The sequence below is a fragment of the Musa acuminata genome, chromosome BXJ1-4 (genome assembly GCF_036884655.1).
Source record: "Musa acuminata AAA Group cultivar baxijiao chromosome BXJ1-4, Cavendish_Baxijiao_AAA, whole genome shotgun sequence".
Lineage (NCBI taxonomy): Eukaryota > Viridiplantae > Streptophyta > Magnoliopsida > Zingiberales > Musaceae > Musa > Musa acuminata.
In genome coordinates, this window is record NC_088330.1 from 11,553,396 (window position 1) to 11,623,256 (window position 69,861).

Below are 69,861 nucleotides of genomic sequence, written 5' to 3' on the forward strand. Positions count from 1 at the left end.
CAACGACATCGTCGAGCTCACCGGAGTCAAAATTTTCATTAGATCATGGGGAGTGATGGATGGAGTCCGCTCACCACCACCATAGGATCGCATGTTTGCTCTGAGAGAAATCAAATCAATTGAATGAAAGGCATGTGTTCGCTGCTGCCGATTTCTTCTCTTGAAGGAGATACTTTGGTTCCACAAAATGATCTTCTAATGAAAACAAAAGCTCAGTCATCTCATCTACCTTTTAGATGATTCGAAGGGTAAACCATGGCGCAAATCCGATTTGCTTCCAGATTAATGGAGCAGGAATGAGTTCTCATTAGGTTAAGACAATGAGTAGTAGTCCATCTCCATCTGCGTTCGGGTCGTGAAAGAGATCGGTACAACTCCAAGAGCTGAATGTGACGTAAAGCTACCCATAAACAGCTGCCTCTTGCTCATGAAGATGGTTGTAGAAAGATGTAACGTAGAACAATTAAATGAGAGAAGAAAGAGGAGAAGGAAAAAGTAATGATGGTTGACGCGATAGTGAAGTCACCTCAAATTCTAGCCAGCTCCAGTATTAAGTAGATATCTAATTCGATTGCTGTGTCACTGATGCTGAGTTCCAAGCCACAACAGAAGCACCTTTTTTTCTTGTGATCCACACCTAGACTTGCCATGTTTTCATTTATGGTGGTTGGCTGTCATTGTGGGTTTCATGTTGGAGTCCCTTCTTGCATCACTTTTTATCTTTTTGAGGGTTCCTTTGTGTTTGGATTGACCCAATACGAAGAGGCAAAGAAAGATGAAGGGGTAAAAACCAAGAACAGAAACTTGCTTCGTTGATACGTTAATGCCTGGGTGCATGAAACAGATCATGCATGCATGCTTGCCCTCTGTGTGGCCTCAAAGTGGAGCTCATCAGAAGCTATCCACAGATCTCTGACGAGGCCAATCCGAGCTCATCAGCCTCTTGTGCAGTTGCTTTAACCTACAACCACAAGACTCCACAGTCCTAAAAGCAACATCTCCCCTCCTTCGAGTGCAAGCATGAATGGTTGTTTTCTTTTGTCCACCTCCACATGCTCCATGCAGGCTGATCGAAGCAGCTGCCCCTACCAGTTCTTCTCGATATCCACACCCTCTTTATGAGGCCGAGACAGGAAAACCTTGTCTTCCCTAGCTTGCTTCGTTGAACTCTAGCAAACCAATATTGGTTGCCGAACTGAGCCGTACGAACTTTGTCTTTGGCCTATGCTGAACCTAAGAAAGTAAAATCTTCGAGTTCCATCATTCTCTTCATTTACTGCATGATATAGGGCATGCATGTATGTTACCTCCTTTCCTGCTCTTACTGTCTTGGGGAAAATGGAGGCGCAAGTCAACCATACAAAGAAGAACACATTGAAGCACCGGGGGATCCAGCAATTACAAGATGAGCACTTTGTGAGTGATATATGGAGATCTCAGTGATCTCAGCAATTACAACACCGACACATGCATGTCCAAAGCTTGCTGCCTTCAAGTTGATTCATGAGACTGATAGCAGCCCACGCATCCATTCAGCGTTTCTATATGATGTCAAACAAGAATCTTTAAGCACACTGATGCATCCAAAAACATACTAAACGAAACTTCTCAGGTAGCCATGTTGCTTTGGAAAGATGGATCAAACGCACTAAATGGTGCATGAATGATTGGATGTGGAAGGATCTGTGTCAGTCGGATGCAGCAAGTCAAATGGAGCATTTGTAGGTTATACTACTTGGAGACGATCGAGTAGTAGGATGATGGTTAGACCATCAAGCGTAGTTTCTATTGGCTGTAGGATCTCATGGCTGCGGTGATGTATGTCCTTTCTATTAAGAGACCTTGGTGATTTTTTATTTTACTGCTTCCTTTTGGCTAAAAGATAATTCCTTTTTATCAATGTATGCAATTGATGGTGACCACGGATGTCAATGGGACAGGGTAGGACGAGTAGTGTTTTCTCATCCTCGTCCCCATCTCAATCCCTCATCCTGCGTAGAAGGGATGAAGGCGAGGATGGGGAACTCTCATTGGGGGCGAAAAATTCATGGGTTATTTATATTCTTTCAATTAATTCATTCAATTTTAAAAGCTATTCTTAAAACTAATTAATAATATCAATTTTATAAATAATAATTCAATCTAGTCTGATTTGAATTAGGTAGACCAAGCATTCATGCGCAACATCCCAGCTCACATATTGATGGGGCGAGGGACAAGGTGGACAAGGTGGGGCAATGCTCTACCTGTCCCATCCCCATACCATACGTGTGGGACAATTTTTTACTTGTTCTTATCTCATATTCTTGTGGTTAATACAAAATATATTTCATCCTTATTTTTATCCTCGTTTATTCCTCAAATTCTTATCTTATTATGGGTGGGTTCTTGCAGATACTAATACTTGCAGGCATACTTGACACCTCTATATCTAACGATGACGAAGTTGATGATGTTCTAATTAATTCAACTCAATTCGGATCCATGTGCACAAGAAGCTCGATAAGATTAGTGGGGTGGTTCAAATGCTCCTCGGGATCAAGATAGACTTGAGTGCGTGCTCCATAGTTGACTTATACAAAGATCAAGGTTGAATAGATTTCTCAACTTGATCTCCTCCGTACTCAAGTCAATAACTAATATGAGTAAAATAAATTTAATAAATAGTAATTGATAGTCTTTTATAATGAGTTAACGAAGAGAAATATTTTAGGAAATGTTCCTCGTCTATCATTTTTTTGGCATGAGTAAAATATGATATTCACATGACCTATTGATTGGATCTTGTTGGTGAACATTTACATCGTGGTCGAGGTATCAGTACGGCTCGGTCTAATCCCAGATGCGTAAGGTTGTCCACGTGAATACTCGGGTGGAGGAAGCGAGCATCGAGTTCGGTTGAATCTGAGCTTTGTCTCTCGAGTGTGGTCTTTTCTCTTGGCGAGTGGCCTGCTTCTTTGTTACCAGGCTCCTGCACACATACCGAGGTCGGAAGAGGGATTTTTCGACTCGATCCCTCCGATGCTCAAGTTAGTGTTGAGTGGAGTTAGGGAGAGTTGAGGTGTTCAACGTTCGACTCCTGACGCTGGTCAGGAGGTCGACTTTTATATCTACGAACGAAGGTCAATCGTATATTGTTTGTTAATGACCACCGACTCCTTGAGCGATAGGCTCATACTTTCAGTGTGGGCATTGACCAATCTGCACGAATCGACACCGCACAACATCATTATGAGCTTTCCGGAACAACTCTTGTACAACCTCGGACAATGCGGGAGCAAAAGATCGTCCCATCGAAGTCTAAGGTGTTACATCGATACAGTGCATCATATCAACCTTGAGGCTCTACGTTAGTGCCGACATGACTGCTGACGGTTGTTAGATGAGTGATACCAGAATATACCCTATCACTGCTATCAAGGAAAAAAAGAATTTCCTATCAACAATTAAAAATAGTTATGTCACATTGCTAGTTCCTACTGTCAACTACAATAAAGCAAACGAGAAGCATTAGATGATGGCATCCAGCAGGACCTTGATTGATATGATATGTTTCGTGTACGAGAAATTAAGAGCTTCACATCTCTGAATCCGATTGACTCGAGAGTCATTTAAGACATTTTCAAATGGATGTTGATTTGGGAATGACAATCCGTTCTTGATTTTATTTTGATAAAAGGATATATTATGTAGTAATCGAAACTATGCAATAACAGTAGACAAACCTCGAAGATGCAAAACATGCACACTCTAATTCATGCAAAATGCATCCCAATCTACACATGTATCATGATAAAGATTTAGCTTGGTCTTTATGAAAACACTGGCAGAAAAATTTAAATCCACAGAATAAATTTTGGAAAGATAAGAAGGTATTTCAATCAATGTCGTATATAATGAAGGATTAATCATGCGTTATATGCCCTCAAAAGAGATCTACTAAAGCTTTTTTTTTTTCATAAAAATAAATAATAAAAATAAAATTCGAATCGAAAAAATTATGATATAATATTAAAGTCTTTAACTAAGCTAACACAACCAAAACCATCTTTTCGGGTTTCGGCCATTCGGCATACAAGTCAGATCCCGGCGCTATCCCCCCCTTCGCTGCCGCCACTCGACGTCCTTCTTTTAAGTGGGGCCCGAATTCCCAGTGGCCAATCAGAAGTCGTAACGTGTAAATCCGATTTATAGTCCTTCCCGATAAAAGAGAATAGCTGTGCATGAGTTTGCATTATGTGCTTTTATGTTGTTGTATGTATGGATGATATGTAATCATTTGATGCATAGACGACATGACATCCATTTTATCATTATTTTGCTGTAAAGGATGCTTCCGTGATCGCTGCTAGCAATATGTCTGTGAAAATATTATAATAAAGATAAAACAAAAACATCGAGCTTATAATTATAATTCTAGAAAAATTAAAGTTTTCTCGTCTTGACATCATAGCAAATTAATATTTTTGTGAATTTTAAAGCTTGACGGTGCTGATAATCAACGATGCAAATGCGAATGATGAAGAAGAGGTTGGAGGCTAGAGATGATGTAACTAACATAAAGAAGGGTGAGCGTAAGATTTGTGGTCCAACAAAAGAAGACCTCTCCATTATTGTTACTTGGAGCAAGGTTTCATTGACTCACATGTGAAGTCATCTTCCCCTTCCCTAGAATGGACTTTATGGTATTCTCCAAGAACAGGACGCACTCGCCTCCGCATCTAGTAGAAGTCTCACGTGCCAAATAAGAGAAAAATATAATAATCATATGTCGTCTCTTCCCCACGAATCAATCAACTCACGCCTACTTTTGTCATCTCCCAATCACAATAATTGTGGCCCGAAGAAGAGAGGACATGAGAGAGGGGGGGTAATATTGTAAATTGGAAGTCACCACCCCAAAACCCTCGAGGCAAACCCTAAGTCTATTCTCGTAAATATAAGCAAATGCGATGGCGAAGTCGCCAGGGCTTCCCCATGGAGGCCATGCTGGCCACTGTTGCATCGACACGTATGCCGTCGGCTGGGTTGTAGCTGGACGTTCTTCGTCCTCCGACACACTCCGCACTTGCGATTCGATTTCGCACCCCAGCGAGACGGGGGAGAGGAGAAGGAACGATGGAGTGGACGAGCGACGAATCCTTTCTGCATTAGCGTGGTTTTTTTTTTGGGGGGTGCGGGGGGGGCGTGGGGAGGTGTTGGTGGTATCGAGATCTGTAAGGAAGCAGATATATCGATATGGGGAGGGGGAAGGTGGAGCTGAAGAGGATCGAGAACAAGATAAACAGGCAGGTGAGCTTCGCAAAGCGCCGCTGCGGGCTGCTGAAGAAGGCTCACGAGCTGTCGGTGCTGTGCGATGCGGAGGTAGCGCTCATCGTCTTCTCCGCTCACGGTCGCCTCTTCGAGTTCTGCAGCACCTCCAGGTATATTTGTGCGCACGTACGACCGTGGCTGGAAGCTCCTCTTCTATACCTCATCTCGTAATATTCTGCTAGTTTTCTGGCTCTTTTTCCAGGGTTCTTGTCTCTCTTTTCTTTCCTTCCCTTTGATGGTGCTTATCAATGAGATCTTAGAGCATAAGATCTCATATTACATTCTTTTGATGTGTTCTTGTGAAAGAAACCGAAAAAGATGTTCTTTTTATTTTTGGTTTTTTGAAAAGGGGCGCGGGGGAGAGAGAGAGAGAGGGAGAGAGAGTTTAGCTTTTGTATCATTTATTTCCTACCACAAATCTAGTATAACATGTTGAGATGACCATCTTTTTTCTGGGGGAGAGTGTACTTTGGAGATTGATTTGAGGGTTGGAAATGGGTTTTGGTGGTCTAATCATGATGGCTTTTGCAGCAGCGATCGATTTGAAATCGGTTTTCTGTATAGATCGTAGTGAATACTGTTCCATTGAGCTGATTTGACTAGTATTTGGTGTGTTTTCTAGACCTCAAATTCTTTTTTCTCGTCACCTTTTGAAGCTCTATCTTTGTTGGATATGGAAAATGTCACCTCGCAAAGAAAATATAATCTACAAGTCACAAAAGAAATAATCGTTCTCTTTCCACCTTCTCAGTTTAAGTTAATACTGGTCCTCTTTTCTTCGTATGTGTCTCATCAGTTCTCCAGCTGTTCTTTGTTGCCTTTTAGCTTGTCATGAATTGCTTTAGAAGATACAGCACATTTTGTTTTACTAGAACTGATAACACATGATTATTGCTTTTGTGCGTGTCTTTTATGGTGTGCATGCTACATCGTGCATTCTAACTTCGCATGTTAGCATATGTATTTTCGATTGACCCTTATCTTGTCCACAAAGCTACACTTCTTGCTGTCTAACATAGCTGCGTGTGCATATGATCTTTCATCAAAAAGCTGAAGTAGAATATCCTCAGTTACTATGTGATACACAAAATGAGTATGCTAATATGAAGGTAGAAACGTGGTAAACAGAATCTAAACTATGCTAAACATGCCAAAAAGCAAATATGAAGCAGTGCATGCAAGATAAAGAGAGCAACAGAATGTTCAATTATGTACTATAATTTGAAGGATGATAACCCCTCCCCACATAATCCTTTCAGATAAACATTCAAAGGCATATATGTGCAATTTTATTCCTAGAAAAGATAGGATTACTACCCTTGAGGCTCACTTCAGACTGTTAAGAATAGATTATAGTTCAAACCTGAGAGCAATCATAGAAGCCAACAAAATTAGGTCATGCAACTACAAAAATATCATAAAGGAACCTGAAGCACATTACAATCTCCATAGGTGTAGTTGAAAACCAAGAAATGGGTTCCACCTATCTTTATTAGTACAATTATGTACTAATTTGAAGGATGATGACCCCCCAAATTTCCTAGCATGACCATGTGTAAAATTTACTTATATTTCATTGAATCAACCTTTATTTTTCGAAATCATAGCAACAAAATTTTGTTGAATACACAAAGATACGGCTCGGAGCTTCCCCCCTATGACTATGATTATGACGAGAGATCTATACTTGTTACATCATAGTGACAAATGCATAAAGAAAGAATACTATGAAAAGGTTCATGAGAAATGAAGGATTAAGTGTCTAAAATCACCATAAAAATATTTATGAACCTTAGAATAAATATATGACAATGAATGTTATCTTTAGGATGTGTCTCCTATTTATATAAATAAATAGAGAGCCATGATGTAGTACGGTGGGAAATTTGCAATGATGTGAGGCTTTATTATCATCTATTATCTTTTATCTCCTCCATCATAGCCCCTCCTCTTTCATCTCTACCTTTCTTCCTTTATTATATCAAATCTGGCATGGGAGCTGTATTATAATAAATGTCTTATTTAGATCTCAAGATATATGAGAGGTGATAATAAGATGATGATTACTATGTGTCGAAAAGATATCTTGAAGGATTTATAGACTAAGAAGAATAACAAAATTTTTCTTCTCTATCAAGATTTAGATGAAAATACATTGGGGAGTTGTGACTTTCAATTCCTCAAACATGCATGGAATATCATTATCTCGAGGTGGTAAAATAAAGCTACGAAGAACCTTCAAATGATGATTTGATGTGCCAAAGAGATTTTGAAAGATTTGACAAAGAAACACCAACGGAAATTCTTCGTCATCTATCAAGATTTATATGAAGACAACCTTGGAAAAGTTATGACTGCCTAACACACCCAAACAAATATAAGTGATATTATGGAACAAGTCCTTTAAATAATTTTTTTCTTGAAACAAACGAAGGGTAAGGAGAATGAGAAAAAAATAAAGCAATGAAAAGATGCATATAAAAATAAGAGAGATAAGATAAGAGATTATTTTATACAGAAGAAGACTCATTCAGAAGATCACTGGCATTTATAGATTTTGTATAACATCTATAGAAGATTCTGTTATATCGAAGGAGATTCATTCGATAATGCAGAAGATCACTAATGTTCATTTCAATATTTATAACATCCGTGCCTTTTATTTCCAGTCATCTCCAGCAAGTGGTTGCCATTTTGTTATCTCAAAAATATAAGTAGTGAGTATAGAGAAGAAAACCTATAACGATGTGAGGAGTGGTTGTCTCCATTATGATTCTGCCACTCTTCTTCTCATTAAAGGTTGATCCTCACATCATCATGATTATAGTACTTCAGTTCACAATAAAACACGTTATAGATCAACTCATCATCTCTGTTATTTTGGTGACCTTGGGAGAGGAGGCATGTTATTGAAACTCTTATAATATATGGATTTCTAATTGTCATTATTCTTCCAATCTATTCAATCATCCTTATCCATGGACAAAGTCCACAATACGTGAGACATTTAAATCTTAAAGTGCAAATATGACTGTTTGATGTTATGCAAGACTGCAGATCGAGGTGAGGAATAATTTTCTCAATTGGCTTTATAATCGAGAGAATCATGTCCTGCTTTGAGATTATTTAAAACTATTGAATTTCAATGTGTTAATGATCCATTGAATCTCAATTTTGAACCAATGTGTACTATTTATTGTTTTTGAAGAAGAATGTAGTTATTTATTTAGTAAGTGCAACTAAAATTGTTAAATTATATCAATGCTAAGTGTAATAGTAATCTTTCCAATTTTTGATAAATTATTTTAAATCATTTTTAATTGTCAAATAGCGTCTAGTAAGTTTCATAACCTTCTACTCTCAGATCCCTTTCTTTTCCAACTTTATTTCAGCATGCTCAAGATAATTGAAAGGTACCAAATGTTCAGGAATAATGCAGAATCTGTACCAACATCAAGTGAAGCTCAGGTATGCAATCTCCAAGGCATAGGAAGAAATTACTCATTTTTTTGTTTGTGTATGTTTTCTATGAAATATAGTACATCAAACTAGCATGCAATAGTTTTTTTTTTTTTCATCATCCTTGCAGTATTTTGTGAATTATCTTTATAACAATTAAGATCACATCCAAAAGAGATTGTTGCTAACTAGATTCCTTCATCCTGTAAGTATCCAAAAACTCTTTTTAATGTCTTGACTATAAATTTGGCTCGCCATAAAACTGGGTAAAAATTATCATTGCATTTTCCTCATTTGTTTCATCAACATGGATTAATTGTACACACGAAAGAATATATTTTATTATCCACATCAATCTTGAATGTAGTTAGAATCATGAATGTTCACAGGAATGAGTCTGTCTTGATTAAGAGGTCCTGATGTAGTAGGAAAACCTAAAAGGTGCTTAATATGATGAGAGAATTGACGGGGTGGGTAATAAGAAAAAAAAGCTAAAACAAAGAGAAAGGAGGCGACGAAAATCTGCTTAAGCAACAAAGAACAAGCTACCGAGCAGTTTGTTGTTTCTAGCCATGGAGCAGTTTTCTTGTTTGTCCATCTGGTTAGGCAGCCTCATCGTAGTCGACTCTAGCATCATTTTAGAAATTTTGAGTTTAACTTAATGCTATTATAAATGATATTTGAACGTCAATATGAAAACTTAAGATTATTAAGTTAGTATCCAACTTCTGTATATATAGCCTGATTATCCTTAATCCTTAGCAATACGAATCTAATCTCTGTTCTATATCTCTATTTGACGCATCAATACTTCTGATAAGCTGAAACTACTTTACTTATTTTCTAATATAAAGTGCATTAAACCATATATATTAATTTGATCTGCCATCCATCATTTAGTAATATTGAGTTCAGCAAACCTTAGATACTGACTACTTTACCATACATTTATGAAATGGGAGCAATCAAAACATCATGCATTTACTTAGCTATTTTGCTTATTTAAAAGGTATCCGCAAAAGACATATATTAATGTCTATACCAACGATCAAAGCCATATTATATTCCCGTTTGTGCAGCTTTTGTGCCAACAATGGGAATATATATGTGCATTTCTTATGTTATTGTTGAATTCTTTCTCGCAGATAGCTTTGTGTTTGTGTATTAGCATCTCAATTAAATGCATGTATGCGTTCATACAACCTGCAATCATCATGCTTAAGCAGATGATCTCTGACAGTTAATATTGTGTTGTCTAAGCAGAACAGTTATCAAGAATACTTGAAGATGAAAGCAAGAATCGAATATCTGCAGCGTTCTCAGAGGTAATCATTATTACTAATTATCCCTGTAAATTAGCGTTCACCGTTGTGTGTGGTAATGTATGCACTTATCTGGTATGTGGTGCTATAACCCTATGACTGTAGCAATCTCCTCGGTGAGGAGCTAGGGCCATTAAGTATTAACGAGCTCGAGAGACTCGAGAATCAAATAGAGGTGTCTATAAAGCAGATCAGATCAAAAAAGGTAAATTGCAGAAACTCTTAGCATTATCTGAAGGTATTGTTTTTCCTACTCCTTTGTGGCTCATTGTTAATTTTGCAGTCCAAATGGCATGCTTAACTCTTTCTTTTGTTTGTAGTGAAAGTGAAATTATTTGCCTAAGATTTATTTATAAACATAAATGCATAATATACAAGGAATAGAAAAAAAAAAAGAGAAATATTTTTATTCATGAATAATTAGATATTATTTCGACGGAGGATAAAATAAAAAAAATTATTTAAGATGATATGAGCATGTGCTAATGATACGATGAAAAATAGAGGAAGACCTAAAAAATATTTTAATAAAAAAAATTAAGTATTCTGAATCTAACTAAACATATGACTTTTTACATATTTCAATAATGACAAAAGATTCATATAGGTGATTCCAAATAGTTAAGATTTACCATTTTATTGTTGTTGGTATAGAAAGAAGAGAAATGTGTCCTCAGATTTTCATAAATGAAAGAAGATAAAGAGACTGGGTAAGATAACTTCATCTTTCTCTTATGCTTTAGAGAAGGACTGCAGAGATAATGGTTAGAGTTACAAACTTTGGATCATGAAATAAGAGGAATGAACAAGGTCATATATGTTGTATGTGGCACTTGATGAGCATTAACTAATAACATCTCGTTACTCTCTCCAGTATTTTCCCCAGAAGTTTTCCGGGAGTACTTTCTTAAAAGAAATGGTTGATCTCTGCCTGGTTCTCAGGAATCTTCAAAATAGTGGTTGGGATTAAATCAGATGATAGACCATATGATTAGATATATCTGAAGGTGTGCTCGCTCGTAGGACAATCAAATGGTCCAACGAGATTACACCTACTGTGAAGATGATCTAACCAGTTGGGATGACTTGATAAACATAAACAATTCAAATATTACCTTATTTACATGATGAGAGTAAACATTTGAGTTAGATACTAGTGTTTCAACTCATTGAGCTCTGAGTAGGATAATCTCACTGGTCAGAATAAATCTTACATGATGAATATGGATCAATTATGCATCAAATTAAAACCCACTTGTGAAACTTTTGAATTTGACAAAGTAGGCCTGCCACTGATAAATTATGAATATTTATATATGTACTATAAGTTTTCCTTCTCAAACCTATTAACATGTTGTCTATATTATCAGATGCAGCTAATGCTTGATCAGTTTTACGATCTAAAAGACAAGGTAAATTTCAGATTAGGACTTCAATTCTTTATTGTAACATTGAAGCCCGAAACCTAGTCCTTCACCCACTTAATTCTTTTCCGCAGGAACAAGAGTTGCAAAAAGACAACAAAAACCTAAGAAGGAAGGTATTGTGATAGTTGCTTGCGATGCTGTAAATGCATTTGCTTTGCTACACTTGTGCTTCTTAAAGGTTAACTGTTCTCCTATTTAGTCTCGAGCAAAGTATACAGGACTGCACCCACTATTCCATCCATGGGATAATTTGGCATCATCTATCTCGACTGTTTGTCATATGGTCTATATAATTCGAATGACAAGGAGGATTTATTGGATGTTTCTTTAGTATTATCGGCAGTGCAGATCACTAATCAAATTCTGCAAGCTTGTTGATGACAGCTGCAAGAAGGTGGTTCACAAACTCAGCTCCAACCATCATGGCCAGATGGAGGTAACAGTGCTGCCAAGAAGCCTCCTCGAGCGGAAGGATTGTTACAGCTACTGGAATATGACCCAGCTTTGCAAGTCGGGTAATGCTCGTTTTTACGTACAAGGAAGCAATGCATTCAACAGTTTGTGAGGGGAATAAATGCTTCTTAGTTAACACTAAACACTACACGATAACCTTTGCGGTTGTCTCCTGCAGATCCAGTCAATCATGCACAGCCCCGTCGAACGACGGTGAAGGCGCAGCTCGGGATGACGACGGGCTCATCCCAAGATGGCTTTGACGGCTACGTGTCTCGAGATCACATCGGCGCACCTGTAGTTATAGGTTCCTTTCGCCTATTTCCAAATCCTGTTTATCGCTTTATCTGTCGCGCCGCCCCCCACCCTCCTCCTCTCTCTCTCTCTCTCTCTCTCTCTCTCTCTCTCTCTTTGTTTCTTCGCCCTCGTATAAAGACCAATAGAACGATAATAAAGATACCAACGGTATCGTAGCAACTCAACTCTGTAGCAACTGCAAGATGATGTGACTAGTTGAACTGGTTATTTGTAGCATGGCGTACTCGGTAATCGAGTTGATCTGCACAGAAGCTGAGAACATATTTACTGTCATTTACTTGAGTGTTATGAGGGGGAGCCCAAAGTATAGTGATGTTAGGGTTCTTGTTGTAGTTGCTGGGTGAAGAATCGAGCGAGAGAGTAGGGATGGAAACTCTTCTTCTTCTACTTATGTTTTATGTTTTTCTCGAAAAGACATAGATTTTTCATCATATGAGATTAATCACATGAGTTTGAGTTATCCCTACTAAAATATGATTTCTTTATGGATCTTTCTCACATAAATTAAAATTTTTTTTCTCTTACCCTCCATAGAAACCCTATAGAGTATCTATCCTCTTTAGGCATCCTAGAGAGAAACTTAAAGTAAAAATTATTATTCATATTTTGCTCTTCAATCAAAATCTAGAGATATATAAAATATTTATAAAAAATTAAATCCTAAATATCATAATTTTCTTTCTTCACGAGAATTTTGTATTATGATTCCTTATTCTATTCGAATACAGATTATAGAAATCCAAAAATATTTATCAATCTTAATATTATAATATAATTTAAATAATATATGAGTTATAACATAGGACTAATTACAAATTAATCTCAATATTAATGTTATTTTTGCTCGAGATATTAAAAATAACTAATTATAAAAGGATAATTTATAATTATCATATAATCTATTATCTAACTCCTCGATTCTTGGTTGCATGTCTTGTCACACAAAATAAAAATAAGAGGGAGTGGAGAGCCTAATAAGCTCACCCACGAAACAGCCTCTCTCGCTCGGTCCCATAAGTTCTTCACCGATCACCCATACACAACAACCTGTAGAAACCGAGCGTCGAGTCGTCGATTCCCGAAAAGTCCCGTTCCACCACCGGCTCTACAAAGCCGAAGACCCGCGTCTTTGTAGCCTCCACCGGAACATTGACTCTCACCTGTTGCCCAAACGGAGCTATCATGATGGCGATGGCGATGGCGATGGCGAAGGCGAAGTCTTCCTTCGGCTTTCTCTGGAGCTGCTGCGGCTCCCTGGTTCGAGGAGCCTTGAATACGATGAAGGCTTCCGCCAGCTTCCTCCGTGGCTGCTGCCGCTCTCCGTTCCCAGGAACCTGCAATACGATGCAGTCTTCGCCCGGCTTTCTCTCGAGCTCCTGCGTCTCACCTGGAATATGATGAAGTCTTCCGCCGGCTTCCTCTGGGGCTATTGCCTTTCTCTGTTTCTAGTAGCCTACGACTACGAGATGACGAAGCCTTCCTCCGGCGTTCTCTGGTTCAGCTGTCGCTTCCTGTTTCCAGAAACCTGCAACAAATTTCAGGTCACGCGCATTACCCTGTCCACAGTCGCTTATGAGCTCCTGTTTTACTTGTTAAACCACGGAGCCAAGGCGCCATGGAAGCCGTATCTTCTTCTGGTTGTGCTCGTCGCCTCTGCGACCATCGAGATCTTATGACTCTGGAGTGAAGTTGTTCGTGTCTCCAGTGCTCTTTGGACATGCAATTTTGTTCTGCCTCCCTTAGTTTCCCTAAGAATATATCTAGCTCTATTCTGTGTGGTCTCAACTTTGAGATCGTACCTCCTCCTGTGATTTTGATCTGTTCTGCGGAAACAAGTTCGCAGACGTCCAAAATATGCTGAATTCGCAGTTAAACTGCTCATAACTTGAGAGCCAATCTCCGTGTGGTTGATGTTACATTGCACCACACGGTTGTTTCCTAATAGATATGCCCACTCATATGACATCGATGATGTCTTCATCCTCGTCTATCCAATTGTTGTATAACAATTTATATGATATCTCCTGGAATTAGAACAGGCAGAACCGATGTACCTTTATACGTTCACATTGAAATATGTTGATTTCTTTCTCGGAATAGGATGGTTAAATAGATGGTATGAATTCCAAAAAGGCTCGTTTCCACTGTTGTCATTTTGTTCGCATAGTTCAAATGACAAGGAGATTTATTGGATATTTCGTGAGTATTATCGGCAGAGCAGATCACTAATTAAAATCTGCAAGAGTGTTGATGGCAGCTGCAAGAAGGTGGCTCACAAAGTCTGCTCCAACCATCATGGCCAAATGGAGGTGGCAGTGCTGCTAGTAAGCCTCCTCGAGCAGAAGTATTCTTACAGCTGCTGGCGTTCGACCCAGCTTTGCAAGTTGGGTAATGATCTTTCTTTTTGTTGGAAAAACAAAAAATTAATTAGGTAGGGAGTTTGAATATGGGGAAGCGATAAATATCAGATTTTTTTTAATTTATGTGAATCGAGTAAGATATAATTTAATACTAAGTATATTATAAATAATATAATAATATAGGCTAATCATATTAGTGACAGAATACTAAATAAATTGAGATAATATATTTATGAAAAAAATCACGAGCAAATCAGATCAATCTTTCATTATAAAATTATCACATCCCGAATTTATAAAAAGAATAATAAATCAATAATTTATTATCCATAATTTACATAATAAACTCTCTCCTTTTCTTTTCATTCTTTTCAGTAGTAGATATTCTATTAGCTAGAAAAATGTCATCTTCTTCACAGGGTCACAAGTCTCTTCCACCCAAACTTCAGATCTATTACACAATAGTAGATTACTCTGAAAATAAATATAAAATAAAAATACATCAACAACCACACATGCTGGTAGGAACCTTGGAAAAATCATAAAAATAATCTTCAATATTCATAAAATATAAACAAATATCAATAATTCAATATGAAAATATATCTATTGATCATAAAACTTATGCATTAGAAAAATGATGATAGTTTCTTGCATAATAAACAAAATCATGCATCAGCCACATGCAACACATACATAATAATATAGGCGTACATCACCCAATGATGCGCTCTCCCAACAACGGATGGAGAGGCATATTCTACGGGATGGATTCCTCCCAATAGCGGATGAAGATAATTCATATCGCACTCCCAATAGCGGATGGAGTGGTATCCCTTACCCGCCCAAGTGGGGACATGTTCCTCCCAACAGCAGATGGAGGAACCATCTAACTATCACGTCTGACGGCCCGCTAATCCCCGAAGGGAATCGACATACCTGTCCTCGGCAAGGATACATAAATATCTATGATCATTCATTTACACTTATTCAATCACTCACGCATACATCAAGAAATCAATGATTAAATATTATGAGAGACTATACTTGATGTAAATCTACTAGACTATGTTCATTGGTGGCTCCGCACTATGATGAGCCCGTAGCTCCTTTCACAGGTTGCACTCCCAATGTGAACTATTAGTCTAGTCACATCTACTACATGATACTTATCATATCAATATCATAAACATAGAAAACCAATAATCATTTTCAAATGACATCTTCAGATAAAACCTTTAAATTCATTATATCATAAAAGCATTAAATATCAATATCTCAATAGTCCTCAATCAATCAAAACCCTAATTGAAATAGCTCAATTGACTTAAATCAAACTCAATTCGATTATGATCTAACGGAACTAATATCAAATCCTTATGGAACCGATCTAGAATCACCCTAAACCGATCTAATTAGATTTGATTGATCTCGATTAGGTCAAATATGTTTGAACCAGTCAAGTTAGTTTGGAATCACCCTAAATCAGCTTTAACTGATCAAACCTATTTGATTTCGTCAATTAATGAGCTCAAACCAATAGAGAAGGAGATTGGACTATGTCGTATAGTACTAACCCAAACCGAACCAACCCACCTGAGTCTTGGGCGGGTCATATACATTGCATATACCTGTTCCAAATACTAGGTTGAGTTGAGGTACGACGGGCTATATAAAAGGAGCGACAATATGTCTAATACCAATCGCGTAGCTGGGTAGGCTTAACTTCATGGACTAGGCTAAGCCTAACTTATAAGTTGGGTTGAGCCTTACCATTGAACTAGGCCATACTTGGCTCACGAATTGATCATAGACACATGAGTTGGGGTCGTATCTGACCACATAGACTGAGTTGTACCTAGCCACATAAGCTGGCCCATGCTTAGCCACATGGTTGGGTTGTACCTTACCATATGAGTTGGGTTATACATGGCCACATGGACTGGATTGTATCTAGCCACATGAGTTGGTCCATGCCTAACCACATGGTTGTGTCGTACCTTACCGCATGGGCTGGGTCATACATAGCCATATGGATTAGATCGTACCTAGCCACATGGGTTAGGCCATGCCTGACCACATGGGCTATTTTTTACTTAGTCACATAAGCTAGGTTGTACATGATCACATGGTCTGAGTCGATTTGATCTGATCGATAAACTTGACTCAAGTCAGACCCCAAATAAACTCCTCTTATCAAATTAGATTTTAATATTTAAAATTATTAAAGAATTACTCAAATATATTAATTAAATATTTAAATTTATGATCTAAAATTTAAAACTAATTACATTACAGAAATTCACACATAATTCTTGAAACATAGATATAACTAATTAAATAAATTAGAACTATTATGCTAAATAAGAATTTTAATAATTAAATCAATATTAATATTCACTTAAGCTTAAAAGATCAATACAAATCAAATAATCAATCTAACATCACAAATCAATTATTATTATTTAAAAATTATGAAATTTCGAAATTAAAACATCCTCATTCATTATAAAATTGTAATAATCTAATGTAAAGATTTCAAAACATAAATCAAAGCTAATTAAAAAGAAAGGATCCTACTTCTTCGATTATCCTTTCCTTAATATCATCTCCCTAGAAAGTCATCTCCTCAATCCTCCTATTGTTAGGCCTAGTAGAGAATGATGGATGAATAATCCCTTTATATAGGAGAAGATGAGATCTCGCGTAAGTAATAATTTAATTTTTATTTTTAATTTATTTTATATTTGCTTTCACACATAAAAAAGTAATATAATATTTATTTCTTATAGTTCACACACAAAAATGGAATATAAACTATTTACTTCCTAAATATCCAATCACTTATTAAGAAATAAATCAATTAATAATTTAATTAATTAGTAGAAATCCTAACTTATCCATATCATTAAAGAAACCAAATCTAATCATTTCCTTAACTATAATACACAAATATAGAAGTTAATAATAAAGTAATATATCATTTATAGTAATTAATTTATGTTAAGAAAAAAATTATCGGTGATTACAAAAATAATATAATTATAATATCACTCTCTAAATTAACTTAAGAATATCAATACTTAGGTCCTCATATGAGTTTCAATAAATTGAAAAGAAAAGCTAAGTAGAAAAAGAAATCTTAACTATCTACATCGATCAATTCAAAGAGAAAGGTGTCTATAGCAACATACTAAAAAATCATAACAATTGGAACCAATTTCACTAATCAATAATAGAATCTTTCGTCTTCTGAAAGCTCTTTTCTTTTTCTATCACCGTCATCTTTTAGATTTTTGTCATCTTTTAGATTTTTTTCATCTAACTCGTACAAGATTAAGGTTAGAGTTTTTTATTTAATCCCTATGGGTCCCATCACTTAAGTTATGACCACCGAAATGTCATACCCATAATCTATCGTAAAAGAATTAAACCTTTTATATCATTTAATACCATATAAAATATTAGATTTGTCTTAACTTTTGTTGAATCTCGGATTTTGATGATGAAATCAATTGATAGTTAACGATCTAATATATGTTTTGAGTGACATAAGACTAACTTCGATCAGAAAAAGTAAATTAATTAAAGCAGGAGAAATCGAACATTGGGTGGAGTAAAATATGTCAGGAGATTGGACGTCGGGTCGGAGGATCGGTCGACATGCCGGCAGAAGAACTTCGTGTCATGAGTTCGGGCATTGGGCCTAGATTGGACATTGCGCTAAAGAGATCATAAGTTGTAGGGGTCAACATGTCGATTGGGCAACACCCCGAAGGAGAGAACGATGTGCCAAAAGATCGGACGAAGCGTCGGAAGATTATATATATAAACAATCCTATAAACTCTTGAAACCCTAATGAAACCCTAGACTATAAACTATTGAAACCCTGCTATTTATAGAGGTCTTTTTGTCAACTTAACTCTAATGGATCCTACCCTATTGGGTACTAGGTCTTCATCCAATTACCCAAGCCTCTTAGATTAGTGAGTCTCTACCCAATAATCTCTTATTAGCTCTTGTTAGATCTCATCCATGCTATCCAATAATTCAGGGGCTTATTGGATATCTAATTAGATAGGGGCTCTAGTGGATATCTCATATCCGAACCTCTGCTCGTCGAAACACCTATCATATATGTGTGACCCTTTAGGCCCAATATCGAGCTGGTCGTGAGTCATACCTATTAGAATTCATTCTGGCTCAGTGAATTATTATCTCTATAATAATTCACTCGACTCATCGACTACGGATGTACTAGGCCACTACGCATCAGTCCCCAAACGATACAGGGGAATCCAATCCTTTGGACCTATCTATCTTTTGTTACTGTATACCTTTAGTCCCTCATCCATCAAATATCCCATAGACCATATAGCAAGCATGGTGTTGTCAGGCTCATACGGTTTCTTCTCGATTCTCACTCTAATCGGATTCTCTTGGAGAACTCTTTATCTCTCAATCCGAATGACCTTGGCTAAGAATATGTTTGAGCAAGAACACACGGGATATTCCTCTCATGATACCTAGAGCGGATGATCCTCTATCGACACTTAATAGCCCTCGTAAGGTTGGTGCCACTCCTAATAATCGGTTGTACTAGATTTGGAACTTCCAAACCTATAAGTCTAGTATCAAAGAGTAGAGTACTCATATAGGACATCCTTGGTGTCTCAATTTTAAGGACTAGATATACTACTGGGACTATGGAATCGTTGTCTAACAATAAGGTATCATCAACCATTCAGTATTCCGTGAGCGGATCAATCAATGAACTCATTCTCAAATGAGCACTTGCATTGTATCCTTAGTGTCCCCACACAAGCAACTATGAGACCAGCTGCATCTATCATATAGACGAGTATACAACACACCAGTCTATTCAGTTATCTCGATGTCTCTCTCGAATAACCTATGACCATAATTATTTAGGGTTTGTGTTTAAAGGTAAATCGGTCTCATTATTATGATCTCATCACGATCTGATTCTCATTCCACAAATCTACAGACATCACAATATATATATGCATATATGCAACAAGCAATATAAAGTGATAAAAATATTAAAATATAATAAATAAAAAGAATGTGTATCATATCATATGTGTCATCACTCACATGATTGGCTTGCAGGGTACATATTACTAGCAGTTTGAGGACTACGATATAGTGGTATAGTGCGTCTACAATCGATGAGTCGAGTGAATTATTATGAAAATAATAATTCACTAAGTCAAAAGGAGTTTTGACAGGTATGACTCACGGCCAGCTCAATATTGGGCCTAAAGGTTCAAACACATATGATAGACATTGCGACGAGTAGAGGTTCGGATATGAGATATTTGCTGAAGCCCCTATCTTATTGGATATCCAATAAGCCCCTAAATTATTGGATCCTATGGATGAGATCTAATAAGAGCTAATAAGATATTATTGGGTAAAGACCCACTAATTTAAGAGGCTTAGGTAGTTGGATAAAGATCTAGTACTTAATATGGCAGGATCTATTATAGTTAAGTTGATAGGGGGCCTCTATAAATAGGAGGGAACCAAAGACCCATAGAACAGAGGTTCTTCTTAACTACCTCATTGTTAGAACCCTTGCGAATTCTAAGCTTGGGGTTAATCTCTTTAGGGGATCGACCTCCTTAGAACTCTATAGGGTCCTTTCTTCAAGTTATTGCTCAAAGACTATTAAAAAGATTTATCTATTCATTAAGAAAAGAGGATGAATACATGACTATTTATAGGGCTTCTAAGCCCCAACTCCTAATATGACTCCTACTCAAGACGCATACTTCTAATCAACTCATAATAGGACTCCTACTTAAAAATCCTACTTCTAACTAATTTCTAATGCTTCTATAAGAAGTAACATCCAAACTAATCCTATCCTTAGCTGACATTTTCACCTTTTTAATAGGGGTCGGCTAGGTAGATTTTACATGAATGCTCATTTCAATGAAACTCAATTAGGATTCTCCTAGCTAGAGTCCTAGCAGATCCGCCCTCTTCAAATCAGCCTTGTCCTCAAGGTTGACGATCCATGAATTTTGAGAATTTGATCTCCAAGTCATCATAGTTCTCTCTGTTGAATCTCGTATTTTGATGATGAAACCACTTGATATATGTTTATGATTTAATCTATGTTTTGAGTGACGCAGGCTGCTTCGATTAGGATGAGACAATTAAAGCAAGAAAAATTATGTTGTGCCGGAAGAACATGTAAGAAGATTGGACGTCGGGCCGGTGGATCGGTCGACGTATCGACAGAAGGCTTCGGGCCAAGAAGAGTAGGTATTGTGCCAAGAATATCGGAGTTATGGAATCAATTGGCCGATTGGGCAATAGACCGCAAGGAGAGGACGATGCGCCGAAGAATCGGATGAAGCATCGAGGGACCAATGACATGCCGGACAACTTGGTTAATTGCTTAGGATTAACTATCTTGATCAAAGTTTTGTTTTACATGTGCAGGATTAACTATGATGGAAGTAAGACATGCAGCAGGAGTTGCTCCGGAGTCAAGACTATGATCGCGTTGGGAGTTCGAGAGTTCGACAGAAGTCCGGATGGTCATCGGAGGTTCTGCAGGAACAAATCCGAAAAGTCTAGGAGCTTGCCAAAGAAGCTCATCGGAACTCGTCAAGTAGATCGTCGCAAGTCCAGGAGTTTGCCGGAAGTCCGCTGGAGTATCGCCGAAGGTTCATCGGATGTTCGCCGGAAGTTCACCGGAAGCTCGCCGGAAGAAGCGATTGACGCACCGAAGCAAGTTGCAGTAAATATCTTAAGAAATATCGTAGTTAACATATAGATTAAGTTAGAAATGAGATGTGATCCCATTAACTTCATCTGGGGGCAATTGGGCCCTTGATAGACCCAAATTAGGTCGAATGGATAAACCCATTCGGACTAGAATTCCTGCTAGGCGGTGGCACCGCCCAGGAGATGGTCTTCCAGGAAAGCTGGATGCTGGTACCGCCTGGGCTTAGTCTCTGAGCGAGACTAGGCAATGCAACCGCCCCTGTCAGGCGGTGGCACCACCTAGAGGCTCAGTCTCCGAGCTACCAAGCGATTGTACCGCCCCAGTCAAGAGGTAGTACCGCTAGGACCCCGGAAATCCGGGAAAAGACACTTTTGAGCTTCAAATTCAAACCAGTTTGGGGCCTATATAAACCCCATCCTTTTCTGCATGAAAGAGCAACCAAAAGCACCGAAAATCCAATCTTACTATGTGATTTTTAGTTCTCCTCCCTCTTTTCTTCCAACTTTTGATCTTTCAAGAGAGGAGAGAAAAGTTTGTAAGGGTTATCTCCTAAGCCTGTCAAAAGGAGTGAAACTATAAAAGGGTGGTTGACCTTCGCCTATTGAAGGAAGGCCTCTAGTGGACGTCGGTGACCTCATCGGAGGAGGAAGCCAAAAGTGGATGCAGGTCAAGATTGACCGAACCACTCTAAATCTCGGTTTGTATTTACTTTCTGTTCTCTATCTTAACTGCAAACTGCCTCCATAGCTTTACTTTAACTGCACTTCGCTTAATTTAAGTTAAAGCAACTTCCGAATCGACTTTCATACCGAAATCGCTTTTATTATATGAACATCATATTTCGATTTGCAATTATATTATGTTCTCTATCTTAAATGTAAATTGTCTCTATATCTTTACTTTAACTACATCTCGCTTGATCACAAGTTAAAGTGATTTCCGAATCGGCTTTCTTACCGAAATCGTCTTTATCGTACGAATATCGTTTTAAATCGTCGAAAGTTTTCCGTTGCATTAATTCACCCCCCACCCCCTCTTAGTGCTCTTGATCCTAACAATTGGTATCAGAGCCCGGTATTTCTCATTTCGGATTTACACTTGAGAGAAATGGCTTTTCATGGCTTTCAAGAGGGCTTATCGATTGTTCGTCCACTGTTGTTTAACGGATTGGACTACACTTATTGGAAAACTTGAATGAGAGTTTTCTTGATTTCTATGAATTTGGATTTATGGAATATTATTAAAAACGGTTTTCAACTTCCCTCTAAACCGATGAACGAATGGTCGGATTTGGAGAATAAGTATTTTTCTTTAAATGAAAAGGCTATGAATGCTTTATTTTGCGCTTTGGACAAAAATGAGTTCAATCGGATTTCTACGTGCAAAACGGCTTTTGATATTTAGCGAACAATTAAAATCACGCACGAGGTAACTAGTAGAGTCAAAGACTCGAAAGTTAACATTTTATTGCATGATTTTGAGCATTTTTGAATGCAACCAAGCGAGACTATAGACGACATGTACACCTGTTTCACGGATGTCGTCAATAATCTAAGAGTTCTTGATAAATCTTTTTTGAATTTTGATCTCGCAAGCAAGATCTTAAGATCCCTTCCAAAAAGGTGGGATCCTAAAATAACCGCAATACAAGAGATAAAAAATTTAAATGATTTTACCTTAGAAGAATTAATCGGGTCATTAATGACCTATGAAATGACACTTTTGGAACATTTTAAACCCGATGAGCATTTGAACCACCTTCTAAAGAATAGGAAGGATTTGGAACTCCAAACAAATGAATACCACTTGAGCGATGAGGACAATGATGAACTTGAACTTCGAACACTAAATCTTAGTAAGTTTATTAAACAAAAATCTAAAATAAACAATGAACTTGAACGGAGGAAGAGGCCAAAGAAGAGGAAGGCAACCAAGGATGAATCAAGAACTTCCAAAGGTGAAACAACGAATTAGGCTTTGACGGGCTTCGACTACAAGGTAAGTAACTCAACTCTCTTGAATTATTTTGAAATTACTTGAAGTTTTTCATGAGTGCTTAATTTAGATAGTAGGAATAGGAAATAACAAATTGTTTTTCAAAAATTATATCATGTTTTTCTTTTTAGCATCATTGAAAAATTAAAAATTTGATCATGAAAAGTATATTGCTAAGGTTTCATGCATGTTATGTTTTGAAATGTTGAATGATGTATGCAACATTAGGGATGATAATTATATGATATTTGATAATTCTTAGGATTAATCCATGCATGTGTATCTTGATGATTTTATGTCATGAGTTTTTGAAGTAAATGTTGATTTGAAACTCTCAATTTAGATTAACATGTTTTTGGTCTAATCGTTTTTATAACAAATTAAGATAACATTCTTGTGACATATTAAGATGACATAGTGCATGTACATCTATGTATGAATTTATTGATACTCTTTTGATGATAGATGTGATATCATGATGTGTTTGATCTTGACGGCTTCCTGACGAAACTTATATTTCAATTTTAAATGAAGATATATGTTTTCATAAAAGACTTGAATACCCTCACATGAAATCAATTGTATGAAATGGAAATGAATTTTCTATCCTATTGAGATTAATGAATTTATTTTACCATTCTTGTGAATCTCATGAAAATAAACATGATGAATATTTTGAAAATAAATGAGTGTATTATGCATTTGGTCTTAATGATTTCTCTTTAACATACTTTTTGAAATCATACTTGATGATGAATATTAAGATATTAAAAGGATGTTATCATGGAATCATGCTTGATGATTTGTTTTTTACCTTTCCATTTTAAATGTTGACACTTGTTTTATTAAAGGTAAAGGCATGCTTATAAGAAGCAAATCACATGAATAGAAATTTATAAAAATGAAATGCGATCCTCTATCTTATCATCTTTTCAATAAATCTATGCTTGTCATGTATGAATTTATTGAATGTGACTTTGAGGATGATTTCGGATTTCACAAATGCTTGATTCATACTTACGACATGAGACACATTTTAAATATGAATCATGTTACATCTCCCTTAATTCATTTTGTTCTCCTAGATTTATTTACCAAAGAGGAGAATCTTCTGAATGAATAAAATGATACAAATGAATCACTTATCGATATATCTTTTTGAAATATCTTTTTAATGTAATGTTGATAATTTGAGATGCCGGTTGGAATTCATGACATGAGATAATTGAATCCTTGACTTACTCTTTATATGGCTTGAAAATAGATGTTTAAAATCTTGCATGATGAGTCATTGTATAAGATTTTGCCTTTACGTCTTGAACTTTCATGCTTATCTTGATTTGGCATATAAAGACTAAGGCATGCTTAGATGAAAATGAATCACTTAAAAAATATCTTTCCCATCTGATCAAGATTAATGATTTCATGATATTTTGTGAATCTCGAAATTGATTTTGATGACGTGATTATGAGTTTCAAGTTAACGATTTGACTTGAATGAGTTTTATCTAAATCATAATCTTGATTTTGCAAAATTGGAATCACAAATAATATCTTTTGGTATTCATGAATTGATACTCACAATATGAAAGTATTGGTATTCATGACTTGAATTTGATTGAAACATTACATGCTTAAATTAATCATTCTCCTATGTTTCAAAAATTCTTTAAATGCCTTATGTGATAATTAAAAATTAATTTGCTTTATGATGAATCACGAATCATGACTTGATCTATGATATTGATATATTTTAATCATGATCCTTGGTTGTATAATTCTTTTGCTCTATTAAAAAGATTTGTCAAATGAATCATGTCCTTCTTGAATTTTATTGATATCATGATATGATTTTGTAATATAGCTTGTATAATGGTTAAATTTTTTAGCCATTGATTTCTCCCTTCTTTTCGATAATGATAAAGGGGGAGTTAGTTTACTAGCCTGCATATTTCAAAGGAAGAAAAATTTGCTAGCTCGATCATTTCATTGAAATAACTTACTATCATGAACACTGCCAATGAATTGCAAATCTTGCAATATAAAGAGAAGCAAAGAATAGCTATCTCGAAAGAAGCAAAAAATGTAAAACTTAGAAAACTTGCAATATAATTGCTCTTGTCATGCTGTCATGGACAAACTTCTAAACATGATGTTTGATGTAATGCTTATGTATGTCCGTGTCTTTTGGTATGTTCATACTTTGTACAGCATGTAGAGGGACGGTCGAAGGCTTAATAATCCTATTTTAGTTAGGTTGGTGGCCGCTTTAGGCTTGTAAATAAAGGTTGTGTCATGTGGACACGTGTGAGAGATTTTTGATCTATAATGGACCATTTTACCCTTTGTTGTGCAACTATTCAGAGTTTGTAAAGTCTGTTTGTAATTTGCATTATCTATGAAGTGTTTTCGGAAATGTTTGCTTGTGGATCCCGAATGAGGCATTTTCTCTAACCCGTTCTCTCTTTTGTGGGTCTTAAGGGACATGGGAGGCTTCGGGGAGGCTGACATTTGCTGACGGACACGTAAGGGTGCCGCACGACTTAGGCAAAACCAGCTAAGTCCGTGACAGATGGTATCAGAGCGGGACAAGCACTAATAGAAACACTTAACATGCAAATGTGAGGGACTTAGCGGGGCTGCATTGAGGGCAGTCAGCACATGCGCGACCGTTTGGGGGAAAACAAGCATGGAGATATAGGAAAAAAGAGTCGCTCGGAGGAGTGGGCATCTGAGATTGGCATTCAAAGGAATGGCCAACCCTTCGCGCAAGAGGCACCACGAGAATAGACAAGCTTGGAAGAATGCGGAGCACACAAAGGTTGGGATGACTGAGTTTGAGCTACGGCTCAACGTTAACAACTATACTTGATGGTGCTTAAGGCAAGTGAGGCACTTGGTAAAGGATGAGATCATCCAAGGTGGAATGAGTTGCTCAGCGACCGAAAGAGTTATGCAAAGATCACAGAGGTGAGGGGAATTGCTAACTCAAAGAATTCGGTACTCATGCATGGGCTTGTATGCGGACGATGGAATGTTCGTGGCCATCCCAAGGCGACCGAAACTCGGCACCATGGAGCATTGAAACTTTCTCTTCGGCATGTAAAGGATACGTCCGTAGGAGGCTGAAGTGTTCAACGAGTTCAGCATGTTGCTAGGCCTTGAGTGGTGCAGCGGGGGCTGTATTGACGTGGAGTCACAATATAGCAAGTGTGTTTGCAGGAGGCAGAACAATGCACAGTTTGTTCAGCAGATCAGAGTAGTCCAAGGGGATGGTGGTCTCCGAAACGAAGAGAGATGTTGCTCCAATGGGACAGTTATCCAGGAGGGATAAGTCCCGACTCTCTAGAGGGAGAAGCAAATGGGATGGACCTCACAAGTTAAGGAGGAGTACCTCAAGAAACAACAACTCTACGAAGCTCAATGGACTGAGCAAGCGGCGAGGAGTCGTCGCATGATCTCGCTTGAGAGAATGCATTGGTAGATGCATTGCGAGATCAAGTGGGGGAGCGACCCAAAGCAACACAAATGAAGGCACACTTGGAGTCGATATGGAGATCAGACTCAAGGGAGGGCTGACCCGTGGAATGATGGGCGCGAGGGCCACCATCAAACTTAATGCAAAAACGAGGGGTGAAGCAACTTGGGTGTAACTTAGCGAAGTACCCAAGCCGCATGAAGGGAGCCAGCATAGAAGATGAAACATGGAGTAGAGGCATAGTGCTTTCCTTGGATAGAGGTTAAGGATATGAACTCTTGCAAAAGCAAGAGCAGGATTATGTTGTTCTATGGGTCATTCATTCTGACGGAGCGGACTCATCTTGCATGGTGCCAAAGACGAAGGGACCTTCTGGGTACATGCACCTTATCTCGGAGGAGCATTTGATGGAGGAACTAAGACGACTCAATTTATAGAGGCAAAGTTGGGTTCAGAAGGCCTTAGCACGGGGCAAGAGGACGCAGAGGCGGGCACTCTTAAAGAATATGCCACAGTGTTGCCATTCAAGTTGCCATGAAGGAAGCGGTGCACAGCAAAGATTGTGCTGGTAGGGGCAGAGGCCCAAGATCCAGATAATGGTGCACTAATTGTAGCGAAGTTGGGGGACTTCGGGAGCTACTAGGTGACGGACTGTCCTAGAGCGGTGCTTCATCTAGGTGTGACCCAAGAGTGGGTGGATGAAGGTCGATTGCCAAAGGAGCAAACAAAATCGAAGGTGGAAGAGACCCTGCGTCGTATTGGCAGAGGCCACACATGGAGGGTTTACAATTCGAGTTCATCCCACAAGGATCAGAATGCAATAGAGATGTCACTAGGAGGCGACATGGTGCAACGGATCATGGTAGAACAATTCGTGGCAATGTGATACACACGACATAGTCTCGTGAGGGACTAAATCATACAGAGGTATGATCGGGAGCTACTGGAAGCTCCACTTCAGTGAACAAAACGATAGCAAGAATAGATAAAGAAGGAAGGTGAACATAATATTCTAATGGTTTGCCTCTATGTTAATGATAATATATATATGGGTTCATCTAACTCTTCTAGTAGAATTTAAAAAATGCATGATGAATAGTTTTGAAATGTCAAATCTAGGTCTACTGTATTATTTTCTTGGGTTGGAAGTGAAGCAAGGATCAGATGAAATTTTTATTTCACAAAGAAAGTATGTAATGGATCTACTCAAAAAATCTAATATGATTAATTGTAAAGCTGCAACAACACCCATGAATGTAAATGAGAAATTGAAACTTGAAGATGGTACAAATCTGACAAATGCAAGATACTACAGAAGTTTGGTTGGAGGTTTGATTTATCTGACTCATACTCGATCATATATTGTATTCTCTGTTGGTGTAGTATCTAGGTTTATGCATAGCCTAAGTAAATATCATCTCGGAGCTATTAAAAGAATTCTGCATTATATTGCTGGAACTACAGATTATGGTATTTGGTATTCTCATAATTTTAATTATAAATTATTTAGTTTCACTAATAGTGATTGAGCAAGAGCTTTAGATGATCGAAAGAGTACTTCAAGTAATGTTTTTAGCCTCGGATTGGGAGCTATATCTTGGAGTTCTAAAAAGCAAGCAATAATTGCGTTGTCGACATCGGAAACAGAATATGTAGCCGCAACATCAATAGCTTGTCAAGCAATATGGCTTAGAAGACTTCTTGAAGATCTTCATCAAGAACAAAAAGAAGCAACGGAAATATTTTGTGACAATAAAGCCACAATTGCAATGACGAAGAATTCAACATTTCATGGAAGAACGAAACATATAAAGATACGCTATCATTTCATATGAGATCTTGTAGCAAGTGGAGCCATAACAATAAAGTATTGTGGAACAGATGAACAAGTTACGGATATCCTCACCAAGTTGCTTCCAGTTCAAAAACATGTTTATTTTATATCACAAATCAGTGTATGCAACTATGAATCAAGAGGGAGTGTTGAGATTTGATTCATAGTTATCTAGGTTATCATGATCTAGTAGTTATAGGGTGATTTCAATAACTACCTCAATCATGATCTAGTAGTTATAGGGTGGTTATCACTAGGTCCTATAAAGACCATAGTTCATGAAGTAAGGAAATATAGAGAGTGTGTGCATTTGGGAATATCTTGTATGTGTTCTTGTCAATCCTATTGTTTTAAATACTACATCGCTTTTCCTGAATCGAAAGAATTCTTTTACTTGCTCTTCCATCCCCAATACTTTTTTCATGTGTGATAACTAATAGCAATGATAAAATTTCATTATTGATTTGGATTTGAACCTTCCTCTTAATTAGTCATGATTTTAAAATTTTGAGAGTTTCTAGTATTATCTTTTCTCCTTGTTTTTCCGTAAGAATTGCATTCATATTCTTTCTTTGGGTTTCTTCATTGAATAGATTATCTTTGACTGTACTCATAGACAACTTATCGAAAATTTTTAATTATCAAGTAGGGTGCCAAGGATACTTATATGTTAATAGAACTTTTAGATTAGTCAACTAATTCATAATATCTTAGAAGTTATTCATGTGCTCAGTCATGCTACTGTTAGGATCAAGAGCACTAAGAGGGGGGGTGGGGGGGGGGGGGGGGTGAATTATTACAGCGGAAAACTTTCGACGATTAAAACTACGTTCGTACGATAAAAACGATTTTGGTAAGAAAGTCAATTCGAAAATTACTTTAACTTAAGATTAGATGAAGTGCAATTAAAATAAAGTTATGGAGGTAGTTTGCAGTTAAGATAGAGAACAAAATGTAAATACAAACCGAGATTTAGAGTGGTTCGGTCAATCTTGACCTACATCCACATTTTGCTTCCTTCTCTGATAAGGTCACCGATGTCCACTAGAGGCCTTCCTTCAATAGGCGAAGGCCAACCACCTTTTTACAGTTTCACTCCTTTTGACGGGCTTAGGAGACAACCCTTACAAAATTTTCACTCGTCTCTTGAATGATCTAAACTTGGAAGAAAAGATGGAGGAGAACTTTTAACTTATATAACACTTTTGAGCTCTAAAAATTACAGAGTAAGATTGGATTTTCAATACCCTTTCATACAGGAAAGGGTGAGGTTTATATAGGCCCCAAACTGGTTTGAATTTGGAGCTTAAAAATATCATTTCCCGGATTTTCGGGGTCCTGGCGATACTACCGCCATAACTGGGCGGCACTACCGCTCGGAGACCGAGCTCAGGCGGTACCACCGCCCAGTCTCGCTCGGAGACTGAGCCCAGGCGGTACCACCGCCTGACAGAGGCAGTACCACCACCTAGTCTCGCTCGAAGACTGAGCCCAGGCGGTACCACCGCCTAACCTGGGCGGTTGTACCGCCCAGGTTTCCTGAGCTCCTAGGCGGTGCCACCGCCAACTAGGAAATCTAGGTCCGAATGGGCTGATCCATTCGGCCCAATTTGGGTATGTCAAGGGCCCAATTGCCCTCAGATTAAGTTAATGGGATTACCTTCCATTCATAGCTTAATCGACATGCTAACTACGATATTTCTTAAGACATTTACTGCAACTTGCTCCGGTGCGTCAATCGCTTCTTCCGGCGAGCTTCCGGCGAACATCCAACAAACCCTCGGCGATGCTCCGATGGACTTCCGACAAACTCCTGGACTTGCGATGATCCACTTGGCGAGTTCCGACGAGCTTCTTTGGCAAGCTCCTGGACTTCTCGGATTTGTTCCTACAGAACCTCCGACGGCTGTCCGGACTTCCGTCGAACTCTCGAACCCCCAACGTGATCATGGTCTTGACTCCGGTGCAACTCCTGCTGCATGTCTTACTTCCATCGTAGTTAATCCTGCACATGTAAAATAAACTTCGATCTAAACAATTAATACTAAGCATTAATCAAGTTGTCCAGTATATCATTGGTCCCTCGACGCTTCGTCCGATTCTTCGGCACATCGTCCTCTCCTGCGGCCTATTGCTCAATCGGCTAGTTTGACTCCGCAACTCCGATATCCTTGGCGTAATGTCCGCTCTTCTTGGCCCGGTGTCCGAATCCACGGCCTAAAGCCTTCTGTCGATACGTCGACCGATCCACCGGTCCGACGTCTAATCTTCTGACATGTTCCTCCAGCCCAACATGATTTTTTCTGCTTTAATTATATCATCCTAATCGAAACATCCTACGTCACTCAAAACATAGATTAAAACATAAACACAATTATCAATTGATTTTATTATCAAAATACTAGATTCAACGACTACTACCATACTCATATCTCAAATGAACATATCTTTTTGACTAAGAAAACTTAATTTTGTGAGAGTTTTCTCTCATCCTATTAATTTCTTTCGTCCATAAAAGATATGCATTTGTTTTCTAATATACATGATGGAATACACTATTATCAATCCATCAAACCAACAGTTTTTTTATTCATTCGTTATCACTCTTTATCTGTTTTGTCATTTAGTTTGGCCCCTGCTTTTCATTGGGATCATACAAATCTTTACAAAATCAGATATCCTTCGTTCTAAGCTTTTGAATAAAATAATTCATTGCTATTAATTTGAACACGAAGCTATTTGGATCCTCCATTTGATTCACATAATAAGAATAATCCACATAATCTTAAAATACTATTTCGTTAAAAAAAGATTAAATATGAAATCATGAATATGTAGAAGTGATAAGCACCATAATCTTCTTTTTTTTTTTCCTTCTATATGTGAACATAATTTAACATCAAATAAATTATAAATAATCTAATAATGTAGGTCAATCAAACTAGTAACAAAATAGTAAGCAAATCACAATATAAGATTTAGAAGAAAAAAAAACCAAAGTAAAGTATATTAATCTTTCACTCTAAAATAATATGATTATAAAAATATCACGTTCTACAGATTAACTAGATAATATTAATATTATATAAAAATCAAATACTCATATGAGTTTCAAGAAATTAGGAAAAAAAATTGAGTAAAAATAATTTGAAGGATCCATTTAGAGAGCATGATTATTTAAACCAGTATTTTAAAAACTTACGATAATCAAAATCAATCTTATTAATCAATAACAGAATCTTTCTTCTCGAAAACTTTTTCCTTTCATGTTACGATCACCCTTTTATATTTGTTTTTCCATCAAACTCATTCTAAAGTTAAGAATTATAATGTTCTAATTAATTGTATAAATTTCGTCACTTGAGTCAGCACGCAGAGGGAAGCAATGCATTTAACAGTTTGTGAAGGGAAGAAACACCACAGTTACTAAACACTGCTCGAGAACCTTTTTCTGCTACCTCCCGCAGTTCCAGTCAATCATGAACAGGTCCGTCGACCGACAATGAAGGCACACACTCTTAAACGACGCTTGGTCTCGAAGAAAAACCAAGCGTCGCTTAAGAGTCCTCGATTCCATTTCACCATCGGCTACAAAAAGCCGAAGACCACTCCAGCTTTCGATGGAAAAGTATTCCCAACTTTTTGTCATCCCACGCTACTTCCTCCACTTTACTCTTTATCTTGTGAAGACAGGAGAAGAGAGGCGAAGACAGGAGAGGCGAGAAAGAGGAATGGAGGGACTGAGAAATGTCTTATTTGAGAAGATGAAGGAAGCCGAGGGAGCGCTGAAGGGCATCAAGGATGCAAAACTGGCCTCTAGTTTATGGGACAAGTTGGAGCAAACAAAAGGCGTGACGGAGAGCATGCAGGGGACCTTGTGGGAGAAGCTACCTCAGCTGCTCCAATTTTCATCGAGGAAGGTAAAGGAAGCAGAGGGAGCAGTGAAGTCCTACGGGGAGTTGATATCGGAGCCCCTAAAGGAGAAGCTACCCCTTCTTTCCCAGCTATGGGGCGATGTTGTAGGGTTCCTCGTTGGGAAGTTGGACGGGGTTCTGCCGGCTGCGGCCAGCCCCGAGGCGTTGCGCATCCTGGTTCAACTGGTCCTGGCAACAATCCTGCTGCATCTGACTCTTGTCGTCCTCAGCTACTGCCTCAAAGGAGCTTTCAACACAATCGGCTTTGTAGCCTCCATCGTGATAAAGGATTTCACCTACTGCCTCAAAGGAGCTTTCAAGATGGTTACGTACCCCGCCTCCCTCTTCCGCCGCTGCTGCTGCTTCTTCTTTCGAGAAGCCGGCAAGACAATGAAGGCTCCCGGGAGGAAGGGCCTGCGCATTCCTCGGGCCACCTTCGAGTTTGATCCCAAGCGTTACTTCTTAGACCTCCGAGCCAATGTTCCTATGGAAGCGCCCAGGCGTCCATCCAAGAAGCTCTGCCTTGGTCTGGTATTGCTCGTTGCCGTTGTGGTCGTCAGTGTTTCGTCTTTGGAGTGAAGTATTTAATCTCCTGCTCTGTCTTCGTTGCTCCGTATCAGTAGTTGTCGTTCTTCCGTGAAGCTCTTGCATGGTCTGGTAGTGCTCGTCGCCGTTGTGGTCGTCAAGATGCGGTGATCCTGTGTTTTGGTTTTGGAGTGAAGCATTTCATCTCCTGATCTCTCTTCGTTGCTCCGTATCAGTAGTTGCCGTTCTTCCGTGATGTTCTCTGCCCCTTCCCTTGTCACATCAGAAATAAATCTGTTCTAATAGATTTGGATATCTTGTACCGTATCGATCTTATCTCATCATGTTTAGAATATATGCATTTAATGCGTCAATATTGTGATGATAAGCACGAATCAATGCCTCATAAAGTAAATGATGACTTGTCGCCTATCATCCAATTAAATACACCTCCATTCATTCATTAGAGTAAGAATCAGCTTTACCCATATATGTTTTCTTGGGATCCTTTTATGCATTATTTGAATCATTAAAATGACATCGGGTAAAGGATGAGGACAGTGGCTTTCATTAAGAGTACCACAGACTACAACTTGTGTTAACTTCTCGTTAGTGTCTTCATTAAAATTCAGCACTACAACCTGGCAGTTAATATGACGAATAATTAATGAAGGCGAGATATATGGAATTTCCAACGTTGTGTAATTTCTAAAATTATGAGTGCAGGTGGCCTTACGCGATAACATAATTAGGGTTAATTATTGATTATTTTATATATTTAATTTTATTTCTCCTCGTGTTGTTAACTTTGCTAATCGAAATACCATAAAGGTTTATTGAGTACGTAATATTTTCGTTAATAAAATCGACGATGTAAGGAGAAATAAAGTTAAATATTTTACTTTCGTAAATACAAAAATCTTAATATAATTTTTAAAAATATATAAATTAATATACTAAAAATAATTAATTATAGAGAATAATTTATAATTAACTTATATAATTATAACTCAAACGATATTGTTTACTACTCGAAAATAAGAAAATCATAGACAAAATTGATTTGAATGTCGTTCTTCATTCACTTCACACACACAATTGTCAAAATTGACTGGAACCTTAATTATTCTCATGTATTAATATACGTGATCTTACAAATCATAGGAAATTAGTAGTGTATTGAACTAATTGGAGTAAAGTCGTTCGTTTAAGACTCTACAAGGTTAGTTATGCAAATAAAACCCTACTCAATAATGTCACGCAATTATTTTGCCTGCGGATTCAATGAACCGTTTGGAAGTCAATCCACACTGTTAGACTGGCCGATCCGATGGTCCGAACGCTTTCGCATCGCAGTCGACGGAGACAATCCAACACAATGCAGCTATTGGTGGGTTCCCCTGTACTGTACCTGAAACAACGCGTCGAATCTTCACCAACCTTGTCTGACCGCACCGAACCTCGTCGATTCAGACGGCTAAAAATTAGTCGATCGGCATCATGAGATTCCCACTTCGCCCCCTCCCTCCCATGTCGCTCCTCCGGGATTCCAAATGCGTCATCGCCACCATCGCAGACTTCCGATCCCGTCGCTCCCTTCGACACCAAAGCATCGCTTTCATCGCTCTCTGTGTCTCTCTTTACTAGATTCGATTCGCAATCTCGAGTCGGAACCGGTGGCGGCGATCGAGAGAGGAGATCGAACTTGGACGTGTTTGGACACCGATCCGAGCGTCTGGGTTCGCTGATTCAGTGTGAATCTTCGTGGGGACGAGTGGGGTCTGGGATCGAGGGGAGATGCGGCGGCAGGCACCCGAGTTCCGGCGCCCGGCGAGGAGGCGCCTCCCCGGTTGGATGTGGTCGTTACTTGGGATCTCTTTCGTCGTGGGGGCGGTTCTCTTCTTCTTTCAGCACCGCCAGGACCAGCACGCCGCGCCTGTGCAGGTACGACCTCTGCTAGAAATTGTTCCTTTTTTATTCGATTATGAATTGAAGACATTCGTGCTACATAAACAGTCAAAAGAATTGGATCGCGTCATCTAGTTTGTTGGTAACAGCAGTCACGAAATCAGAACAAGGATTACTTATAAGTTCTTTAATTGATGCAGTAGATAGTGAAACCAGGATCAAGTTAATTAGTAGGAGAGTTCTTGATGAAAACTTGGTGAGCGAAGGAATTTCGTCTCAAACATTAGGTTGGATATCCATGTAGTTGATTCGAAGAAGTTCTTATTTTTCTGATAGACTGGGGGTCTATTTCTTGCTTACGAACAAGTTGATCATGAATCTTCCATTTGAAGCATGAGAATCAAGTATGGAGTTGATGCTACAATGGGATCAGATGCGAAACCCAAGGGAGGACTTAATGAACAATTTACATTCATCTAGTAAATGATTCTCGTGGCAAAAATCAAGAATGGCAGATTATTAACATTTTGATTGGTTTGAGCAACGTGTCCATTACTAGCCTCAGAAACAGGGTGTATGACTCACGGTTCCCATGAAAAATTTGTGATGTTTACTTCGGGTTGAAGATATGAATTTTATGGGGAAAAAACCTGTCGCTACTAACAATGTCATGTAAGATAATTGTTTCAAAATTAAGAATTGTATAATTAAATGAAGGAAAAAGAAGCTCTTCGGTGACACCATGATCGCATCCTGAGGATGAAGTGCTGTCTTTTTTCTGTTTGTGTCCAGCAAAGCATCAGACTAACTACCCAAAAAGATTCACTTTTGCAATTTCTGTGCTACCATTTGATCTGAATATGATATCAAAGGACTAGCATCATCAACATGTGAATTAAATCCAAGTTGCATAAGACAATTTTCTCATAGATTTGCTTGGAAGGAGGCTTGATGAGTGCTTGTACTATCTAAAGTAGTATAATTTCTTTTGTATTATTATGGTGGCCAAGTGGATGGTTTATAATGCACTTTGGAGGTAGTCACAAAACAACCATTATTGTGGATATGGAATCCTCGTCAACAATCATAACAACTTTTGTATGTGCGACTGTGTGTCCATATGACTTCAAAATTGTTCTTTACATAAAAATTATTGGCTTAAATAGGTTGTGGATATATTTCTGAAACTAGTAACCTCTTCAAATTTTTCTAAAATTTTACACTCATGGTAGAACCTGATGTCCAGACTACAAACAAGGTTTCTGGAGTCAGCAGTAAACTAACTGTTGCAAAGCTTACTTTCAACAAGTAGTATTAATTATTGAAGCATGCGCACATTGTCTTCTCAATCTTCAGCTATCATTTACCTCCCTCATCAAAATTTTTGTTGAAATGTGATGTTAAAACAATCGTCCGGTCTCTGCCAGTCATATTTGATTGCTAGTTTATTTAAATTGTGTGCTATCTTGATCTTATTATGCTTTAATATCTTGCTAAATATGCATGGTGTCATTTGAAGGATGTAAGTGTAGCATGTGCATCCTCTTTCAATTTTCTAGTGGCAGGCTTCTCAGCTGTCTTTTCTTAATTATTTCAGGAGAAGGGCCTGACCAATGAAGAAGTTATGCATATAAGTTTAAATCTCACGCAGGAACTTTTAAGTAACTCCTCCTTTGCCAGGCAACTTGCTGATCAGATGACCCTTGCTAAGGCATATGTAGTGATAGCCAAAGAGCATAACAACCTTCAATTTGCTTGGGAACTTAGCTCACAGATAAAGAATTGCCAATGGCTGCTCTCTCAAGCGGCTGTGAGGGGTAAAAATATCACCGAAGAAGAAGCACGTCCGATAATCAATCAACTAGCGCAGCTAATATTCAAGGCCCAAGACTTCCATTATGATGTAAGCACCACTATATCAACGTTGAAGAGCCACGCTCTTGCCCTTGAAGAGCGTGCAAATTCAGCAATAGTTCAGAGCATCCAGTTTGGTCAATTGGCTATGGAAGCTATGTCCAAAAGTCTCCATTGTTTAAGCATGAAGCTAACAGAGGAGTGGTTCAGAAATCCAGCACTTGAAAGATTTTCCGATGAAATGAGGAATTCTCCTCGGCTTGTGGACAACAACCTATACCATTTCTGTATCTTTTCTGACAACGTGCTGGCAACTTCTGTTGTCATAAATTCAACTGTCTCGAGTGCTGACCACCCTCAACAGCTTGTGTTTCATGTGGTAACTGATGAGGTTAACTACTGGGCCATGACTACTTGGTTTCTCATGAATGATTTTAGAGGGTGTACAGTAGAAATCCGAAGCATAAAGGAGTTTTCCTGGTTGAATGCCTCTTACTCTCCTCTAATTCGACAGTTATTTCAGGACAGTTTGAAAGACCAAAGTGGGGAAATGAATTTTGAGGGTCTAAGATTTGAGTCTCGGTTGAACCACTTGCGTTTCTACATCCCACAGATATTACCACTATTGGAAAAGGTACTGTTTCTTGATGATGACATTGTGGTGCAGAAGGATCTAACCCCTCTATACACTGTGGAATTGCATGGCAACGTTATGGGAGCTGTGGAGACTTGTCTAGAGGCATTCCATCGGTTCTACAAGTATCTGAATTTTTCCAATCCAATCATCAACTCAAAGTTTGATCCTCAGGCATGTGGATGGGCATTTGGGATGAACATCATTGACCTCATAGCATGGAAAAAGGTAAATGTTACCGCCAAATATCACTACTGGCAGGAACAGAATGCTGATCGGATGCTCTGGAAGGCAGGGACACTTTCTCCTGGCCTCCTCACATTTTATGGGTTGATTGAGCCCCTTGACCGGAGATGGCATGTATTAGGACTGGGATATGACAAAGATATTGATGATAGGTTGATTGAGAGTGCAGCTGTTGTGCATTACAATGGGAACATGAAGCCCTGGCTAGAGCTGGCTATCGGAAGATATAAGCATTTATGGGAAAGATACATCAACTTTAGACATCCATCAATTACAGGTTGCATCTTGCACTAAGATACATTGGTTCTGACACACGGTTGTCTGGAGATTATCTTTAGTATTCTCATGGTCAAATTCAGTGCCCATTTTTCAAGCCTTACCTGTTGAAGGAGAAAAGGTCGGGCGCTATGACCAGGCAGCATAGATATACTATATCTTGTAGAAATCAATAATTCATTTTGGAAGATGTAATAGTTGCTTGTTAGATCATACATTTTTGGACCACAGGTTTTCAAGGAAACTGGATGATCTAGATGGAATTTTGTAAAAGAAAGATACACTAGAACCAGTTTTTTCTGTTACTCCCTAAATTCAGGACTCATAATGTTGTAACCTGATTTGATCTATTCCTTTTGCGAGTCTGCATGAATGCCATACCATGCTTCTGATCATACCTTTTCTAAAGGTTTGAGTGTCTTTTGAGTTCAATTATCTGCACCATCTCTTGATAAAATCTGAACTTATGAACAGGTCCATTTTCTCACAGAATGGTGGACATAATTGTTCGTGAATTAACATTAGATTTGCCCATTCGGTCCGGTCCGTCTAACATATTACTCAAATTGGGTTGATAGCTCTGTCTTATTGTGTTTACATGATTTTATATTATAACTGAAGAGAACTTAAGGGAATCAATCATCATAATTTTAAATTGAAACTATTTACAATTGCGGTATAGGTTTAGGTGACACCTTTTATACTTTACTGGAATTAAATTCTATTTAGGAAAAGAAATGAAGATGGAGATTATAATTTGAACTTTGTTTTGTATTCTTGAAACTATTAATGAGAGTTTTATTCAGAGTGATTTTTCGGAAAACAAATCTTCTTTTTTGTCGTTGGACGTTGATGATGCCCGCCGCCGTGTAGAGCTCCCATCGTACTTCCGGCGGCGCATCGAGGACACGCTTTGCAGTTTGCCCGAGCGGAAGGGTGGAGGTGAGGTCGTCATGGTCTTACCAGGAATCAGGCCTTCTTCCTCTGGCCTTGAGTTCTCCCCGTCCCCCCTCTCTCCGTGGCTAATTGGGTGAGGTCGTCACTGTCTTTTGTTTTGGCATAAGGCAAACCAAAATCCATGCATGATCTCAGCTGGAGCTGTCGTCCACCTTCTGCTGGATCGACATAAGAAAATTCAGCACACGGACGAGTCACACAGTCAACTCTAAACCTGCAACACGGAGTAAAAACCGTGGAGCACATTGCACACGCCCACCGGCTGAATCTATCCTCCATGGACTGGGAACTAAGCGTCCATGGCGGTGGTCTTCGAGTCCGGAAGAGCAAGAGTCAAACCAGTTCTATGCAGCTTCCTCGCAGTGATCTTATCCAACTTCATGTTAGTATCAACCGAACAGAAAATATTTGAAAAATATTTTTGGTTATAAGACTATTCCTCCTTACCGTAAAAGGCAAATCATAATGTAGTTGTTAAGGTTTGATCGTTCTCACTCTCACCTCACCGCCACCTAAATCAATGTCGGAACCTGACTTAGAATTTTAGAGAGATCACATCAAGAATCTGATATGATATTGATGTTAGGTCGACTCCACGTTGGATACACAAGGACACATCCGACGGATACGCATGCCAATCATTTCAGCCAGGAGGTTGGGCTGCTATCATTTTATGCAGGTCAATTATTTTAAGGATGATGGTCTCCGGCAAGATCATGGATGAGCAATTCCAGATCCAGCACAGTGCGTACGTACGTCGCCTCCATAATTGAGCGACAAGTTTTAAGTTTCTTTTTTCGAGTGTCACTACATGCATAAGTTAATCTCCTTAAAATAATCACGTAGGAGATCGCCTGGTTTATATATATATTCATTATCCGACGCAGCAAGATCCTTTCAAATCTATCTTTCCACCGAATTGCTTTCTCCCGCAACCAAACCTTTTCTTTTTATCCACCGGATTGCTGGCTGTCGGCTTCTCTTTTACCAAGCAAACAAACAATGGACCTGTCGTTCACTTTATTGGAAATGTAACTGTGGTCCTATTTAATTAAATAAGATATATTATAAATATTATTAAATTTTAATTATGATTATTGATCAATAAGTTCATGTTAAAATAGAATTCCTTAGGAGATAACATTGATGGGAGGAACTCTCCTAATAACTTATTCTAGACTCTCTGTTTTCGTTTATAAATAGACAGGACCTCTAAGGGTTAAGTGTGGCCTCTAACAACTAAGTGTGCATCTGAATAGCATCTCAACAATTGAGAGTTTAAGACTTTTCTCTCAATCTCCTTCTCTCCTAATCCCCTAATCCATTAATCTAGGTGGTTCTGTGAAAAAATAGGAAGAGAGGAGAAGGATCTAGTTCTCATATTGATATTTCAGATTTGAAAATAGAGTATGATTTATTCTTTTGAACAAAAAAAAAAAAAGGATACATCTCGTAATATTATATAATATTATTAGATCAAATTGATTTGATTTCAATCGCACAAGCATAATTCATCACACCACACACACACAGTAGAAATTTCGAAGCACACTGCAAGCAGAATCCATTCCATGGGCTGGGAACTAATTAATTAAGCGTCCATGGCGGTGGTCTCCGAGACGGGACGCCCAAGAGTCAAACCTGTTCCTTGCAGCTTCTTCGCGGTGATCCGATCCAACTTCTCAGCCATCTCTGGACTGAGATGGTTCCTCCAGTCCCCGGCTGCTCCTTTTCTGTAGTAAGATTCCGTCGTCATGATACCACCAGGGCTGATTCTGCGGTTCTGTTGCACAGCTAAATCTCTCAGGTTCCCAAAACTACAGAGGCTTACGATCTCCGCTGGCACTCCCACCCTAAGCTCCTCTTCGGTGAAGGGGCAACCCATGAACTCGGCCAACCTCGTCAACGTTCCCGTGGGATCCTCCAACATCTCCTCATACTTCAAGAACAGCACCCTCCCCGGTGTCTGTGTCTTCTCGTTCCAGTAGCCCAAGGCATGCTCCCATATCGACCCGCTTGGCATGATGTCATCGCAGAACATGTCGAACATCTTCTCGAAAGGAATTACCTCGCTCTTCCCCATATTTGTTACAATCTTGCCGTGGTAGTGCCACCGAGAGACCAACGTATCTTTGGGCTCCCGGCAAACGTATATCAATCGGCAACCACAGCTCTTGATCGACTCGGGTAGCAGGGAGAAAGGCAGGTGGGTACTGATAAGGCGAGGATCGCTCGCGGCGTCGATCTCGGAGAGACTCTCGAGGCTGCCGGCGATTTCGTCGAGGAGTGGCACGCACTCATGGGGGTTGAGGTGGTGAAGAGGATGGCAACCGAAGGAGTGACGGGTTCGGGTCATGGTGGCGAAGGCCAAGGCTTTGAGCCAGGTGGTGCCGGACTTGGGGTAGCTGGCGAGGAGGATGTCGGTGGGGCGTGACTTGAAGTATCGCTGTGCGTTCATGGTGCCCACCAGGAAGTACTCCGACATCCAGACGCCTTGGTACTTTCGGAGGCGCACCGGCGACATGCCTTCCTCGAGTGGAAGGCTGGAGACGAGGTCGTGATGGAACTCTTGGTCAGTCGGAAGGCCTTCCTGTGTGTTCTCCATCACCTGCTTCTCTCGGAGGTGCGAGGGCAATGGAGGAGTTGTCACCTACTCTTATAGACTTTGGATTTGGGTTCTCCTCTCCATGGTTGATTATCCGGTTAATTGTTTATTACACAGAGAGGGCACAAGTTTGACGTCGTTTGATTGGATTATCGAGAAATGACTTCATACTTTTGGCACACACATGATTAAATTTGATACATGATAAACAAGTAATATGTTTATCTATTTGTCGATCCGTCTTATACATGTATTGACACATGCATAATTGATCTACTTTGATTGATATAGATCGGATATCTTCGTATGGTATGTGCTCCACAAGAACTTCGTACCCAGTGAGTATCAATCATTACATTGTCTTGTTATTGTGTGTCCGAGTCATGATGATATGTTATAAAATGATAGATAATTTTGATATGATACGAGGACATGTATAGGTCCTGTTGATGTCAGGAATATTAATACAGCGATTCCTTTTGGGATCTACCGAGTTCTCAAAGTAAAAGTAAAAATGATTGAGTTCCTGCGTGCTCGAGGTCGCGCCGGACCAAGCCATCCGCACGCAAATTGAGTTAGGCGACAGGCGATCGGTTGGCTGAACGACCGGTCTGACTCGGGTCAGACCTATGCCGGATCAAATCCAATTTCAATCTAATTCAGTTTTCCTTTTTTTTTTCACAAAAAAATAGAATGAACAGATTAAAATTTCAATCACACATAGAATAATTCAATTAAAATAAAAAATATAATTTAATAGTATTCTAAAACTATCTTTATGAATTAAAATATTAAAAATCAATAATTCTATATTAGAAAATTCATGATAATTTCTGATAAACTTTCTGAGATATAAAAAAAAAAGTTATGTAGAACAAAATTAAAATAGATAATTACCCAAAATGAAATTATAATGATTATTATTCATGATTTTTATATATTTTGATCTATAATATCTAAAAACATTTCTAAATATTTTTTTATATATTTTTTAATAAATATAAAATAGGTTTTATATTATCTAGATATAAAATTTTAAAATTTATATAATAATATTAATTAAGAAGGAGAGATCGGAGAACTTGCCTCGGAGTCTAATGAGATAATTTTGAAATAAAGATTTGATTTCTATTTCCTAACTTAAAAAAAGTCGATTTAGATTAAAACTTTTTTTTTTAATCAATTTATCATAAAATATAATTAAAAAATAAATATTCCACTTGAGATGAATATTCACTCGTTTTTTAAATAATTTTAAAATTATTACGAATTTCTAATTTTGAGATAACTACACTGGTTGTATTTATGAATAATATTATATAAAGAATATGTATGCACCCTTGATTACTCTTATGATTTTGTACTTTTAATTATTGTTTTGTGATTCACATATCATATGCAAAATTAATTTATTATCATATTCGATCAGTGTATTATTATTAGGTTTATCTTTGACCTCTATTCCCTACTCAATATTTGTGCTAATCTAAAACTATTTTTACGTATCATGATATAGATTATTTGCTGATAGCATAGTGAATTTTCAAGTTAGCGGAACAACGGAAGGCGAGTATTGGAGAACATCTGAGGAACACCAATCACTGAAGACGGAGGCAATAAGCAATAGTACCACAATGCAATGCGGTTGTTAGGTGAGACATGTCCTTGACTCCCGAAATCAAGCGACAGAAATGTTCAGAATAGTTTGATACAGGGGAAGCTTTTGCTTGCGTTTAAAGGAAAGGAACATGGCTTTCTTCTGGTTTACAAAGCAACAAGTGCAAATGCTGACATATTTTGATCGTTGCAAAGATTCGCGAAGGTGATCAGTGACAAGAAAATTTTAGCAAAATCATCATCAAGAAAGGTTGCGTTGATCACAAGTTCATGCACCTAACTTCGAATGCATGAATGCTTGAAACTATACGTTGTATGTGTTTGTTGTAGTAATTCGTTTTACTTTTTTTACGACATTACGGATCAAATATCTTATTCTTTCCGAGTTTTCTTCTCTGTGTAAAGAGCTGAGTGCGTATGGCGACGCATCTCTGTCACTTACCTCGCATGCCACCACGGAAGAGGTTGCTTCAGTGGTTGAACAACCACTCGAGAGCTACATTTAGTCATGTCCAAAAATTCAATCCTAATCTTATAAATCACCTCTCCCACGATTCATTAATTGTCAGAACCATATGTATGTGCGTGATATATATATCTTCTGAGATCCCACTTCCAGCCAGATAATAGTGCTGAAGAAGATGATGCCAAAGACGCATGAATTTCTTCTCGGGGCCTCCATTTTGGTGGCGTCGTCGTCCTTCTTTAGCTCCAGGTTGTGTGCTTCGGCGTTGACGAGCGAGGAGTTCTCCATGCAGCTCACGCGTGCGGAGCTTGTGCGATTGGCAGGATATGGAGAGGAGAGGATCTCCTCCGTGCTTGTCGCCGGCACCCTCCTCTGCGATGCATGCTTGAGGCCAGGATCCGACCCCGTCACCTTCCCTGTTCCAGGTCACACAGCCTTTTCTTCTTCCTTTAGTCTATTGGTCCTGAAACAAGGGATCAACCATTGTATAATCGAACAGTATGCAGACAAACAGTTATGCGATGTTTTAGATGCAATAAATATATATATCATGAACTCGAAAGAACCGAGCTAGTGTTTATGAATACACATGTTCGATCTAGTTTCCTTTTTCTACTAGTGGTGTTAGACATGATGATCTTACTTCTTTCATGATCTGCACACGAACATTCCAAATTTCTTCAGTCCATGGAAGCTACACATCCTCATTTTTAGGAGTTTCATTCGAACATTTTTTGCTTGAAGATAAAGAAGTATTTTCATCTGTTGGGTGATCCTAATTAATAGGTCAACGTGGTGAGTGACAACTGAAGCAACAACACATTTTTTTGGTGTAGGAATACATTAGTGTCTGGATTTGTCCAATCTTGAGATGCAGTATATATGAATCTTCTTTTGTTCTTGAGGTTATGATCTGAATTATAGATTATTCAGTGGCTTTATGTAAAAGTTAAGCTTCCTGATTGAATAATCTAATGATTGATGTAACAGGAAATCCTTTTTCTTTTCCCCTTCCATTTCTCCGGAATATTTGATGATGTCTTTGTTTCTTAGAGGGTACGGCGACTTGGCTCTCATGAGGTGTAATATCTTTGTCACGGTTACCTCTTCGATGTTCATATATCCAAAGAAAAATGATATAAAAATTGAATTGTGGGCCAAAAACGAAAACCAAATGGTTCAAGAGTTGACTAACATCGACATTGCTGCGTGGTTGAAGGCGCCAAAATTGGGGTGGGATGCAGAACAAATGGGGAATCCACGAGGAAGACTAACTGGACATGTGGAACGACGGACGAGTTCGGAGAGTTCATGGTCGATCTGCCCTCCCATCTCCATGCAGCTCCGTGGCTGGAGGAGAGCTGCATGGTGAGGGTGCTTCTCATGCCCAAGGAGTGCCTCTGCCGATCCAATCCCGGCATGGTTTTCCGGGATCTAAAGTTATCTTCAGGAGGAAACAGCATCCGCGTCTACTCTGCTGGAACTTTGCGTTGCAGGTCCGAAGCTGTCAGCGAACAGTGTTCGCAAGAGGGAGAAGACGAAGCGTGAATGCCTCGAAACCAGATTGGGCTCCTTGTACTGTATAAAGTACTCTTTGATTTCAGAACCATGCATGTATGTGATACGTACGTCAGCTACGTAATGTCGAGTATCACGTGACATTTTTCTCTTTTTTTTTTCTTTCTTTTTTTTCATCTGATCCAACACTTTGGAAGACGATTTCGACCAAAGACCAGCTGGTGTTGGTCTATTCATCGACTTCAAGAGTAGTTGCACCTACCCTGATTTATTGGGTCGCAGAGAGATGGGTTTGATCACCATTTATGTCGAGCCTGAGTTCCTCTTATCGCAGCACATGAAGAGAAGTATTAATAGTGGTTGGAAAAGCAGCTGTGCCACCCTAGAAAGCTTCATGAGAATGAATCCTTTTGCAAGCTCACCTTGAATAGGGAGATCAAAAGTTGCTGTCACAAGTCTCAAGTGTCGTGACACTGCAACCGGTTCACCAAACTACATTTATGCATTTGTCAATCCCAACACCAGCATTGCCCTTTCTTCTATATATATGTCCATCGTCCACTGTCCACAGAACTTCGTTTGTGTACCGGTTTACAGCCTAGTGTTTTACTCTAGAGAACATGGATCATGGCCTAATGTAAACCATGCTCGAGAGCTGTTCGTTCTTAAGGCAGTCTTCGTTCGGCCATGGCAATCTCTTGTGTCGCATTGATCGTGATCTTTCTTTTCTATTTTGTGCTTAAAACCATTCTTTCTTACGATTAAAGTTCATTGCTCTTTGTATCTTTACCGATCTCATTTATATACCATTAGTCCGATTACAATATGTTATCATTCTCTAAAACCCATTAGAAATGCTTAGATTTTGTTTCTTCATGTATTCGTAGATGGATAACAGAGATTCTAAGGGTGAAGTCACGTTCATTGTAACGAGATCGGAGCCAGTGAGAGTGCACCCCGTTGAGGACGCCGGAGATGGCGAGTTCTACTTCCTGTCAAACTTAGATCAGAACGTTGCCGGGATCATGAAGACGGTGCACTTGTTCGCGGCGGCGACCGACAGGAGCACCGCCGACGTCGGCCGGGTTCTGAGAGACGCCCTAGCCAAGGTGCTGGTCCACTTTTACCCCTTCTCGGGGAGCCTCACCATCAGCCCGGAGGGGAAGCTCATCGTGAAGTGCGACGGGCAGGGTGTGCCGTTCGTGGAGGCGGCAGCGGAGTGCGGCATGGAGGTGGTGGGGGACATCTCCATCCCTGATCCTGAGAAGCTTGGGAAGCTCGTCTACGTTGACTCTCGAGCCAAGAACATTTTGCAGACTCCTCTCCTCACTGTGCAGGTGACGTAAATGCCTGTCTATATATGACAGCAATCTTCTTACCAGTACCAGATGAAGTTGATTAATGATATGGATCACGTTTATATGGCCATCCAGGTGACGAGATTCGAGTGCGGTGGGTTCGTCGTGGGACTTGCCATGAACCACTGCATGGCAGACGGGATATCAAGCGTCGAGTTCCTCCAGTCGTGGGCGGAGACGGCCCGCAACCGTCGCCTGTCCCGGGCCCCGTTCCTGGACCGTACCATACAACGAGCTCGTCACCCCCCAAAGATCGAGTTTCCCCACCACGAGTTCGCCGAGCTCGAGGACGAATCGAACCTAACGCAACTCTTCGAGTCCGAGCCAAACCGGTACCGGGCCTTCACCTTCGGCTCTGACGAGCTGGACCGGCTCAAGCTCATGGCCACCGTTGACGGGTCCTGCACCTGCTTCGTGGCCCTCTCCGCCTTCATCTGGAGATCCTGGACGCGGGCCCTTAACATGGACCCTCATCAGAACACCAAGCTTCTGTTCGCGGTCGACGTCCGGCGTCGGTTCCAGCCGCCGCTCCCGGTGGGGTTCTTCGGGAACGGGGTCGTGTTCGGCTGCTGCTTGTGCGAGGCCGGCGAGCTGCAGGACAACCCCGTCTCTTTCGGCGCCCGGTTGATCCAGGCCGCGGTGCGGAACACGACCGACCGGTTCATTCGGTCCGCGATCGATTACTTCGAGTCGAACCGGGCTAGACCGTCCCTGACCGCGACGCTGGTGATCACGACGTGGACCAAACTCAAGTTCATGAGCTCGGACTTCGGGTGGGGCGAGGCGGTTCAGTCCGGCCCGGCCGAGCTGCCGCACAAGGTGGTGGTGTTTCTTCCTCAGGTCAATGGAATGAAGAGTGTAACGGTGGTCGTGGGATTGCCAGCTTCATCTATGAAGGCCTTCCAAGAAATGTTGGGGCTGTAGTTCGAGTCGAGCACCAAAGAAAGATAGGAGCATGTCAAAGAAGACCACGCAATCTGAAAGCTTATGACCGAGTCTGGTGTTTTAGAACAACTGCAGATAGTAAATAAAAGAAGAGAACGAAGGGAACCTTATCTCAGTGCACCTGTGACTGTGAAACTTGCAATGCCGAAGCTGGTGGAAATGTTTGTAAAGCCAAAATGTAAAGAATTTAGGTGGTTGATGGTGTACCAAACCCTATGTGCACAACTTACTCTTGTGCGGCTCCATTTCAAATGATCAAGCTGTAAGTTACTATGGGTTCATAGATCTAATGTTTATGTGGCATAATTGATGAGGCTTTAAAGCTCCGAATCCCCTGTAACCGAGAGCTCTGTATCAGCATCCTCGGTATAATGCTGTAACATGATGCATCAGGATTAGTCAACTTGACTCAGAAGCTTCAACTGTCTGCTCAACGAAAAGACTGAACCCAAAATGTCCACGGAGAAGTTGAGCGGCGACGGCCGGAAGACGAGCGCGACGGAGTCGGTCACATGGTGGAGCGGCTCTGGAAGCGCCGTCCATTGGGCGGTGGCGGGGTTGCAGATACAGTAGTAAGGGAAGACGGGGAAGAGGCCGCGGCAGGCGACGAGGCCATTGGAAGAGAAGACTACGGTGACGTTTTCGGGAAGGAATGTGAACGTGCGCATGGGAGTCAAACTTTCAGGTGAGTTTGCATTAAGATTACTGAGCCATAACAGATTATAGAACCAACTTCAAGCATCCCCCAAAGCTAAACTTCAGAAAGAAAATTAATTTCTAGATGAGAGCTTGTTCACATGTCTTGTACATGACGCATCGGTTTGTGTTGAAGTTGGATAATGCCATTATGATTGAGCTTTCAGTGATGAGGAGTTCGGCATTGGCCTGCCATCTCCATCCCTTTGATTCTTCTCCTCTTCGCCATTCTGGAAGACATTCAAGCAAACAAGTCAACATAAACAGGAATGAACATAAACAAATTAGTGATACATGTCTTGGAAGAAATCTGATAACAATTATGTTTCATCCGAAATGAATACCGAATTTCTAATAAAGCTTTATCCGACATTAATTCTTTTGCAAAACCTATTTTATATAAATATAAGAGAACATAATTAAGCGATACTTACCTATACTGATCATTCAAGCAAGCTAAGTTGCAAAAGAAATAACATTACATGATAAGAGAAAAGGAAAACCAAATAGCCACAGAAAAGAAATCAGTTATTGGACTCGGTTTCAAGTGGAAGTTTACGTTGGCATCTTGATTGGGCTCAGGATCCGCCATTCGCATCGACATCCTTGCAATCTCGGACATGGCGGCGTCCCTGGACGAGGGATCGTCGCCAGCGAGCTCCTCGTACGCCGCCTCGAAAGCCTCCTGCCAGAACCTCGGCAGCCGAGCAATGCGGCTGTGGACGTACGCGTCCCACATATGCCTCACCACCTTCTCCCTCTCCTCCACCTCCTACATCACGCGAGCCAAAACAGAAGAAATAAGAGATCACGGCGCAGAGGAACCGAAGACAAAGCCATATTATAGTTTCGAGGAATGGCCGACCAGGACGTCGAGGTCGCCAAATACGGGAGCGTCGGAGGGGCTGTTGGCGCCGCCGATGGACCACCTTAGGGTGACGGTGCCGGTGAGCATGGACCAGAGGGCGAGGAGGAGGATGGCGGCGCAGACCCACAGCTTGTACCGGCCCTTGCCTAAGAGAGGGAAGGGGGAGGGGCGCTTGGGGGTCGCGGAGATCGAGGGCAGGGAATCGCCTCCGTCTCTCATGTCGTCTCAGAAATGGAGGCGGTTGGAATGGGACACGTCAACCCCTTTCTCTTTAATACAGCAGAGAAGCCGCAATGAGACGAGTAGCCGAGGGAGGAGAGGGTATTTTCCTCTCTTTTTTTTTTCTTTTATATATGTCTTAATCGGTGATTAATATTTAAATGTTGATTATTGTATTATTGTACGTCCGGTGTAATCAACTCATCTCGAAGAATTCCCAACAAACGAAGAGAATAATCCTACTCATTATAAGAAGTATACAAACAAAAAACTTGACGTGGTAGGATAGTAGAATAAGGTGTCGGTAGGGCTTTGAATTAGATTCTTTTCACATGTTTTCTTAAGGAGAGGCAAGCACGCAGCGACCCGAGTCAATTAGGCGAGATGCCACTTTTGATATCGCCTCTTATTATTCCAACCAACTTAAACTTTAATGAATGGGATCCACACGCTAAATTCGTAGGCTATGATTTCACATTGAACAGCTCTTTCAATCGCTGGCACTGAAAAAAAGTCAAGGATATTGACATCCACAAAGAAAAGCAATTTACGTGACCGAGCAGTGGCCGTATTGAGAAGGAGTTCGAGCCAAACTAATAATAGCCCAAGGATAATTGGTTGATATCGTTCTCGGATTTGATTGATTCGCGCATGATTGCCAAGGTTGGAAGTACACCGAAAGCAGGGGCTGTTGTTTATTGGTGGGATTAAGCTTTAAATGACATTAATACAAAGAAATAAATGTTTGGTAGAGGTAGTGACAATTCAAGATGCACTATATGCCGGACATTCACCACAGGATTCGTTTCATTGTTGCAGATCAGCAACTAAACGGTCATCAAAACTAAACCTTTGCATATCAAGGCAACAGAAAAACCAGACCATCTGTTTGAGGTATCAGAACCAAAGCAGAGCTATGTCAACAACGACATCCAGCATCAGACTCCAGTAGACCCAAACCCTCCCACGCCCCTAGCAGTGGAGTCCAAATCATCGACCTGGAGGACCTCAGGCGTCAAGATCCTCTCGATGATCAGCTGCGCAATCCGATCGCCCTCCTTCACCTCGAAATCCACATCCGAGAAATTGAACAGAACGACGCCCAGTGGCCCTCTGTAATCCGCATCGATCACGCCTGCTCCCACGTCAATCGAGTGCTTCCAAGCTAATCCGGACCGAGGAGCTGTAGTGGGGAAAATAAATGATGGTGGGGAACCCTCTTTGACTCATTTCGTCGAACACCCCATAGCATGAACATGACAAGATCAAAACAGATATCAGAAATCACGATATGGGGTGTGGAAATTATACCGATGCGAGCGTAAGTTCCATCAGGAATGGCAATGCTAAGATCGGTGGGCACCAGAGCTTTTCCTCGGGCCGGGACCTTCGTTTCCACCGCACTGAGATCGAGAAGATACAGCATAGTTAGGCAGATACAGTCGGTGCAAGTTACAGAAAACTACGCATTCTTCACCTGGAGAGATCATAACCGGCTGATAGAGGGGAAGCTCTTGAAGGCAAGACGGCCTTGTCGGAGAGCTTCTTGACCTTAAGAAGCGGGAGATCATGGGTCGGAAGTAGGCCTTCGCCCTGTCGAGGGGTGCCATTCTGATCCACCTTCTGAAGCTCGGGAGACGGCTCTTGGATGCCGGCGTTGCCGCTTCCCATATCCGCCGCCACGTCGATTTCGGAGAGAAGACGAGAGAATAGAGATTGGCTTCAGGAGGTGCGTTTGGTTATGAAGCGTAGAAAGCGGTTCTTAAGGACACCAGGACGCGGGAATCAATTGGCGCCAAGTTCTCCCGCCATCCTCTTCTTTTGCGGAGAAATATAAAAAGATGCTACAAAATAAGTTTTCCATAGGTGAGATTGAAAATTAAATTGATTGGACGTCTCAAATAAAAACAATTTGATGGTCAAACAACAAAGTTCGAGTTCATATTCTGATTCGAATTCGTGTAAACGTATATATGACCAAGTGTTAGTTAAAAAGACAACCAAACAGCGCTTAAATCTCCCATGGAGTTTAGGAGAGAAACAGGCCGGTTTCCAGAAAAAAAATTAAAAGGGAAATAATCGTGATGAGATAACTGCGTCAATATGCTCAAATGTCGCAATCAGATCTTCGGATTGATTGTGCAGATCGATAGGTTAACGAGTGGTCAATCCTCATTTGTAATTCCTATTATTTATCTTTTTCAAAAAAGAAAAATATATTAACGACTAGCGATTTTGATACCAATATAGTTATATAAAATTCAAAGATATCGGTATTCAAATCGATCACCCCCAAGCGAGCGTACAGAAAGGACGTGACAGCGGTTTTCTAATTGTTATCCGCCGACTCGATATCGTTACGGAACGTGAAATTGATTTCCGTATCCGATTTGGCATGGGGTCATGAACAGCAAACAGGAGCCCAGCACCCCGGATCCCACCAATCTAGCTCGTTGATTCGTCTATTTCCCTATGTGGTATTCCGACCGCGAAGCGAATCCTTTGTAATGAAAACGTAAGCAATGACTTCACCCAACGTTGCGGTCACGCAAGGAAAATCGGTGCGCGCCCAACTGACTTTACCAACACGTGGTAGCATCAGGTCCATCAAAAAGTTACTGATTCCATCTGGCCGTCCATTTTTTGTTTATTCGTCAATAAACTCCACAGCCATCGTCTTTCATCGAGATATATAGGCTTTGTCGTCCCGTTCGTCTCGTGGATTACCTTTTCCGCAGCCATCGTTTCGGCTCTCGATCGGGAGTGTCTGGCAACAAAGGACGCTGATCTTTGGCGTGTAGGTGATGCCTCTCTAGTTTTGATCGTGTTCACCTTCATTGCTTTTTAATATTATACGCTATTCTTCTGATTTTTGGCTCATAGCGTCTTCGCCGATGTTTCAACCTGTAAATTGTTAATCTTTTACTCATAATATTCGTAGATCGGTAAGCTAATTTGTTGATTGGTTGTTTGAATCCTAAGCAATTATTGATGAATCTGTTGCTGCAAATGTAGGTTTTGGCGATGGAAGAAGTATTACGGTGACTTAGAATTCTTTTTTACAGATCACGGTGATTTTTGGTCGGCGTTGTGGCTGCTTGGACTTGATCGATGCATTCTCGCCCGCGGACAATCTGGATCTGAATATGAGTAGGTCGTCGATGAATGGATCTCATGTGCTCTCCTGTTAATATAAGGTTCTTTCTGATGTAGTGGATGTGTAAAGCCAGAGATCTCCTCCGAGGGTAAGGTAAAATAGGGATGTTGTCTGGTGATTAATCTTATTAGGCTGTCATCTCGGCCTTTGCCATATTGGGTGCGCTCGCATGGCAGGTCAAAGAACCGTAATAAAGTATGCCAATTTTCGTGTGTTTGGTGGGAACGCAAGGGGTGTTTTCGTACCCCAGGTTCTCACCCTCGTGTGCCTTGTCTCGTTATTGTGATCCTTCTATGTCGCTAGTAAACTCGCTCTTGGATTCTTTGAACTAGTACTTTAAGGGTACCTTGCATGACCAAAATACCAGAGGGTCATAGTGCAATCATCACATTCTAATTCGTTTACTTGTCATCTTATTTGGTATTACCTCCACTAGCGCACCCATTAACGAAATTGAAAGTTATGACATACGTTTCCTATTATTTTTACTAACTAAAATTTGATCGTCATTATGAATAATCTCACTCTATTCAGTCCACGCTTATATGCATAATCTATCTTTACCTTTGATTTAATGTTGATATATGCTACATAATTCCATTAGTTTTGAATGTTAAGATGTATCGTTTTTTCCTTTCTGAACTTATTTATCAAGTTTGATAGTTTTTGAGGTCAGTTGGTATGTGATAAATTACCCGCTGCTGATTGTGGAGACATTGAGCTTATTCCTTGTCCTTCTAGTGGACTCTTCAATCTTTTGGATTTGGAGGACAACTGGGGACAGAATAAGCTCTTTCTTTGGTTTTGATTATATTTTTACATAATACAATGAAGTTGCTGTCATTGAAGTTTCTACATTTTTGCCTTGTCAAAACTATATCTTCTCAATGTGCGTCATGTGATTGAAATTGATTTATTAGCTTCTGTTACTTCATTATTATAATATCTCAGTTTCGCCAGATTGTTTGTTATGTTCATACCTGCAATAAAAGGCCCGATGGTGTGTATGTTCAATTTGCTGTTACAGACTTCATACCTGATTGTAGGCAAATAAGAATTTTATGTTTAATTGTTATTGCTGTAGCATGATTTATTAAGAATGTTATACCGTTATGCTTACTCAGGTGAATGGAATAGTCAAAATTTTTTCCTGTTGTAATGCAGTGATCGAGTACACACTTCTTGATATAAGGAACATCTTAAATATTGTGATAGGTATTTCCATAAATATTAGAGTTCATTGATTATATATTGTTACAGGGAACTAACGGCATGTCTGTTGTTTTTGTTACATTAATTTTACCTTGCATCTTTAATTTTATTATTTACATTGGATTGGAAGTTTTTCTAAAAATAGTACTGTTCTGCAATATGATCTGTTTATGGTTTCATATGCATACTGGATTTTCCTTTTCTTATGGTGGTTCCAGTTTATACTTTTAATCAATATTTTCATATCCTTGTCACTCTTGCCAACCAAGATTCCACACATTTATTTGGGATTATATGGTTTATGATTTACTGTGGATTGATATGTAATTTTGACAGATCTTTAATAACGATTTGTAGTTTAATATATTTCTTTTGTAGTTTAATATTTTTTTGAGCAGTTCATTTATTAGTATTATTGTTATTAATTTTGACATTTTCACTTATGGTTGTTGGATGCTTGAATGTTATAATTTCTGCACTGTTTATTTGTTGCGCAAACAATTTCTCAGATTAAATTTTGGCAAGCTTACTTTTAGTTGCCTTGATCTATTAAGTGGCAATTGTAATGTTGCATAGTGTGGAATCTGGTAATTTGAAATAATCATATCATATATTTGAGTAAATATGATAAATTGAATTATCTTGTTGTTGCTTAATTAATAATCTAGTTTTAAATATTGATATTTTGTTGTCAATAAGGTATGTAATTCAAAGTATTGATTTATTGAATTTTTTTAGGCTGTAACTTCATCTGGAACCCAATTACTGCTTCTCCTTAGAATAACCGCTGTATAACATAAATTTAATGTTGTTTCTCGATAATGGGATTTCTCTTTGTAACATTTGGCCTTTACTAGTTAGAATCCATTCGGTCGTGTAGTGTTAAAAGAAGTACTGTATTTAAGGAAAATCATTAAAATTTGTTTCTTGAGATGCTCGTGGATCTTCAAGCTCAGACTGGTCGAGCGCTCGGTCGAATTCGATCGAGAGGTTGATGGTTCGAGTCCATCAAGATCCTTTTTTTTTTTTTTGTGGAGAGTTTACTGTGTGTACAGGCTTCTTTATTATCTTCTACACTTTTGACTGTACCGTGTTTTATTGTTCTTAGTATAAACCATGTTCAGTGTTATCTATTACTGTTTTGTGCCTGATCATTTAACATTATTATGTGCCATTATTTGCTTTCAGAATATTAATAATTTATATTATTTTATCTTGTTTTCTGCTGAAAATAATCTGTCAGAATAAATAATAGTTTATGCAATAATTATCTTTTTTATCTTTTGATGTGTAGTGTCATCAGGTAATGATGTTTTGGAAAGGCAAAAGAGTTGGTAATTTAGCGTTTAAACGGGAAGCAAGCGTCCACAGTGCTTTTATAATCTTCAAACCTCTTTTTGGGTCTCTGTTGTTTCTTTCTCGGTGAATGAGCAAAGATAGCTTTGTAATATATCCATTGGCGTCTATGAATGAAATCGTCCATGTTGGCACGTCGGATGAGATTATTCCCAACATTTTTTTCTCTTCTATGATTCTTTGTTATGTTATTAAGTGGCATATTAATCTGAAATTACATTACTTATGTATGTGTTGCCTTTTTCCCTACATCAGATACAGGTGCGATAGTCGGTAAGATAGACATCTAAAAATTTCTAGACCTCGTAAAAATATGGGAAAGCTGTAGGGTTATACTCGTACAAAAGCATAATGACTACTGTTCTAATGCTCGATGACGCATCCACGGCTTATTGGATGGTCGTGAGGCCATCACTTTCGGTGGTTCAGATATAAAGTTGTTCTAAAGTTGCTTTTCGCGCTCGGTGAAGGTTGGAAGGCGGACGGTCTTTCACAAGGAACAAAGGCGGGAGGAGGATAAGACTGCATCCCTGAATGAAGATCGATTCCCTTTTGGCTGTCCATGTCAAACTTATGGCTATATTTTCTCCCATAAGAACAAACGGTACTGAAACATAAATTCCTATCCAACAACCGAGTTTGCTTGAAGGTGACGACTTCTGAATGAAGCCATCTATTTCTCAATCCTTTATATGCACACGCTTGTAGGGTCTTGCTCAAGAAAACCTACTCGTCGAAACAAACGAATTAGCCACGCATTAATCACGATCATCTTCCAAAATGTTCACTAGTCTTTGAATAAACCTTATTAAAGATACCCCAAGTGTTCTTCTTTCTCTTTATATATATATATATATATATATATATATATATATATATATATATTAAAAATCTGATTTGCACAGGACAAGAAAGGAATATTTCCGCTCAGGGGGCAAAACCATAACTTGACACCTTAAGATATTTTCGCAAGAATCCGCGGGTACGCGAACGTCACGGCCCTACCATGGGACCCACCGTCAAAGTTGTCGAAGGCTCCACATAAAAGAAAGTTTGGAGGACACGTATTCGCGGACCCTAAACAAATGGCGGTGAGGCCCGGAGGGTGACCGCCGCACCCCCACAGGAGCGATAAGGAAGGCGGAAGGGTAAAATGACCTAAAGGGCGGTGAGGTTACCGCCAGATCCGCCAGCGCTCGTTCTATATATGTACTTTTGGGGGTGCCCTGGGGTTTCTTGTGCTCCTACAGAGGTGGGTTGGTGTTACCTCCCCCTCTTCCGCCGTCCTTTCCTGTTCAGGGTTCCGTTCCGATCCTTTCCATGGCGGCTTCCGACGTCGAGTTCCGCTGCTTCGTAGGCGGGCTCGCCTGGGCTACCGACGACGCCTCCCTTGAGCGGGCTTTCAGCACCTACGGCGACATCGTCGAGTCTAAGGTCCCTTATCTTCTCCAGATCCAAGATCTCAACTCGGGTTTCGATCCTTTTTCCCTACTAGATCTCGGATCTCAGACCTCTTTCGTTGTGTTTTACGGTGCAGATCATCAACGACCGAGAGACGGGGAGGTCGAGGGGCTTCGGGTTCGTCACCTTCCGCGACGAGCAGTCGATGAGGGACGCCATCAAGGGGATGAACGGCCAGACCCTTGACGGCCGGAACATCACAGTAAACGAGGCCCAGAACCGCCGGAGCGATGGTGGATTCCGCAGCGGAGGTGGTGGGTACGGCGGCGGCGGAGGCTTTCGCAGCGGAGGCGGTGGGTACGGCGGCGGCGGAGGAGGTTTTCGCAGCGGCGGCGGCGGCGGGTACGGCGGCGGCGGCGGTCGCCGTGACGGAGGCGGTGGTTACGGCCGCGACCGCGGGTACGGCGGTGGATCGTCGGATGGGTACTGGAGGAGCTAAGGCGGTCGTTCGCTTGCCGCGATCGGAGGGCTGGGCTTCGTAGTTATCTGCTGCTTTGGTTATCTTTAAGTTTGGACTTGTCTGTTGTCTGGCGTCATTTTGGGTCTTGCAGTATTAGTAGACTGATGGTTGTGGTTTGGCAGTCGTATGAGTGGGTGTTATTATCAAAGAATAGAAAAGAAAAGACTTTTAAAATAAGGTGAATAAGTGCCTGAAGAAAAGCATCCTTTCTACTTGACATTAATATGTTGACGACGATGCGTTTGGGGTGGAATAGATGAACATCTGTTGTTAATTATTTCACTATTATCGTCTTACTATCCCAAAGTAAAGGAGGGTGAAGTATGTGCTAGTTAGTTTTGAGTATAAACATTTAAAAATAGCAGCCAAATTATTTTCGGTTAAAACTTTTTTTTTAAGTTTTTATTTTATTTTCATAGAGTATTTTTTTAATAATAAAAATATGATTAATTTTATTCTTTATTCACTATCCTTGTTTCTTATTATCGAGACGTATCATCGACTTTCACCCTTCATTTTCATCTACAACGAGGGCATCTTAAATCCCTTTTATGTCATTATTGATCTTGTCGTGAGGTTTTCGCCTTTTGTGTCTTTATCACTTTTGAGGAGTGCGTCTTTAACCCCTTTCATCGAAAATAAAACAAAAACAAAAGGAGTAAAAAAAATGAGAACGGCAGATTTTTATTTTGTCTTTTAAGAATTTTATTCTTAATTTATTAAGCAATAAATCACCCATTGATCAAATTATTTTATACAATCCAATTCCTACAATCTAATCTAATCTAATCATACAGCAGAATCCAGCTGCAGGGATCTGGAATTCCCAAGCTTTTCTAGCTTACATTTGAAACGTGATATCAAAAATAGCTATACTTGGATTGCCTTGCGAGTAACAAGCCAGCTTGAATTGCCCAGACAAAACAAACATCTCACTGGGCTGTGGGCGGAGTACGGAGTCATGCGTGCTCCGTATCAAAGCTTGGATGGGACGGCTCGTCCCTCGGTGCCTTCCCATTTGACGTTACCCTCTGCCACCCCCTAAACAAGATGAAAACGCTAATATCATACCCCGCTACTCATTAGGAAAACAAAAGAATCCTTCCTTTGTTCTATCTCCCAAGCTTTTTCCAATCTTTCTACTGAATTTTGAGCAACTACATATGCCTGCCACTACAGGTTTAGACAAGTGAACCAAGCAAGAGGAAGAGGAACTTAATGCAGTGATGCAGTATGATCTAACTCCATTCACCAAACACAGGCTGTAAAGTTTCGACGGTTCCCTACTGAGTTGGCGCACGCGAGAAGTCAACTTCGCTTCGCTCTTTTTCTCCGAACAAAAGAACACCACCCTTTTCCTGCTCATTCATAGGTCAATGGCGAAGAATCAAAACAATGAGAGATCAGTTAATACATCACAATAAGATGTCATCTGTTCCATGACAATTTCGTGTCAACACAAAGGGCAGATGGAGTACCAAATTTCTCTACGAATAGATAAGGGGACGCTGTCAGTGCATCTTAGCGAAGAAGTATGCAAGACACAAGAAAAGATCTTCATGGAAATCGTCAAGCCAAACAATAAAAGCCATGGAATTTGCAGGATGCGCAATAAATCAACATGGTTAGTGCTTTATTCTTGAAGAAGAAGAAGAAGAAGAAGAAGAAGATGCCTTTTTTTTTTATCTATAGTATCGAGTGATCACACTGAATTTTGCCAGAATGTGTTCTGCAGATCAATTGCCATTTACAAGAATGCTCCGTCGCAGCAGCTGAGGCACTGCAGATCTCATCCTACCTCGACGTATCCGCGTCTCCGTCTTTGGAAGCGGAATCCGACGACGCAATAGCTTGCCTTGCTTCCTAAGACCATTAGAACGAACGCTCTCTAAAAGAATTCCCCTCAAGATGATAAAAGAAGAAGAGATCCTCCATACCTTGCTTTGCTTCCTAAGCTTGACGAGGTCACCTACCCCTCTGATCGTCTTCTTGAGACAGATCCTATGCTGATCCATGGGCGTGCTGACGAACTGGTCGAAGTGGTCCTTGACGTTGGCCAAGAAGCCGGCGTCGGGCGCCTTCTTCTTCCAACAAGGCGAGACGGCACGGCCGGGGAACTCCACCTCCGATCGACCCTTGGCTGACTCCATCATCTCCAGAAACCTATTCCCAGTGTCCGATCACCAAATGCTCTATGTTGGCAGAACAGAGCACGCCTTTGAATTAAAATACCACTGGTGCCACCGCATGGTACGATTTACATTAATTTAATTTGCGGTTTGAATTCGACAGAAAATGAGAAATCACGACACGACAAGCCCTCACGCTTCTACCAAGAACAAAGAGCAACAGCATGATGCACTCACTTTCAGAGGAGCATAACAGAGATACTGTGGTGGTCGCCTTTAGCTGCAAGAAGCGGAAAGAGGAAGAGAGAGACAGGCAGGCCAGCAGAGATGCCAAATGTTTGAAAGGCGAGGATGGAAATTAATAGGAGAGAGAGAAAGAGGGTGGGGAGAAGGATGAGGGGGAATCGAAAGAAATCTACCTAGTTCCGCCCATTGGAAGGGAAGAGCGGGGTCGGTTTTGCTCTCGAGACTTGCTTTGCCTTTCGGGTCTCGGACGCCGACATTTGACTGGATTTGCTGGGTGTGAAGAACGACGGCGGGCCGGAAGCCGTGCGCTTGCGGTTCCCTATTCGCCCCCGAAGAATCTTATTCACGCTACGAAAAGATTGCGGTTGGCTTTTGCAAGATATTTATGATGCCGACTATAATTGCGGTTGGCTTTTGGATCTTGTGGAGCATATTCCACGATTCGGGCCACTCGTCCCGAGGGCTCGCCCCCGATCGTGGAGGGTTTCGTTCGGTGAGAGTAGAAAAAATCTGTGTCATCAAATCATTCTTATGCTTGTGGATTTGACATGGGATATTGTTGGTCTATTTTTGATATCGCTTATTAATCAATTATCTTGAATGAGTTCACAGGTGGAGTGTTAGCGGCAGCGTCGGTCCTCTTCCTTCGCTGAAAGGCAACCTGCGTCGCCCTCATCATCGCTGCTGGCGGCGTGCCTTTCGAAAGGGTTCGTACGCTGTTTCACTTTATTCCTTGAGCTTTACTCTTCGTAATCGGTGAAGTAAAGACCGGCCCCCTAAATCACGGGAAACGGCAGCCTTTTACCCCTTTCCTATCGGGTCGTCTGGTCACTGATTTCAGTCTAGGAGGCCTGCACGTTACCTGTTCGACGTAATGATCGAGACAAAATATGTCATCGGTGAGCTGCGTCCGCCATACTAGGAGTAATGTGCGGTCGTGCATGGCGAATGCCCTTCTTTCACAGTTTCAGTTAATCAAATAAAGAGGCTAGTTAGGTTGGAATTTTCCACCTTAAGTTCCCAGCTAGATTTTGTGGGTTGAAATGTTGGGTTAAGGAAGATGGAACTTGTAATAGATGATAAACCCCCGTTTCCCGACGGTGAATTGATTGGAACCTGTGTATTTGAACAGCTGAAATTTGTTGGACGCCAACTAGTTGTAATGTTTTTAGATCCAGTGTCATACTGATATGTTTTGGATAGGCAACGAGATATGTGATACGGTATATTTTGGCAGCTTGAACACGTTACAGTCGACACAGCACGCTAACTCAGAGCCCTGCGCCACACGTCTCGTCCCGGGAGCTCGTACCAAGAAAATATGTCACACATCCCGTCCCGGGAGCTCAGAGCGATGTCGTTTGACGTTGCTTTGCACGTCCTGGAATGGTGGCCGGTTAGAAGGGTCGTCCCATCCCTCGGGGGTCGGCGGCGACGTCGAATCGACGCACCATCAACCCTCGCACCATAGTATAAAACCCCTGGCCGGCCTTCGACCAGGGGAGAGGCAAAAAAACAAAATGGAAAAAGAAAAGTAATCCCTCTTGTTACTAACTTGCTCGTCGGAGGGGCCACAACCGGAGATCACCTGGCGGAGGCCATTTTTGCAGGAGGGCGATCACTTGTTGACAGCGAGGGACTCAACATGGGAGCCTCAGTCGCTCAGCAATGTGGAGTTGTTAATCGGTCCCGATCTCGATCAATGCCAACAACACTTCTTCCCGAGGGCCTGACCACCTCATCATCCAGATCACCTCGCAGTAGGCTCCCGATATCAACTCGTGAACCTAGCCGTGTTGACTCACCGACCACGGTATATTTGTTCGCCGCTAACAATATGGACTCAGCATGTGCATTTTAGGTTCTAGTCTAGATCTTGTAAGTTTGTAATCTTTTTTTTTTCATCACATAGTGAGTGTTTCCGGATTGATGCATGCCAGAGCAGATCTATTTGTAGGATTCTGAGTCGATGTTTCTGGTGCAGTGCTACTATCAAACATTCGAGTTAGAGATGTACGTAAGATAGTTCTCGAGAAGTTTCGTGATGATGAAGTAGGTAATATTATGGTTCTTGTGATTACCAGTCACTAGATTGTTCATACATATCAGAAGCTTATTTGCACAATATGTGTTTGATGGTATACAGCTTGGAAAATGGCTTTAGCAATCAAAAATTGTTTGTTGTTGGGGGAAAAGAATTAATCGATAGCTTATAGATAAAAGAGATGGGCCTGCAGAAGATGCATTTGAATTCCTCAAATAATTGTCACATATAAAACTGACATATAAATCATCTAAGCACCTTCTTGAATTAACTGGACGAGACCTTTTTTTGAAATGCATCATGATGTTGAATGAGCCAATTGGCTGATTCTTTCTCTTGTCACTTCGGCCACCTTATGTTCGAAATTTCAGAACGATTTTGTGCTATATGGCACCGTCTTGTACATTAACGTGGCTACTAATTGTTGTCGCAAGGGGTGACCCTAGAATATGCCCTATCAACATTGATGAAGTTGTAAAGACAAGGCAAGGCAAGAAATCAAAATGAAGCTAAAAAATCACAGCAACACTTATTTTTGTGTTCATTTTGTTGTTTAGGTATTTTTCTATGAAAGAAGTTGTTGATGTTCCGATCAACTTGATGTGAGCCAGCCTCTTATATGCAGGGTTGTTCAAAATACCTCTGACATGAAAATGTTGAGCTCTCGAAATATTACTTGTACGAAGATCGAGGTTGAGAGGTTTCTCGATCCGATCCCTCCAACGAGGTTAAAAAGATGATCCTTTATTCATTATATTGAAGATAAGCCTTTATACCTAATCGTAAAAGGCTAGACTATTTCATGAAATCTTTTTCGAAGAGGCAATCTCTAATTGCCTCCAATAGTTCTCTTAGCCTCGTATTAATGTGAGCGACTGATGGAGAGTGGCCTTTTCCCATGTAGGTAGACAGGTGGAGAGTGGCCTTCATTTTTCTCTTTCAACACTAGACACCATATGGTGGTAATATATTGAATGATAATTAGCCAACAATTGACTCCTTATCATGTATCCCCCCCCCCCCCCCCCCCCCCTTAAAGGTGTGCTTCGGGGCTCTCATGAGAGAGATTTGAAGTGCAGCATTTAGTTCATCTAGTACATCAAGCTTATGCTTCTTTGATCCATCATCAACCTAGTGGCACATCTAGTTCATCTGACATGTTTAGTTCATCGTGCTCGTGCAATATTAATGGTGATCTATCGTCGACTTATTCTTCATATCATCGAGGGATGCACTTTGGTTGGATGGGGTTGGGTTTCCTGACCTCGCCATCTCTTCCCTACTTGGTTAAGTTTGTATATTGGTATGTCTCGAGCGGGGGAGGGGGTCGTGTTTTCCGACCTTCATGTCTCAGACAAAGGTGGGGGTCGGGTTTCCTAACCTCCTAATCTCGAGTGAATGTAGGGTTCAAGTTTTTTGACCTCTACGACTCAACGATGACCTTAAGCGAAGGAGGAGGGGGTCAGGTTTCCCGACCTCTCTGCCTCATGCACCACGAGCATATTTTATCTTGTGCCTCCCGTCGTGGTGAGTTTCTTTTGATGCAGGTTGTATTTTCTCGACTCACATATATTGGACATATTTTGTCTTATGCTTTCTGTCGTTATGAGTTTCTTTTAACACAGGTCGGATTTTCTACACATCGGTTACTTTTACGCTCTTTGAGGTGCTTTTCGTACATTGGTCACTTTTCCACTCTCCAAGGTGGTCTTCATATATCAATCACTTTTTGCATTCTCTGATACAATCTTCGCAAATCAATCACTTTTGCGCTCTCCGAGGAAGTCTTCGCACATTGATCGCTTTTTCGCTCTCTAAGGTGCCCTTTCATCAATTGATTTCCCTTCGGATTCAACTTAATAGGATACTTGTCTTCAATGTGGGAGAAAAGAGATCGACCCCCTCCTCATAAATCCCCCTTAATCATAGGGGTGAGACTTATTCTCTCATTTGAGCCTCTAAGGCCCCCATTAGGAGCCCTCTCCACTTAGCACTGGTTCTCCTTGTAAGGTGATAAGTTCTTAATTACCTCATCCTCTGAGCGTATCAGATCTATAACACCTCGGCCTTTCAACATCCTTTGCTTTCACCTCCGTAAGTTGGGATATATTTCCTTTCTCGCACAAGCTCCTCCCGATCTCATGATCGTCGAATGGTCAAGGAGGTTGATGCTCCATCCTTGGACAGCTTAGAGGCGAATGAAGTTCTGACCTCCCCTCGTCGGGGGAATCAATTCTCATTAACCCAAAGGTTCTTTGAGACTTAGATCCATGTATTATGATATCCATGGATATGTCCAATAGGAATTAGATTATGATGAGACCGATTCGCCTTTAAATATAAACTCTAAATAATTATAGTCATAGATCACTCAAGAGAGACATCGAGATAATCGGACAGACTAGTGTGTTGTATACTCATCCATATGATAGAGGCAGTTAGTCTTATAGCTACTCATGTGGGGACACTAGGGATATCGTACAGGTGCTGGATGAAAAATGAGTTCACTGATTGATCCGCTTACGGAATGCTAGATAGTTGGTGATATCTCGTTGTTAGACAACGATTCCATCATCTCAGTGGTGTATCTAGTTCTTAGACTTGAGATACCAAAGATGTTTTGTATTAGTACTTCACTCTTTAATACCGGACTTATAGACCTGAAAGTTTCAAATCTAGCATAACTAGTTATTGGGAGTGGTCGCCAACCATACGAGAGGTATTGAGTATCGATAAATAATAATCCACTCTCGGTGTCATGAGTGGAATATCACATGTATTCTTACTTAGGTAAATCTCTAGCTACAGTCATTTGGATTAAGAGAAAAGAAGTTTTCCGAGAGAATCCAATTAAAGCGAAACTCGAGTAGAAACCGTTTGGGCCTGATAACACAATGTCTGGTATACAATTTCTAGGATATTATATAGATAAGGGATTATAGATACATGGTAATTGAGGATAGACAGGTCTAATGGATTGGATTCCCCTCCTATATCGTTTGAGGACTATTGCGTAGTGGCCTAGTACATTCGTAGCCGATGAGTCGAGTGAATTATTATAAATATATTAATTCATTGAGTCAGAATGAGTTCTGATAAGTATTACTTATGTCCAGCTTGATATTAAGTCTAGAGGGTCACACACATATATAGATAATAATTCACACATATGGTAGGTGTTGTGACGAATAGAGGTTCAGATATGAGATATCCATTGGAGCCTATATCTTATTAGATATCCAATAAGCCCCTGAATTATTGGATAATATGGATGAGATCAAATAAGGGCCAATAAAAGATTATTAGGTAAAAATTCACTAATCTAAGATGCTTGAGTAGTTGGATGAAGATCCATTATCTAATAGGGTAGGATCCATTATGATTAAGTTGATAGGGGACCTCTATAAATAGGAGAAAACCAAAGGGTCACAAGTTATACCTCATTTGACTATCACCTTCTTTTCTCCTCTCCCCCTCTCCTCCTCAACTAGTAGCCCCTATTTGGGGTGTGTGGATTGGAAGAAGGGTCGACCCCTTCTTGATTATGTGGTGTGCGCAGCAAGGAGATTTGAGCAGTGATTTGAGAAGCGTCTTCACAACCACTGCCATGTGGATTGTTGAATCTCAGATTTTGATGATGAAATCAATTAATGAGTTTATGATCTAATCTGTGTTTTGAGTAACGTAGGACTAACTTCGATTAGAAAAAGCAAATCGATTAAAACAGGAGGAATCATATGTTGGGTCAGAGTGAAACATGTTAGGAGATTGGACGTTGAGCCGGAGGATCGGTCGACGTACCGGCAGAAGGACTTCATGCCATGAGTTCGAGCATCGGGCCAAAGGATCATACATTGCGACAAGGAGATCGAAAGGTGCAAGAGTCAACATGCCAATTGGGTAATACACCAAAGGAGAGGATGATGCGTTGAAGGATAGGACGAAGCATCAAATGAACCAATGACATACCGGACAATATAGGATTCATGCTTGTAATCGTGTGTATAGATCGAGTTAGTTTAGGACTATTTGAGTCAATTTTGGGATGAAACAATTTCAACTCAATTATGGGCCAATTGGGCTTGATCAAGGCTAAATTGGGTCTATTGTTTGGCCCATTCAGTGACCTATAGCAGGATCCGGTGATGGTACTGCTAGACTGGGTGGTGGTATCGCCCAGTGTCAAACTGATAGTTGGTGGTACCGCCTAATACTGGCGGTAGTACCACCAATACCCCGAAAACCCGAGATGAGACTATTTTGGCTCCATATTTGAATCCATTTGGGGCCTATAAACACCCCACTTATCCTTGCTCAATGAAGATAAGAATTAAAACAAAAATAGTGTGAAAACTCTATAGTAAATCCTTAAGAATTCCCCTTTAGCTTTAAGTTTCGGTTTTAGTTTAAGAGAGGGGTGAGTGGATTGTAAAGGTTAACTCTTGAACTCGTGAAAAAGGAGAAAAGAGTTGTAAGGGTAGTTGATCTTTGCCCGTTGGAAAGAAGTTCAATAGTGGAAGCCGGTGGCCTCGACTGAAGAAGAATCGAGAGTGGACGTAGGTCATGACGTCCGAACCACTATAAATCCGGTGTACTCGGTTTACATTTATGTTTTGCTTTTCATTCTCATATTGTAAACTAATTTACTTTATTACTACTCTCACTACACTTATGAACGTGCTTTCTAAGTTTAAACGCTTTCCGATATGATTTCATCGAACGAAGTTTTCAAATCGTCATTTTTACGACAGCATTAATTCACCCCCCTCCCCTCTCCTCTCTTAGTGCCGATTTTGGTCCTAATAGTTGGTATCAAAGCTAAGATTTTTTTAGTTTACTTTAACACCCAAAAGAAATGGGTTTTACCGACAATCATCAGGGTCTTTCTATTACTCATCTTCCTATGTTTAATGGGATGGACTACACATATTGGAGAACTAGAATGTGAATTTTCTTGCTTTCTATGGATTTTGATTTATGAAACATTATTGAAAGCGATTTTGAAAAGTCTTCTAAACCAATGAACGAATGGAATGATTTGGAGAAGAAGACTCTTTAAATGCTAAAGCGATGAACACATTATTTTGCACTCTTGATAAAAATGAATTTAATCGGGTTTATATATGCGAAACTACACATGAGATTTTGGCACATATTCGAAATCACACATGAAGGCACAAGTAAAATTAAAGAGTTTAAAGTCAATCTTTTGATGTATAGTTTTGAATTGTATCAAATGAAGCCAAGCGAAACTATTGTTGACATGTATATTTGTTTTACGGATGTCGTCAATAGTTTGAAAGATCTTGGTAAATATTTTTCTAATCTTGAACTTGTAAACAAGATTCTAAGATCTCTTCTAAAAAGTTTGGATCCAAAAGTAACAACAATACAACAAGCAAAGGACCTAAATAATTTTTCACTAGAATAATTTATTGGGTCTTTAATGACCTATAAAATGACTTGTATTGAACATGATGAATATGAGAACTACCTTCCAAGGAACATGAAGAATTTAACACTTCAAACAATAGAAGATCACTCGAGAGAAAGCTCAAGTGATGATGACATAGAACTTTTGACAAAAAATCTTAAAAAGTTCATGAAAAAAACTAGTTCTAAAAATGAACTTAAAAATGACACATTTTACTATAAATCGAAGAAGATACTAAAGAAGAAGAAAGCATTCTAGACGATATGGGACGAATCGAGTACATCTAATGATGATGAGCAAACCAACAAAAGCGAGGTGGCGAACTATGCCTTAATAGATTTCGACGAGGAGGTATACAACTCAACTGAAATGTCTTTACCGTACGATGAATTATTAAATACTTTTCATGATTTATTTGATAAATGTAAGCTAGTTAGTGAAAAATATAAATTATTAAAAAAGGAACATGCTTCTCTTACTAATGAATTTGAAAATTTTAAAAATGAGCATGATAATTGCATGTTAACTCCTTGCACTAAATGTGAAGAATTATATTCATGCAAAAAGAAAAATTTATTATTACAATAAATGTTAGATAAATTTAAAATTAGTAGTAAATCTTTAAACATGATTCTTGCCAATAAGAGTCATATTCGTAGAAAAGAAGAAATTAGCTTTGTGAGTAGTAACACTCAACAAAAACCAACCACATTTGTTAAAGGACCCACATTAAATATTTTCCATGAAAACAAATTTAATTTTTGTAGTAGACATTGATAGCTCACCACACTAAGTTAAAATCACAAAGGGATATAGAAAGTTTACTACCCCAAGGATTATAAACGAGGATACAGAGCTGAAAACAAAATACTTACCACTCAAGGACATATCCAAGAGATATAGAGTTTAAGGGAGTACTCCAAGAGGGCTTTTGCTAAAATATCATCAGTTTCGAAAGTCTTTTCTAAACCCTAAATACCAAAATAAGTACTACTGCATGAAATAACCCTTCATAGAGAAAATTTTGAAATTAAGTGTTTTACAATTGTTGACCAACTCCATAAATGCATTCCTTGGTCATGAAGAAAAACACATTGAAATAGCTTTAACTTTGTGCAAGGAATATGCTGATGAGCTATCATATTTGAGTGGGCTGAGTTGAAATTATGAGGCAATATTGTTGGCTGAAAAAAATATCATATCATTAGCAAGGTCCATATGAGCAAATTGTAGCAAATTAGACACTCTCATGTCAATCTCCCTTGGTTGAAAAAGACTTATCCTTAAGTCCTTGTTTGCTTCATCAACATGATTATGAAAAGGACTTAAATCAGCAATATTAAATGTTGGGGACACTCTATAATCTTCAGATAGCTCGATCTTATAAGCGTTTTTGCCAATTCTCTTAAGTACTTTGAATGGACCATCAGCCTTTGGTTTTAACTTTCTAAATTTGCCCGGTGGAAACCTCTCCTTCCTTAGATGAATCTAAACCAAATCACCAACATTAAACTCCATATGTTTTCTGTGTTTGTTGGTAGCTTCCATGTACCTCTCATTTTGCTTTTCTATATTTGCTTTAACATTCTCATTTAGCTTCTTTATCTGCTTTTCTCTCTCATTAGCATCTCCACTAAATTGCTTAGTTGTCGAATGAGGGACGAAATCCAAAGGACTAGTAGGATTAGCACCATAAACAATATCAAAAGGACTTTTATCAATACTATGATGCATAGAACGATTATATGCAAACTCAATTTGTGTAAGAATGAGATCTCACTGCTTAATATTCTTGCCAATATAGCTTCTAAGCAAATTTTCCAAGGTTCTGTTCGTTATCTCAGTTTGGCCATCTGTTTGTAGATGATGCGAGCTATTGAAATTCAAAGAAGTACCTAACTTTCTCCAAAGAGTTCTCAAAAAATGACTAAGAAATTTTGAATCTCGATCAGACACCATAGTTCTTGGAATACCATGCAATTTAACAATCTCCAATACGAGATGCATCATTCGATTTATTGCAAGGAACAAAGTGAGACATTTTTAAAAATCTGTCAACAACAACCATGATAGAATCTTTGTTCCTTTGAGTTCTTGGTAGTCCCAAAACGAAATCAAGACTCACATCCTCCCATGAAGCATTTGGCACATGCAATGGAGTGTACAATCCATAATTTTAACTTCTTATTTTTGCTAAATGACACACTCGACATTGCTATACATGTCTCTCCACATCTCTAAATATTTTAGGCCAATAGAAGTTTGATTGAACAAGAGCTATAATCTTGTCTCTACCGAAATATCCACCCAAAACACCACCGTGAGCTTCAGCTAGAATTTCTTGTCTCAAAGAATAAGATGGAACACATAAAGCATTAGCTTGAAAAGAAAAATCATCAAAGATAGAAAATTATTGAAAGGAACCTGATTTGCAATTCTACCATATTGAGCCGAAATCCACATCATTCTTGTAGAGATCTTTGAATGTTTCAAATCTAACCACTTCGACTTCCATTACTAATAATAAAAAATGCTTTCTGCTCAATGCATCAGCAACTACATTTTGAACACCAGATTTGTGCTTGATTGTAAAATTATAAGATTGCAAAGACTTCACTCAAGTTGTATGCCTCTTGTTTAGCTTGTGCTGATGATTAATGAACTTTAATGCCTCATTATCATAATATAAGACAAATGGCTTGGTAGAATATTTCTTTCTCGTATCATTCAGCTTTTCACTAAAAAATGCAATGGGCTTTCCATCTTGACTCAAAACAGCACCAATTCCCACATTAGATGCATTACATTCAACCTCAAACACATTGTCAAAATTTGGTAGAACTAAGATAGGAGCTTCAGTCACCTTTCTTTTTAAAAGCTCAAAAGCATCATTAGCCTCATTAGTCCATTTGAATTTATCACATTTCAGACATTCGGTGATTGAAGCGATAATAGAGTTAAAACCCTTGATGAATCTTCTATAAAAGAAAGTTAAGCTATGGAAACTCCTCACATCATGCAATGAAGTAA

General features: G+C 39.7%; 8 protein-coding genes and 3 long non-coding RNA genes across 13 annotated transcripts; 7 read left to right on the top strand and 4 right to left on the bottom strand.

The window, feature by feature from the left end:
- The first annotated feature begins 5,212 nt into the window (after window positions 1-5,212).
- On the top strand, window positions 5,213-12,508 carry LOC135672433 (agamous-like MADS-box protein MADS2). The gene is made up of 8 exons (XM_065180913.1): window positions 5,213-5,423; window positions 8,706-8,781; window positions 10,036-10,097; window positions 10,200-10,299; window positions 11,465-11,506; window positions 11,593-11,634; window positions 11,906-12,036; window positions 12,153-12,508. Exons 1-8 carry the CDS (start codon window positions 5,239-5,241, stop codon window positions 12,235-12,237), a joined length of 723 nt encoding a protein of 240 aa, XP_065036985.1. The 5' UTR covers window positions 5,213-5,238; the 3' UTR covers window positions 12,238-12,508.
- A 22,147-nt stretch (window positions 12,509-34,655) lies between these two features.
- LOC103981435 (hexosyltransferase GAUT11-like) lies at window positions 34,656-38,440 on the top strand. The gene is made up of 2 exons (XM_065166938.1): window positions 34,656-35,109; window positions 36,671-38,440. Exons 1-2 carry the CDS (start codon window positions 34,963-34,965, stop codon window positions 38,099-38,101), a joined length of 1,578 nt encoding a protein of 525 aa, XP_065023010.1. The 5' UTR covers window positions 34,656-34,962; the 3' UTR covers window positions 38,102-38,440.
- Window positions 38,441-40,488: 2,048 nt separating this feature from the next.
- Window positions 40,489-41,666, bottom strand: LOC135648922 (flavonol sulfotransferase-like). The gene has a single exon (XM_065166946.1). It carries the CDS (start codon window positions 41,643-41,645, stop codon window positions 40,632-40,634), a length of 1,014 nt encoding a protein of 337 aa, XP_065023018.1. The 5' UTR covers window positions 41,646-41,666; the 3' UTR covers window positions 40,489-40,631.
- A 2,152-nt stretch (window positions 41,667-43,818) lies between these two features.
- On the top strand, window positions 43,819-45,387 carry LOC135648933 (uncharacterized). The gene is made up of 2 exons (XM_065166964.1): window positions 43,819-44,153; window positions 44,948-45,387. The coding sequence occupies exons 1-2, from the start codon at window positions 43,904-43,906 to the stop codon at window positions 45,274-45,276; spliced, it is 579 nt and encodes a 192-aa protein (XP_065023036.1). The 5' UTR covers window positions 43,819-43,903; the 3' UTR covers window positions 45,277-45,387.
- Window positions 45,388-45,826: 439 nt separating this feature from the next.
- On the top strand, window positions 45,827-47,669 carry LOC135648927 (omega-hydroxypalmitate O-feruloyl transferase-like). Its single transcript, XM_065166953.1, has 3 exons — window positions 45,827-45,960; window positions 46,134-46,583; window positions 46,680-47,669. The coding sequence occupies exons 1-3, from the start codon at window positions 45,934-45,936 to the stop codon at window positions 47,526-47,528; spliced, it is 1,326 nt and encodes a 441-aa protein (XP_065023025.1). The 5' UTR covers window positions 45,827-45,933; the 3' UTR covers window positions 47,529-47,669.
- A 549-nt stretch (window positions 47,670-48,218) lies between these two features.
- LOC103981440 (uncharacterized) lies at window positions 48,219-49,387 on the bottom strand. The gene is made up of 3 exons (XM_009398168.3): window positions 49,111-49,387; window positions 48,805-49,017; window positions 48,219-48,475 (listed from the first exon to the last, which is right to left on the bottom strand). The coding sequence occupies exons 1-3, from the start codon at window positions 49,330-49,332 to the stop codon at window positions 48,395-48,397; spliced, it is 516 nt and encodes a 171-aa protein (XP_009396443.2). The 5' UTR covers window positions 49,333-49,387; the 3' UTR covers window positions 48,219-48,394.
- Window positions 49,388-50,112: 725 nt separating this feature from the next.
- Window positions 50,113-51,151, bottom strand: LOC135672434 (deoxyuridine 5'-triphosphate nucleotidohydrolase-like). Its single transcript, XM_065180914.1, has 3 exons — window positions 50,810-51,151; window positions 50,644-50,735; window positions 50,113-50,515 (listed from the first exon to the last, which is right to left on the bottom strand). Exons 1-3 carry the CDS (start codon window positions 51,001-51,003, stop codon window positions 50,271-50,273), a joined length of 531 nt encoding a protein of 176 aa, XP_065036986.1. The 5' UTR covers window positions 51,004-51,151; the 3' UTR covers window positions 50,113-50,270.
- An 899-nt stretch (window positions 51,152-52,050) lies between these two features.
- On the top strand, window positions 52,051-54,830 carry LOC135672435 (uncharacterized). 2 transcript variants are annotated; one of them, XR_010512980.1, is made up of 2 exons: window positions 52,051-52,129; window positions 52,348-54,830. It is a non-coding gene; the product is annotated as an uncharacterized LOC135672435 (long non-coding RNA). The 2 variants fall into 2 exon arrangements; XR_010512979.1 differs by having other exon boundaries at window positions 52,060-52,133.
- Window positions 54,831-56,152: 1,322 nt separating this feature from the next.
- On the top strand, window positions 56,153-57,155 carry LOC135648944 (glycine-rich RNA-binding protein 7-like). The gene is made up of 2 exons (XM_065166981.1): window positions 56,153-56,491; window positions 56,595-57,155. Exons 1-2 carry the CDS (start codon window positions 56,378-56,380, stop codon window positions 56,955-56,957), a joined length of 477 nt encoding a protein of 158 aa, XP_065023053.1. The 5' UTR covers window positions 56,153-56,377; the 3' UTR covers window positions 56,958-57,155.
- A 1,358-nt stretch (window positions 57,156-58,513) lies between these two features.
- On the bottom strand, window positions 58,514-59,504 carry LOC135648947 (uncharacterized). Of its 2 annotated transcripts, XR_010501147.1 has the most exons (3): window positions 59,345-59,497; window positions 58,916-59,212; window positions 58,514-58,841 (listed from the first exon to the last, which is right to left on the bottom strand). It is a non-coding gene; the product is annotated as an uncharacterized LOC135648947 (long non-coding RNA). The 2 variants fall into 2 exon arrangements; XR_010501144.1 differs by having other exon boundaries at window positions 58,916-59,504.
- A 15-nt stretch (window positions 59,505-59,519) lies between these two features.
- Window positions 59,520-60,560, top strand: LOC135648956 (uncharacterized). The gene is made up of 2 exons (XR_010501150.1): window positions 59,520-59,846; window positions 59,966-60,560. It is a non-coding gene; the product is annotated as an uncharacterized LOC135648956 (long non-coding RNA).
- The last annotated feature ends 9,301 nt before the right edge of the window (window positions 60,561-69,861 follow it).

Bases quoted from the DNA above. Each gene is read 5' to 3' on its own strand.
- LOC103981435 (XM_065166938.1), top strand. From the start codon at position 34,963: ATGCGGCGGCAGGCACCCGAGTTCCGGCGCCCGGCGAGGAGGCGCCTC. The intron at 35,110-36,670 runs GTACGACCTCTG...TAATTATTTCAG, and splicing joins AGCACGCCGCGCCTGTGCAG to GAGAAGGGCCTGACCAATGA.
- LOC135672434 (XM_065180914.1), bottom strand. From the start codon at position 51,003: ATGGGAAGCGGCAACGCCGGCATCCAAGAGCCGTCTCCCGAGCTTCAG. The intron at 50,736-50,809 runs GTGAAGAATGCG...TCTCGATCTCAG, and splicing joins GCCGGTTATGATCTCTCCAG to TGCGGTGGAAACGAAGGTCC. The intron at 50,516-50,643 runs GTATAATTTCCA...TCCCCACTACAG, and splicing joins TGGAACTTACGCTCGCATCG to CTCCTCGGTCCGGATTAGCT.
- LOC135648933 (XM_065166964.1), top strand. From the start codon at position 43,904: ATGATGCCAAAGACGCATGAATTTCTTCTCGGGGCCTCCATTTTGGTG. The intron at 44,154-44,947 runs GTCACACAGCCT...GCGTGGTTGAAG, and splicing joins CGTCACCTTCCCTGTTCCAG to GCGCCAAAATTGGGGTGGGA.
- LOC135648927 (XM_065166953.1), top strand. From the start codon at position 45,934: ATGGCAATCTCTTGTGTCGCATTGATC. The intron at 45,961-46,133 runs GTGATCTTTCTT...ATGTATTCGTAG, and splicing joins TCTCTTGTGTCGCATTGATC to ATGGATAACAGAGATTCTAA. The intron at 46,584-46,679 runs GTGACGTAAATG...ATGGCCATCCAG, and splicing joins CTCCTCTCCTCACTGTGCAG to GTGACGAGATTCGAGTGCGG.
- LOC135648922 (XM_065166946.1), bottom strand. From the start codon at position 41,645: ATGGAGAACACACAGGAAGGCCTTCCGACTGACCAAGAGTTCCATCAC.
- LOC135648944 (XM_065166981.1), top strand. From the start codon at position 56,378: ATGGCGGCTTCCGACGTCGAGTTCCGCTGCTTCGTAGGCGGGCTCGCC. The intron at 56,492-56,594 runs GTCCCTTATCTT...TTTACGGTGCAG, and splicing joins GCGACATCGTCGAGTCTAAG to ATCATCAACGACCGAGAGAC.
- LOC135672433 (XM_065180913.1), top strand. From the start codon at position 5,239: ATGGGGAGGGGGAAGGTGGAGCTGAAGAGGATCGAGAACAAGATAAAC. The intron at 8,782-10,035 runs GTATGCAATCTC...TTGTCTAAGCAG, and splicing joins CAACATCAAGTGAAGCTCAG to AACAGTTATCAAGAATACTT. The intron at 10,098-10,199 runs GTAATCATTATT...CTATGACTGTAG, and splicing joins TATCTGCAGCGTTCTCAGAG to CAATCTCCTCGGTGAGGAGC.
- LOC103981440 (XM_009398168.3), bottom strand. From the start codon at position 49,332: ATGAGAGACGGAGGCGATTCCCTGCCCTCGATCTCCGCGACCCCCAAG. The intron at 49,018-49,110 runs GTCGGCCATTCC...CGCGTGATGTAG, and splicing joins TTGGCGACCTCGACGTCCTG to GAGGTGGAGGAGAGGGAGAA. The intron at 48,476-48,804 runs GTAAACTTCCAC...AATGTCTTCCAG, and splicing joins AGCCCAATCAAGATGCCAAC to AATGGCGAAGAGGAGAAGAA.